This window comes from Diadema antillarum, unplaced genomic scaffold, assembly GCF_040938485.1.
Source record: "Diadema antillarum isolate AM-2024a unplaced genomic scaffold, OU_Dant_1.0 seq00001253_RagTag, whole genome shotgun sequence".
Taxonomy (NCBI): Eukaryota; Metazoa; Echinodermata; class Echinoidea; order Diadematoida; family Diadematidae; genus Diadema; species Diadema antillarum.
In genome coordinates this window covers 56,594-119,568 of record NW_027272039.1, presented here as the reverse complement: position 1 = coordinate 119,568, position 62,975 = coordinate 56,594, and the positions used below count along the sequence as shown (strand labels likewise).

At 39.3% G+C, this 62,975-nt stretch overlaps 2 protein-coding genes across 2 annotated transcripts; one reads left to right on the top strand and one right to left on the bottom strand.

The window, feature by feature from the left end:
• Positions 1-8,483: 8,483 nt before the first annotated feature.
• On the bottom strand, positions 8,484-31,814 carry LOC139745322 (ras-related protein Rab-5B-like). The gene is made up of 5 exons (XM_071655723.1): positions 31,529-31,814; positions 20,938-21,089; positions 18,708-18,830; positions 17,313-17,406; positions 8,484-10,221 (listed from the first exon to the last, which is right to left on the bottom strand). Exons 1-5 carry the CDS (start codon positions 31,686-31,688, stop codon positions 10,097-10,099), a joined length of 654 nt encoding a protein of 217 aa, XP_071511824.1. The 5' UTR covers positions 31,689-31,814; the 3' UTR covers positions 8,484-10,096.
• Positions 31,815-39,457: 7,643 nt separating this feature from the next.
• Positions 39,458-48,071, top strand: LOC139745321 (EF-hand domain-containing family member B-like). Its single transcript, XM_071655722.1, has 9 exons — positions 39,458-39,592; positions 40,804-40,863; positions 41,363-41,506; positions 42,559-42,739; positions 43,551-43,791; positions 44,459-44,765; positions 45,646-45,988; positions 46,547-46,728; positions 47,880-48,071. Exons 1-9 carry the CDS (start codon positions 39,458-39,460, stop codon positions 48,069-48,071), a joined length of 1,785 nt encoding a protein of 594 aa, XP_071511823.1.
• The last annotated feature ends 14,904 nt before the right edge of the window (positions 48,072-62,975 follow it).

The window sequence follows — 62,975 nt, the reverse complement described above, 5'->3', positions numbered from 1 at the left end:
GATATTCCCTTTGATTGCTGTTAGTACACCATTCTCTCTCTTCAGGTCTGTTGAGTGTAATGCACATGAGTGTAAAACTGGAAGTTTTCGTGGCATGAAATTTTCATGAATTGCCACAGGCATTCAATGCATAGTGTAGACAAATATTTTTGTACGTGCATTTTGAATTTGCGAATGCATTGCTCCTAGCGAAATTCACAAAAATTTTATGAACACAAAAATTCTCTGGTTTTACAGTACATTTCGACAAACCTGTAAAGTGGAATTTGAGAGCAACAATTATGCTTGTGGAATTACAAACAATTCAGCTCTTTTGCATCTAGTCCATTGATTATCCTGCTCAAAATACAATGCACCTCATCTTTGACAGGTGGAGCAGGGTCTACTGTGGAACCTCATTGTCAGGAGGTTGAATGTAGGCAGAAATGTGACTTACAAAAGAAATTTGGCAGGTTTTATCCCTTTTATATGTATATGCTATTGTTTTTATCCCTTATATAACAAGGTACTTAATATAGCAAGAATTTCAGTGGTTCGAAGCAACTTGTTACAAGGTCATCATCCCCCCCCCCCAAAAAAAAACAACAACATGCGACTGTGAAACAGTCTTGTATAACAAGTGCGCTAACAATGAAGTATTGCATTTAACAAGGTGAATTTGGCGATCTCCAATTTTCCATTACAGTATTATAGCTGGTCTAAATTTTGTTCTAACCGAACAAATAAACAATAAAAAACATAGAGCAGATAGTGTTGCGGCCTGAATTTTTACTTCGTTGTAACCAGAATTATCGTGTGTGTTATATCAGGAGTGCTCTGTATAACAGGAATTCTTCCATACGAGAACGTCACATGACCACTCAGTCATAGTTTAAATACCTATACAGGAGAACCTCGTTATAACGAGCTGCTTGGGGCCTCTGAAATTTCCTTGTTTTATATCAGGTATCTTGTTTCATACAAGGGGGAAAATCAAAGAATATAAAAAGAATGGGACCAACAAAATTACCTCATTATATCTGGTATTTCATTATATCCGATGTTGTTTATAACGATCTTCGACTGTATTACCTTGAACATTTTGTTTACAGTAGACAATGAGAAGCAGTGTAAATCTTCCTTCCTCGTCTTCTCTTTGCTCCAGTCTTCTTCCTCATGCTTCCGTGAAACCTTGGAGACCAAAACATGAGCTTCAGATATCGCTCTTTGGAACCTCTGAAGTGGCAATATTTGCCTAATAATTGGCTAATCAACTGCAAAGTGCCCAATATCACAATGTTGACTATATGACGGCATTTCCCTCATGGTCTAGATGTTATCATGTGTATTGGATAGGCAAACAATGGCCTGATTATGTAAAATGACTGACTTATGGGTGATAACGCAACTGCATTGGGGTTCAGGGTGCAGAGTGGTACGCTGTACCTGGAATATGCACTCGATGATGTTTCAGTGTATGATAATGATGCATGTACTTTTTTGGGGGGGGGGGGGTGGTGGGATCAGAATCTAAAAAAAGAAGAAGAAGAAAAAAGCATAGTTTAGTTGGCTGGACTAAAATACATCCGTGTTATGTATCAAAAGAAGTAGAAAAATTCCCCCGTACAAAATCAATGTGTCTCTCTATACAGTACATGTTTGCATTTCCTGAAAAAGAACCCCATGCAATTACATCCATATGAGCAGTGTAACAGAGCTTTGACCAGACATCTCTTCACTAGTGTCCACTGAACATTGGGGTATGAATTTGATTAGACATGCAAATACTTGTGCCTTTCTCAATATAGATCTGTGCCCACTTTGTGCCTTTCTCAATATAGATCTGTGCCCACTTTGTGCCTTTCTCAATATACATGTACATGTATGTCCACTGTGTGATTGGCTTTCAACTCTTTGTATCTTTTACTATGGACACATTCACAGAGTCTCTATTTTCTCTTGGGATACATCTCCAGACTTTAAAGGTGCATGGTCCCAGTGTTTTAGTCAAATGCGTACGCCGGCGCACGGCGCAAGTTTCCTATAGAGACCTACGCTATCGACTCCTCTTTAGCGCTTACGCTTTGGCCCACTTCCCCGCGTCCGAAGAAGTCCGATTCACTGTAGTCAGTGGTCCGATCACAGTTCGGCTCATGATTCGGCTGAGGGGGATGACAGCTTTAGCAAACTTCTTTTGTGATGTCATAATAACAAGCACATATGCACGCACCCTGGCATTACAACAGACTGTTACTTAGCAACACCTACGCGCTTTACTCTTGATGACAGCTCAACTTCGGTAATCTTCGTATCTATGCTAACGGTGATCAGCAGTATCATTAAGAGCACCCTCTACACTACCAGGACTATGCGCCTTTAAGAGGTTATCTGGACTGTCCACCCAAGTGCCACAGGCTGGCCTCCTCTCATAGTCTAGTTCTGACAATCCGTGCTTTTGAATATGTCCAATGTTTCATTTGTACAGATGTCCACAGCCAAACGAGTTTACAAGTACAGCACAGTGTATCCCACTTGATTGGACAATAAAGATGCATACTTCTGTTGCATTCTAGTGTCATGTCCTAATTTTTCCGGAGTGAAATGACATGTATGTCTGAAGGAAATACCTTGTACTGTAAACGTTGACACATTCACACGATTATTTTGTGTGTGTGTGTGTGTGTGTGTATGTGTGCTAAATGGCTCTAAAACATATTCAGAGGTTCTTGAACTTGTGGTATGCAATTGTCAACCCATTCAAAATGTGCAGAGAAAATTGTGAAGATATTTTCACAGGTCTTAGAATTTGCACAAGCCAAAAGTAGCGCGAAATCTGTGAAAATTTCTGTGTTAATAATATACAATGGAATGGAATGATTGAAATGTTGAATTGTAAACTCTTGCTCCTGTTTACTATCTTCACCCCCCCCCCCCCCCCCAGTTGAGTTCCTCTATTACAAAAGGGTTAATTTTACCCAAAGTGTAGATTTCACTCAGTGACTACAAAAGTTACCATTCTTTTTTTTTAAATGTATACATGGATGAGAATGGGTGAAGTGAAAAGTAATCTTTCAGCTCTAAATGACATTTCAAGTTGTGATAGTATTGGACCAATTTCTCATCATCAGAGTAGCATTCATGCAGGGGTCGCACTTAACTTTTTTTGTAACTAGCCAGGCGGACTACCTAGAATCAATTTTGACACTGAAGCAATATTTTGGCTAGCCAGACGGACTAGTTACTTCAGAATTTTATGATTTTTAGCTAGTCCGACATGATTTTGGGTGGCCAATGGCCAGCGGACCATCGCCAATTTCGAACCCTGTCATGTGTATTGTATGTAAACTTTACAGTGGACTCCTGTTACAATGAAGTCCTCAGGACCGATGGTTTTCTTTTGTTATATTGAAACTTTGTTATAACCGTACAAATAAACAATAAAAAACATAGAGCGGATACTGTTACGGTCTGAATTTTTACTTTGTTGTAACCGGAATTTCGTTATAACTTCGTTATGACAGGAGTGTACTGTATACGTAATTTCTTGCTTTCGATAACTAGAGCACAAACACATTGAAAGAGACGTTGACCCCCCAAAAAAAAATATATCCTTGCCTCTTATAGATTGACCTGTAGATATTTTGTGCAATAGTTGAGCATTCACCTTTCTCATCTCGTATCACGGATATTTGGGATTTCTAAGATACAGAGAAGAGGAAGGAAAACACAAATATGCAGTGGCGGATCCTTTATTTTTTGTTAAAACAAAAGAAATTGTAAAAAAAATGGGGGGGGGGGGTGGTTGCATGTGCGTGCCCCCCCCCCCCCCCCCCCCCGCCTCTACGGAAATCCTGGATCCGCCCCTGAATACGTATACATTGTGCATCTTTTCAGTGAGAGAGAAAATACTCTACGTAAGAGTATGTTAAGAATAAGCAGTACACTGCATCATTGGGGCTCAAACTGTGTTGGCATGTTTGTCTCTGCATGTATCTGTGCATTTCAAGTAATACTGAATCTGATGAAAAAACACCGTACAGTGTATTTAGCTGCAGTTTCATTTTTGCCAATGTTGCCAGTTGGCCAACAATTGCATCTTCCCACAGGAAGGCGAATGATCGTCTCCTACAATACAATGTCTGTTGTTGTTGTGTCCATGGTGGCAAATTGCCAACTTTGCTCCTCTTGCAAAAAGGTACAGTTGAACCTCTCGTATCCGGACAAGTCGGGACCGGGGCTCATCCGGATAAGGGATTTGGCCGGATACGGGAGACTCAATGCTTTATACATGTACATATACATACACATGTACTGATGTAGTACCACATGTAGTAATGTGTATACTGCAACCTTTTCATTGTTACATTTGGGGATGTTAAAATGTCTGAAGGTAAGCAATTTGGAAGGAAATTTGATGTAATATGTATGTCAATCATGTTGGAAGTAATATGTAATTCATGTGTGTTTGTGTAGGAGTTCTCAAGGAGTTGGGAATCCCCCTTTCCTCCCGTATGGTTTTATTTAAAAAAACAAAATCACGGCGAGATTGCGTCCGTATAATAGAGAGATCCGGATAAAGGGAGGCCGGATAATAGAGGCTCAACTGTACTGTAAAACACGATTACATCTTGTGGCATGAAAATTTCACGAATTGGAGGCGATGGCCTTTCTCGCAGCATGAAATTTACATGACTTGCTACTGGCATCCAGTGTATATTGTGTAGGCAGGAACTTACTAGTACTAGAGGTTCTTGGGCAAATCTACTGTAATACATGTACAGGTCGTAGTGCATGTACACAAGAAATGACAGAGAGACCCATGTTCCATAGCAAAATTGTTTTATTTATTTCGCACTGTGAACGGAGTACACATATGCCATTTTACATGGTAAATAGTATACACATTGACGTTTCATTCAATTTTCTCTAAATTACATCATTTTCTTCAACATTTTTTCCTTCTTTTTTTTTTGTTGGGATAGAACAAGCATGATCAATACATTACGACGAGAAAAGAAATAAAATACACCTTAAACTACATTGTAATGTTGGGACATACTGAAACCATTCCAATATGAGGACATACATTCAACATTCAATCCTGTTTGGCTACACTGCACTGCTGTAACAATAGTATCTTAAAGTTAGAGCTTGGTAGTGTCACGTATAAATATCAAAATATCCCTTGCCTTGAACACAAGCATTCAAACGTCTGAACGTCCAAAGAAAATAATACACAAACTAACTCCCCACCAAGTTCCACCTTAGCAAAGAAAATTCTCAAGCCATTCTACAAAAGACTGCTGCAAGTTTCATTCTGCATAGTTTCATGCAATCCAAATGACTTGCTTTTTAAAATTCTTTGCTACTTAAAAAATGCACGTTACTTTAAGATAAATGTGCATTTCCACCATGTATTGATCCCTTGGATTTCAGGTTAAGCAGCCAGAGGGCCAAATGTGAACATTATCATATTTTTCATACTCTACAAACACAAAGCAAAAGCAAAACTAACACTACTAACAATAATTTGAATAATAATAATAATAATAATAATTAAAAAATAAATAAAAAATAAATAATAATGATAATAATAAAAATAAAGAAAACAAAAGCAATGCTAATAATTATGACAGTGCCTAAAGGTTTGCAATTCCCTTCTTTCCTTGTCTTCTAAATGTAGTCAATCATGTTTATAAAGTGAGATGCATATCACTGAAGATGAATATTGAAGTCCCTTGATCTTAAACTACTGGCAATGTTGATAAGGATAAAAGATCATCAAAATCATGAACCTAGCATTTCCTAGCTGATAAGTCTAACAGCTCATCTTAAATAATATCCTTTTTTTTTTTTCACGAAGAACATTTACATGATCCCAAAGTTACGAGTATATATTAATATGCTTTACTTTGTTTTGCTGTGTTTCATACAGAACTCAAACAGCGCTCGCCCACTCGTATTTACATCAACCACTTACTACCTAGATCCTTATATTGTGGGTCGGTTCTGCCGTGCCATTACCACAAGTTCATATGCACATCTGTGAGATGGACTGATCTACATAATGTGTGAAATCTTGCCCCCATCGGACACTTCTAAGGGGTGCTGGAGTGCTCCTCTGTGTAACAGGCACGGAGTGACAACCTGCTTACTACATACCTGGCACCATGTACATGGGTAGGGCTACAGTGCTCTTTGGGTACCAACAGAATTGCACACCACATGGGGTCTGGAACGCAAGTCTAGCACGTCCTGTCCAACGATGCTGATTTAAAGTGCCACACCACACTCCAGAATGTCAGATGCATAAAACATGCGCTTGTTCTGGTAGCTATGTAATTATCAGCTGACAGCTCTCTAGTGTGTTTTTGATGTGAATAGAAACCATACAGCCCTCGACAGCAATTTGCTACGAAAAACGTGAAGCTAATCTCCCTTCCTGTGATCATTATCTAGCATGGAGGGGTGATACATGGTTAAAATGAAAACCGGTGAAAAACAAAATGAAAGCTAATTCCGTACAGAAATCTTTTCTGTGTTTTCCCACCCACACGGCAGGAAATGGTGACAAGAAATTTACAATATCCTCCATGCACTTAAAATATACTAGCATGCGACATAAACAAATCCTGCATACATGTGGGTATAAAATCTAGGAAACACCATTTTCTTGTCCTCAGTGCAAAAGAAAAGGAAAAGACAAAGATAAGCACATAAATATTTCGTATAGTCTATAAAGTTTACCAAGTGCAAACCAGTACTTAGCTAGTGCAGATGATTGGCATATTCAGCATGGTTTTTTTTTTCCATTAAATTTCCATTTTGAAAGCATAAGATGTCTTTTGCTAAGAATTATACGAGCGACAAAGCTATTCCCTCGAAAAGTTCATGAAACAAAATGCTAAAAAGGCAAAATATCACAGTGGTTTATCATCTCAAAGATTGTCAAAGGGGCACCCTTTAAGCACAACCTTTTCAACACTGAGCAATTCTCCCAATCGCATATAAATGTAAACATTTCGTCACTAGTGGTTGGATGCGTGAGCTGGTCATACGCTACGTGAAAATGAATGAGGTGATCTCAAGCACCCGAGTGCAACACACAGAGGTCAAGCAGGGTTAAATTTTCGGTGTTCTGTTGTGCACACCCAGTAATGCAGAGTTACTGTGCATCAGGCATGGGCAGGGCATAATTATGCTGTAACCGCATTTAATTTTTCCCTTTTTTTCATGACTAAAAAGATTGTCACTTCACAACAGAAATGCATTTTCAGAACTTATAATGTGACCTTTCTTTAACCAACATGTAACAACTGCCAAGAAAATCTACAAAACTGTGGTAGTTTTGAGATGGAAAAAGTGCTCCATGTTTGCGTGTATGACCAAATCGAGCTTGCGCTGTGCATCGGCAAAGCGTTGTCGCCACACTGTTAATAATGAAATTAAACGGCGCCGCCGCTGTTTGAGTTTTCATAGTTATATGCAATAGGGAGGATTCACATTGGCCACTGGAAACAAAATCAGATCTGATCACGTCCGTTTTCATCAGAAGTGATGGTATGTGCCATTGGTATTGGTTAAGTTTCATTGTTAATATAGATGCTGGCAGAAAGTACACACTCAATTCTCCAATGCACTGCAAGTGATTTTCCATACACTTCAAATTGCTGGGGGTTTAGAAAAATAGGAACATATTCAAATAAATGAAGATGGGTCAATCGCAGTGGCTGGCACAGTGCTGGTATAATGCCTTCTAGCAGAGTGCATCAAATTGGTCAATAAGAGAACGCATCTAGCCAGTTGGTCAACTGAATACATAAGAATATCATTGATCATTTGTCTACATAATCTGGCTAAGGTTTTTACAAATAACACCAAGTTTTTCTCTGAATTATACAACCACTGACCAAATCCCAGGCATATAATCTAAACTTTGAAAGCAGAAAACGAGAGATAAAGATACCCATCTCGTACAACCTGTTTGAATTAAATATGTCTCCTTATCATTAGCCTTGCGAACAAAATTAAAAGATGGACTTCAACAAAAATTGAAAAAAGGTTGTCAGCGTGATCTGTGATGTAGGTTCTCACCATTTCAGCTTCTGAGAGAGGAATCCATGGACTCTTGAGAAAGGCAACAAGAAAACAGAACATTGAACATGTGCCTCTTGTTGCCATTTACAGCAGAAAGTTCAATGATCAATTATGCATACCTATGGATGGTCTACTTTCCACCTTCATTAATCAGGGCTGCACACTTACTCATTTTTTTTTTTTTTTTTCTTTACTGGTCCGACCTGTCTGTTTCATCAGTAGGTACCAAGTTTTTCTATGTTTTACTGGTCCATTCCTGAAAAAGTTAATGGTCTGACAGTGATTTTTACTGGTCAGGGACCGTCGGACCAGTGCCAGTGTGCAGCACTGCATTAATCATCTTCTCGTACACATTTTCAGAACGCATCGAGTGTGCGTACACTATTAACAAAACATACACAAACAGAACGAACAAACAAACTCACACACACACACACACACACACACACACACACACACACTTACACATCCACAAGTTTGCTTGGTGTAGACCACAAAAATATTAGCATCTGGATTGTTTTGATCTGTCTTTATGAACAATGAATTACCAGTTTTAAAATTCACTCTTATGTCCAGCCATCCACAGACATACATACACACACACACACACACGCACGCACAGAGAAACGCCCACAGCGCAGAAAAAAAAAAGAGATAGAATAAAAGAAAGAAAGAAAAAAAGATGATGCCTCCACTTCCAGGTGTGCAAACTCTCCCTACAGACTGCACAGTTTGCTGCTAAGAGCAAACTACCAACTATAACTTAACTCTTAAAGACTTGAACATTTTGTCAGACATATCTACCAGCGAGACACGTTGGAACTTTGGGTTGAACTGGCTGAGATAAAACACACACAGACACGTCTGCATTTGCTCACTACAATGAAACCAGTTTTCTACGGCTACAATTCTGCCAGGCGTATACTGGAACTGCATCACGTTGCGATGGCATCGAAGGACGGCCGACGCCCGCCGTAGTAAATGATTTCTTAGAAAATATAGAGGCCATACACATACACATGTTAGTGAGACAAGGAGCTATAAAGGGCAACTTCTTTCCCACTGTAAAAATAACCAACCACAGGAGACTTTATGAGGGTAATAACTATACTGCAAGATTACTGGTATACTTTGAAAGAAATGGGAATAAAGAAATATTGGAACACATGATACAAATAATAAGCATATAATTCATATTTACAATAACATTCACTTTGTTTTTTGTACTTATTTATATTCAACAACCATTACATTTTTTTTTTAATATACATATTGTTGTTTATGAACATGTTAATTTCTTGCTGCACGGGAGGAATCCCTTGTTGTGGATGGATTTGCGTGGGATGGTGATCACATCATTACATTTATTCATACAAATTTAACCATGAATAATCTCTCCTATCCTTCCACAGACGGCTTTTCTTTGTGTCCCAACTATTGGGGGTGGAATATTTTCATCCCTTGCTTGGATTCCCACCCTGCAACACAAAACTTGGCAAATAACGGCTGATGAGTGTAATACAGTGTATCATAAGCCATTGGACCCCCCCCCCCCCCCAAGTCAGAGGTGAATAGTATTCTAGGGTAGAAGTCAACTGTACAAGGGTAGCTTGTGATTTCCTAGAATTCATGGTACTTGGGAACAGAGTGCTATTTTTTTCTTTCTCTACCAGGCCTGACAATTGTGACCCAATTCAAGATATGAAAACATATGCATGGGAGTGTCCAAGGATTTCTTTGTTGTTGTTTTTTCTTTCCCCACACCACACATCATGGAAAGGAAAGGAGAACCGTTGGTAATACTTGAATTCTTTTCGATATACAGACTTGTTTACTGAAAATCACAAAGGGGTATTCGAAACACACGTTGGCTGTTAAAAGGGATATCTGATTAGTTGCTAGAATGTTGACTGATCTGTCGCTGACTCGTCGGCCGCTGCTGGGCAAACCCACAATGAGTTTTGCCCTGTCTCACTGTCTCTCATAAGATACCGACAACCGTCCCTCCAGCGGCCCTTTGCTAGTTTTTGCAGCAGCCCCCTGACGACTGTTGGTTAGTTTGCGTTAGGTCCACGCCGCCCCTGGATCCGCCCCTCTGCGCGCTGCTGGCTCCGCCCACTTGGTCATTCTTTGGAAGTTTCTTGGCTGAAAGAAGCAAGTAAGACGAGGGAGATGAAACAAAATTTCAAATCTGAATGGATGGCGAGGTACTGTTTACTCATTTCACAGCAATGCAATCACTAGAATAAGCTTTTTGAATTAAAGTCTATTTAGCAAGAGTAAAGGACTGAAAAACAACTGTACAAATATAAAGAAAGATTGTCATTGAGCCATCTGCACAAACCGTTTGGATTGTACACCAATCCTAACTTGGTCAAACCATTATCAAGACGGTGTAGCTAAAGAGTCAGGACTGTATGAGAAGTGTCATACAAGCCCTATTTTCTTGAACTAAAATGTAAATTTTTTCATCATGACCTGTCTCAGGATATGTCAAACACACACTTCATCGCTGCAATATATGCAAGTTATGACCAAAGTCATATCCTCCACAAAAAACAACAAACAAACAAACAAACAAACATACAAACAAAAAACAAACACACAACCTTTCAATTGATATACACGGCTGTACCTGCAAACACAATGCAAATGAGTTCTCCACCAATAGTGCTGCATAAATGTAATTGAGTACCACTAAGACGTAGGGCAGTGCAAGCCCACACGCCAAATTGCCCATGGCAACTAAATCTCACTGTTGAGCAAATAATAAGGAGCACAGGCCTTCCTTCTTGAGGTACAATGTATGGGCACCATACCAAACTGTCCATGCACGAAAGTACAATTGAAGGAGACATTTTGTTGTTGTTGCTTTTTGTGCCCCAAGATAAATAACTGAGAGTAAAAGCATTTTATAATTTCATCTTTTGCCAAATTCCCCAAATCTCAACTGATCTGCCATTTTCACATTTACAGCTGTCAAAAAGTAACTCTTTCTGAGAATTTCTCAGTCAACTGACCCTTTGATACCTGCTTTTACAATCATACAGGTGTCTAGCAAGAATGTGTAGATATCTTTTTCTCACAAATACTTGCACAGAACACACTGAGAAGGTAGAGCTCTGTCTCAAGAGATTACAGACAGTCCCTAGATCAAAACCAGTGGTGCTCACAAGAGAAATCGGGGAGATACTTGGTGTACGTGTACTTCACTTGATTCACGATGAGCAAAGGTGATTCCCTAATCGCAGAGACTTTTACGACGTCTTGTCAGGACAAGAAATCGAGAGATAGATAAATTGGAATTTCCAGGGGGCCTCCTGAAAAAAGAATCTGGGAGACTTCACGACTGTGCTCGTACATATGTACGTGATGCTGTCTCTGATGAGACAGCACCATCAGTGGACAAATCACTTTGGGCCTCGGCAATTACGCTCGCTGTCATCGACTCTGTTGCTCATTAGAATGACTTAGCAAGTTGTATGTGGTTTCCGCTGAACAGACTATTTGTGTCTTTACTTGTTCAGTCCTGATGGTACGCAATCAACACGCTGCACGACCACACTCCTGTCACCATTAATACCTTCAAGTCGTTTTATCTGGTGAAGGTGTCTAGATCAGGGAAATCACCACCCAGACTTGTGTACACTTTCCCTCAATCATCATGCTACTTTTTTAAAAGACATTCTTACATACCATCTAACAAAGACTTTATAAAACAATATTGTATTATTAAGTATCATCAATGTGCAGTCAAATGTAACTTAAAGGTCCTGTTAACCTTTGAGAACAGTGATTTAATTTTTTTTTTCAAGATATGACATTTAATGCATGTGTACACATAGGTCTATTGTTCCACAAAACATCCTCTCGGAATATAAAATTTTTGCAATAAAGCCTAAGATATAAGGAGATACAATGTATCTGTATTTTTCTCAATAAACCGTAACTGTAGACGGTTTAGTCTGGAAATATTTAAAATATTTTTCCTTCGGTACATGTAGTCTGTTGCTAGTCTGTTTGATCACAGGGCTGATTGAACTATGATACTGGTGTGTACAAGATGTATGATACATACATTGTACATTTGTTTGGACAACAGTCAATGTTTATCAAAACATTTTTTTTAATTAATTTTTTTTTTCTAACAATTTCATTTGTCAAAAAAAAAAAAAAAAAATCTTGCTACTGTCATCTATATGGCATTAAAACTGACCTGATACAAATGATTTTCAATTGTTCTAAATTTCTTTAATAGAAAAATAGTATCTGCAGCCACTACACTACACACCCATATTTGTACACAGTACAATAGGAAAATAAATATGAATGTGCATAGTACACATACAGTACATGTAGCACTGCTTTATGACAGAATGATAAATACTGCACTTTTAAAACAAAGGGCCAATTATGCTTACATTCATTCTTCTTGAGCTCTTCAAACAGAGTTCGTTCTGAAAGAGCATGCAAGAATCTCTCCAATATAAAAAACTGTTTCATGGACAAAATCTTCAGCTACAGTTGTACACACTGAAAACTGCACACACAGCACACATAACTCGATGAATTTGGATGGCTGCACTACAAATGACATTCATCAAAACATGTTTTACACTGTGGCTAGATGTAGAAATGATGCATGTTCATTTATTGTGCTAGCCTTTCTACTTTTATAGCAAGTTATTCCAGATTACACCGAGCTGGATTTATACACACATGTGACACTAGAATACAGGTATACAATATGCACATGCCAATTTTCTATCAAACTGCCCAGGCACAAATTATTTGGTAGAGGCAAGTAGCAATGATTCCAGGATTTATCTCATCAGATTTGTCATAGCACATGGAAACAACAACTATTGTATTACTCTTGTGCAAAGTATTATGAGCCCTTTTGCCTCCTTGCCCACACCAACTACAACTTGTAATCATCAATCACATAAATTGAATGACCATTTGTTTGTTTTAAGTATGGAGTCTTTGCTCAAATGTATGTATCCTATGCAGGCAAATAAAGCAATGGCAATAAGTATCTTTTGTAATGCTCTGATACTATTACAAATGTATAGGTCATGACTGCCTTATCAGACTATAAAATGTATAAGTCATGTTTTCATTTAAGTGGGACATTTATTAATCCCTTCTCCCTCCCCCATCTCTTTTGGGTACTTACTATCTTTATGGGTGAGTATGCATAGAATGGAGTGGACGATTAGGGGCGAGTACATGTACAGTGTACAAGCACACATGCTGTACATGTAACGCATGAGTGAAACACTAGGGAGGCGATGCCTACCATGCTGTCTACACCATCAGTCACATTGATCAGTGGCCCTCGACACACTGCACTTGTTGTGGTTGAGAATATCGTCAATCAATCACTGCGCCAGCACTGGCACACGATTGAACACCATTTTATACATTGTAATAGGTAATGCCTGCCTATGAAATGTCAGCTGGGGGGAGGGGGGATGATTACCACACGCTTGCACTTGTACTATCAAGTGAGATTTGAACAGCTTCTCAGAAACACAATTTTTATGAACACTGTTACATCACTGTACATGAGTGTGACTTTCTTATTCCTAGGCCTGCCATTGTGTTACGAAAATGATAAGGCAAATATGTGCACCTTTACAATGTACATGTACATGGCAATTATTTTGGTATCAAACTTGCACAATGTGAGTCATCTTTATGGACAGAATGCATTTGACAGCAAACAGTAGCAACAATGGTATGCCAGGCTGGGTGATGCAGAGGAAAGTGGTTTTTCATAGTAAGCTAGATTGATGACACTACATCACTGAATGAGGCTATGGGCACAGGAACTGAAAACATTTGATCTTTGTAATTACAGTTGAACCTCTTGTATCCAGACAAGTCGGGACCGGGGCTCATCCGGATAAGGGATTTGGCCGGATACGGGAGACTCAATGCTTTATACATGTACATATAAATACACATGTTCTGATGTAGCCCATTGTAGTACCACATGTAGTAACGTGTATACTGCAACCTTTTCATTGTTACATTTGGGGATGTTTGGGGATGTTAAAATGTCTGAAGGTAAGCAATTTGGAAGGACATTTGATGTAATGTATGTTATTCATGTTGGAAGTAATGTGTGATTCATGTGTGTTTGTGTAGGAGCTCTCAAGGAGTTGGGAATCCCCCTTTCCTCCCGTAATTATTAAAAAAAAAATCACAGCGAGATTGCGTCCGTATAATAGAGAGATCCAGATAAAGGGAGGCCGGATAAGAGAGGTTCAACTGTATATAAATGTTCTCATGGAAAGTCCGAAACCTATTTCTGATAAAAGAACATCCCAATGACAGAAGCACACTGGATAGATGGTGGTTTGATGAATGGCTCCTATGAAGACACAGCTTCATGTTACAACATATACAGCGATACTGAGACAATCTTTAGCAGCAGGAGAATTGAAACATAGGCAAGTGGTATGTTTCAGTTCAAGCTCTGTTCTGGGCTTTGGTCCTTACTTTGTACAATCATTTCAAATCACAAGCTTCAATAGATGAACAGGCATCCCATATCATCATGGGATTAAGGTAGAGTGAAGTTAAAGTAAGTGAATAAATTATGTCTGAATGAGAAGGGAACATGTGGACAGGCAAACTCTGCTATTCCAGTCAACCTTGCTGAAATTAAATAACCTGGGTTGAGCAAAAAAAAAAAGAAGCTCAATGGCCTATCTTGCCCCAGGCAACCACAACTCAGTGTCAGGCAAGCAAATGTTCAGGGGCACTTGCCTGCTGAAATACTGACTTGTTGCTCACTTGTCTAAAGAGGCAAGTGGGAAACATTTTAGCAGAATTCATAAAAGCTGTTTATATCTAGTCCATGGATTATGCAAATTTTGTTTGCACAAATGTGCATGACTAAACGTGAAGCCAACAGACATCAAAAAAATTAATGTGCACTGATATGCCCATGTGAAAGGTACACCTACAAATGTGTACATTGTATGTTCATGCTTTGTTTTAATAGTCTATGGACTTAAAAAAAAAAAAAAAAAAAACTTGTTAATTCAGGCTATACTGTTCTCCCTTTTTTTTTTTTTGGGGGGGGGGGGGGTGATCACTCTACTGGGACTACCAAAAATATGACTTATTAAAGTGCAAAGTTTTACATCACTGTCAATAGCAGCTCATTTGCATTATGAGGTAACTAAATGACAGAGATATGTCCCCAAGGCCATTTTGTTTAAAAAGGCAATGATCTCCCATTTAGTGTGCGCAATTCATTCACACTGGTAGATTCATATTTGATTAGTGACTTTATGATTTCATGAGCAGCAAAGCCTGTAACAACTTTTGGCGATGACAAAGCTGTAGTTGACAACACTGGCTACAGTCATTCTCTTACTTTCCTTGCAGAGGTAAACATGGCAAAAGCAGCTCAAATAAAGACAACTTTGACGTTATGGATACAAGTAATGAAATGGGAGCTGTTCATGCATTACAAAACTTGTAATAAAACAGCGAACTTGAACAATGAATGAATAGAGGAATGATAAAACATATAAATTAATACACAAAACATTCATGCCTCGCGTATCCTTCTGGACAGAGGGATAAAATACTTTTAATTCTTTGTTTGCCATGGTACAAATTCTGGTGAGCTCCATTATTCTGAAACTGCAACACACAGGATGTATATTAAAGCACTTCTGGAAAACAATCTCTTTTTATACAAAGCCCTATGACTTTAAGCATTTACACCAGAAATGCAGCAGAGAAAATCGCAAGTTATGCTGTGATGTAAATTTTTATGGCAAAGCTAGAGCAATGAAGCTTTCAATGTACTGTGGCAAAGAGCAATCTATCAACTGGTTTGTCCAGGGTTATGTTTTGTAGAAAATATGTGAAATTGGCACAACATCAACAAGGTCGAGCATGTGACCATGGCAAACAAAGTGTTAAAGCCCATGACACTGTCATTCTGATATCAATGACATTAGGCGTTTTCACATCAGCCCGATAAAAATCCAAGCTCGAGATATTTTTCGCGATCGCAAATTAGCTCGCTATTTCATTTCCTATTCACATCAGCCCGAAGAGAATTAGCCCGAAATTTTTTCGAGCTAATTCGATAGCTGAGCATGCGCAAACAGTGTCGGGTATACAAGTAGAGCGCACGCTTTCAAAAAAACATGCTAGGCATGATGGGATGTTTTGCGCTAATTTCTTGAGGCGATTTCACATTATCAAATAGCGCGCTAGTTCGCAAATTATCCCGCTATTTTGTAAATTTCCCGAGTTGGACTCGAGAAATTTTCTCGATCAGAGCGATAGAATTAGCTCGCTAATTTGTATTCACATTATCAAATAGCACGCTATTTCGTGATCGGGTTAATTTCCCAAGTCAGAAAATAGCGCGCTATTTCGAAACATCAGGCTGATGTGAAAACGCCTACTGGACGTATGAAAGAATCAACAGTGTCTCACAATATTCAGAAATCTGAGAGAATGACAGACCTTTACACCAGACTCATCTTTACTAGCCCAGCAAGTTCATACAACTTGTCATCATAAAAATCTATTTATATATCACAAAGCTTTTACACCAAGCTCATCTTAGCCCAGCAAAGATATACAATGTGTGACTCACTTATTGTCAGAATAATTTCTTCTACATTTCTTTGAGAAGGCAGTGGTGGTATTGTTCAGGAACCAAGGTTTGATATCTTTTTTTTTTTGGCATTTATTCATTAAAATCACCAGAGAAACACAGTTAAAAAAAAATAATAATAATGAACTAAACATTTGTCAGTATCTTCATGGTATATGGAATGTGCTAGAGTCATCTGGAAACTCTCAGAACAGGATTACCATCTTGAGCATCTGTTAACATGTACTCACAACCCACTCAACTATTCAAGTCACTATTGCTCACCAGTGCATAGAATTAGGTTGCCAGGTACATGGAAAACACTGGAAAATACAAAAGTATAGGCTTTCTTTTAGTTATTAAAATATGGCTCTACATCAGATGCCCATGTATTTTTACTTTTTCTACTTTTATAATCCAAGGCTGCCTTGCAATCAGAAACTGCACTACCTCAATGAATCCCTATTGTTCTCACTTATTTTAATTCTTTGCTTATAAATGGAGTCATAACAAAAGATAAGAGAACAAATCCTCACAGGTGGTTGGGGAAGGAAAAGGGGGCAGGTTTTACACTCTCCTTCTGACTGTAGCTTACCTATTGCCAGGAATATGTCATTGACGTTCATGGCAGTCTTGGCCGATGTCTCCATAAACAATAAGCTGTTCTCCTCCGCATACGCCTGGGCCTCCTGCCGATTGGGCACAAACACATGCATAAATGAATACAAGTGAATGCCACAACACCGGCTCCCTGCGTAACCGGCACGCAAATGTACAGTGTACGTGTCATGTGTGGTTATGAGTATGGTAAATGTGGTGTTTCATGTGTTGTGTGTGCAGGGGCGTACAAGAGCAATGTGTCTTGGTGTGAGTGTGTGTGTGTGTGTGTGTGTGTGTGTATGTGTGTGTGTTTGTGTGTGAGCCTTAACAAGTGTAATATAACACATACAGTGTATGTGACAACTAAAATCCACACACACACACACACACACACACACACATACACCCCCCCACACACACACAAACACACTCTACCTGAAGGCACATAAAAATATGGGGGATGAGAAAATGGGAGGGGGAATCACCTATCATATTAAGGAATGAGAGGCAACTATCACTGATATGGTACCTTCAGACTGAAGTTGCCACAGAGCAAAACCATCAGCACCCACATATTTAGGATTTTCAGTATCATTCACTCAAACCAGCTCCACTTGACAAAATTAGACCTACACCTGTACACTTCATAGTATTAACAAAATAAGAGCTTTACTACCAGTAGATTTAAAAAAAAGAAAAATCCCATTCTCTTCTTTGTAAACTGAGTATGAACTATTGTCGTCTTCTTAATCTTGTATTTGAAAAGCACAAAAAAAGTAACTTCTGTAGTGTTTAGAATGACTAAGACAGAAAAAAAAAATCTAGTGTGTTCTCATTACGTACACACGTATGGTACATGTATGTCTATGGGCTATGAACTGTCTCACACCATGAACATATCCATGTACACTTGTGATGTTATAATGTTCGGTACCATGCCTTTACTGTGATGTTTGACTGGATGCATCAAAACTGTACTCACACCTTTTAGCAGCGTTAGAATTATGATTCATAAATGTAAATATCTAAAATATCTGGAAGTCCAATTAGAATCAAACCTAATTTGGAATATCACTACAATGTCTTACTTCATTCAGATGAAATTCAATATAAATTTAATAATTTTATACACAGGCCCTATACAACTACTTTGGACAAAAATTGCTGTTACACAACTTTTGAAGCAAACCTTAAACAGAATCCCACTATCTAAACAGAACATGTTGTTATCAATAGTGTCAAACCCATCCTCTATTGCTTTACATACTTCCAGTATTTTTTTTTTTTCATTTTTACTTATACCATCTGTCTTTATTCATACTCATATTTACATACATGCTGGAATCTAAGGACGTATAATGTAAGGTATGTTGAGTAAATTCCACTGTACCTCAAATTCCACCATCCTCTTGTTAGCAAGATCTGCCTTGTTTCCTGCCAGTGCGATGACAATGTTTGGACTAGCTTGCCTTTGTAGTTCTTTTACCCATGTCTTGGCTCTTCCGAATGTCTCCTGCAATAGAACAAAGTCTTGTTTAAGAGAAATATCAGCAATGCCACACGAGCCGTGTGCGCAAGCTTATCAAGTTGACACAATTATGTTTTGAAATTCAGTGGCAACACTCAAGTGCACAGTGCACATCCACATCTACACTAAATTATCAGTTGAACTTTGTAACCCCTTGCAAACATTTTCAAGCAATGTTGTGTCTTCGCAAAAAAAAACAGCTCATGTGATATACATTCTTTGTCCTACAATACGCATCTACACCTGACTTCAATGTTTGAAATACCAATCGGTCATCGGCAATTTGTGCCATGCCCCTCCCACTGGCCAGAATGCACCTTTCACAATCAAACAGTTCACAGCAACAATATATTTTTTTTTTTTTACTCACTGGTGCCCTTTTCAGTGGATTTGTGCCCCCTCAAAACAGTGGCCTTGACCAAAATTTCATGAAATTTGAGGCCTATGACTTACTTGTATAAAAGACAGGCATACATATTCTCTTTTCCCTTATATCCAACAGGCTCACAACACTATAAATACATGTGTATATTACCTCCATAGTGCAAGACACAATTCAATGTCATCCATAAATGAAGCAGACGGCTCACCTTTTTTGATGAGACAATACACAGGGAAATACAGGCTATTCAATAAAGCCCTGCTTATCCAGGTAAATTGTACAACTCTGTAGTCATTACGCTTGCTGTGTCAATATCCCCCCTTTTGGGCACCATTATTATTCAAATAACATTCCTAAACCATAAATAACCTATTGACAAATTATACCACATCAAAATGACTTTTGAATATCATTCCAACAATAAAGGGGGGGGGGTGCACATATTTTATATGCCATCACTTTAAGTAACAGAAAATTGCTGTACGTGATTCCGCAGTTGATGGTACATGATGTAATTGGACTAGACAGGAGCCCATACACTGCTCATAATCTCACCATACAACAATTGCCCTATGATCATTTATGTTATCCTTCTCATCACTTATTTTTATCACATCTACACATACATGACAAACAACATATGTAATAAACCACATTAAAACATCAAACAATATGAAGCAATTCAAACAATGTATTTTTTAAATGAATGACTGGCACAAATTCACACAGACTAGAAGGGGGCTCATTCATTCTACCTGGACAGCAATTATTTTCTCTCCATAATGATTTCCTACAGTGCAAAACATGCTTGCCTCCCAGACTTTTGGATCCCAGTATACAAAGTGCACCTGAAAGCTTCCTTTCAGCTGGTCCACACATGCACCAATCTCGCTGATCCCAGCGAGAGAAAAAGAAGAAGAAAAACCCACAATAAACAGCTGTCACATGACTGACTCCTTCCTTCCATGCCGTTTGTTTTCCCCCATACCCTCCAGCCAGGGGAGCTGAGTCATGTCCTGAAAATACATTTCGTCAGCGTCGCAAGAAGGGCATTCATTCGTGCATTCCTGCTGAGCTCTGATATGTTTGCTGGATGGCTGTATTGTCACCAACTTGACAATAATCTCATTGCTATTGCAGTTCTCGGCCAAAACAGGGACAATTACTTCGGAAAGCATCACTCTCTAGACCTACTTGCTTTTCAAGTAGATAAAGCATGAGCTGACAAAGGGGGTAATTCTAAACTTTACCTGTTTGTTAAACTTTACCTGTTTGTCAAACTTTTACCTGTCTTGATAAAAGTTGCTCTCAGTCTCATTCACAGTTTATGCAGTGGATATCATACATGAAATGTGATTATTACCATAATATGCTTCCAAACATGAAAACAGATTTCAATGCCTGAAAAGGTACATGAATATTCAAAGACTCCATTCTCTACTCATCTCTACTTCTCTCATTTTCCACCCGAAGATGTAACTTTAACCAAACCTTCCCAAACTTTTTTGCATTTTCATTTTAAACATTTAGATAGGATGTTCATGGGAGGATAGAGCATTAAAATGACAAAATATTACAGTTTGGAGAAATTGTAGTTTCTCTCTCCACCTGAAACTGCGATGTAAATGTATGTAAATATGAAATCTTATCAAAACAATAAAACTACATCTCGGCACAAAAATGAATGAATGGGATAATCTTTGAACTTACTTGATTCGTGATATCGTATACTACGATGGCTGCTTGAGCTCCGCGGTAGTACATTGGGGCTAAACTGTGGTAGCGCTCCTGCCCAGCGGTGTCCCAGATTTCAAACTTTACCGTTGTGTCATCTAGGCATACTGTCTGTGTCAGGAATGCAGCTGCGAGGATCAAATTGTGAAAACCAAATCTTGAGTCACAAAAATGATCAAATGAGAGAAAAACAAAACACAAACAAATCTTGCACGTATTGACTTTGACCAAGTAAAACCGATTTTTTGACTACATCGTACTTGAGCCACAAACATTTGTTTCCTTATGTGTAATTTGTATGTTTAGAGTGCATCTTTTTTATGCAATAGGTCTGTTGATAATGACTTGTCAAGCAGCTCATGCATTTCATTATGATGGTAAACTGTATGTTGTTGTTGTTTTTTTTCTCTCTCTCCTGTTTTTTTTTTTTTCAACAATGCACTGATGTTGCAGCTTACAATGTACCAACTTACTGCAACATGGAGCAACCGAGCCTGTGACCTTTATTGCACATCACTGGGTGCATTTATCAGATCACTTCTGGCGTAATAGAATTACGGTTAGAAACATGTTTCTGAAATGCCAGAAAAGGTGTGATCGCAAACATGTTCGAGCCAGAAACACGTTTCTGTGGAAATGATATATTTATGCAAAGTTGTTTCAAAATGCATTTGTAGCTCTGACATGACCATGCCAACCACTGCCAACTACACATTTCCGCTCCTTGGGTCAAACTGAACAATAGAGCAGCGCAGTGACAAGACCTCCAAATCAACTCACCATAGCAGTGATAAATGCAACAGCTCCAGAAACGTGATCTGGGAAACGCACAAAATATGTTTCACACATGATGGGAAAGACAATAAACACATCTCTTGTACGTGCGTGTACATGTATGTCTGGTCTGGCACATAAACATGCGTATCAAACAGGTTGCATAAAATACTTGCTACGAAATCAGTTGGCTATCACACACATTTGCCAGACAGTGTGAGCCCAGAGAACTCTTCTAAAGGGGGAACAATTCCTGAAATTGAATTCCTTTCAGTTCAAGGAACATCCTGCATTCAGTCAAACATTTTGTACATTACAATGTATGTATTGTGTATTGATAAGCATGCAGCATGCTCAACAACATTACGTGAATCCAATGATAACTCTCTCCCAAATGGGTAATATTACAAAGCTAGAAAAAAGTTTGTAATCATAAAGTTGCAGATGGGAATCTAAAGCAATGTATACAATGTACCAACAATGTTCATACAGACCATTCAGCACTTGTTCTGTCTCCACTTGTAACCCTACCATGTACATTCACTCATTTTCACACATGACCTCAAGCCACAAGCAGTAAATACTCTTACATGTATACAAACAGCATGGAATAAAGTTGTAACGACACAGAAGACAGCCTGCTCCAGCCAAATCCATCCGCACTCTGCACTGTGCTGTACCTGGCTGTGTAAAAGCACCTACATGTACATGTACTCGTATATCAATGTAGTGTACACCCTTGTTTTCCTTTTTCTTTTTCTTTCTTTTTTTTTTTTTTTTTTTGGGGGGGGGACCCACACCACATACAGTACATGTTGTACTGCTGATTATTAAACCAGTATGCATGAATTGCATTAAAGGACTGTAGTACATTATACAAATGATGCACAGGATAGAGTGCGTTAGTGGAGGCGTAGCGCACTCGATAATTGTGAAACATGCACGAGGCGAAGCCGAGTGCATGTTGCACTACATTGTAAATACCTGAGAGTGAGCTGCATCTCCACCAACGCCACGAAATAATCGTGTGCATCATTTGTTTTATAAAATGGGTCGAAAACTAACAGCATTTTTCACGTACCTTTGTGGGTCAATACCAGTCAGCTACATGTAGCACTAGCACTCGCTCGAGAGAGTCGAGTCAAGCACGTCGCACTCGGAAATCCCGCACATGTAAGTACTGTACGTATATAAGAGTACTGTACGTATAAGAGTACTGCATACGTACGCCACATAATATGTTATGCACACAAGAAAGGCCGGCCGGCAGCCCAAACTAGGAGTTGTTTACAGGATTGACAGCGCGTATACAGTGTACTAGTAGTAGCGCGCGACGCACTTGTAACAACTGATTGAGTGCGCACTGGTACTGCAGTGCAATGGTACTAAAGTAATCAAAGCCCACGTGACTCATTTCAGCGCTTCCTATTGGCTACGTTCTTGAATCCATTTTATAATCTGCATTAATGCACTGCATTCATACAATGTACATTTTTGCTTGTAGCAAGACAAAAATTTGAGATCTATTCTAATTAATCATTAATGATAAATGAAATCCCTGCCCCGTGGAAAGTGTTCTTTGTAGTACAGTATATTACACAGTACTAGACAAAAACAAAATCTCTGCGGCAATGTGGCATAAATTGCAATGTGTACTGTGTATTTGTAAATTACACTACAGTCATCTTAAATAATGGCAGCATACTAAACTGCATGTTGATGTACAACTTGCACATCATATCTTCAAGTCTCCCCCCTTTTAAAAATAGAATATTGCCTACCAAGTATGATGAAAGAGAACGTTTTACATGATACATGGGTCATCTGTTCTGTTATGTTTTTCTCCAGGAAAACATGTCACTCTGACTCACATCCAGTTAAAATATGATCCCCCCCCACCCCCCCCCCCCCCCCCTCCCCATTCACACAAAGCACACATGTAATGCTTTACAGAACAAGAAACATGTAAGAAACTACCCTGCAATACAACAGCATCCAAATGCAGAGGAGGAGGAGAAAGGGGGATGTGTTTTGATGCCGCGCTTCATCTCGGGTCTCCAGTGGCTCATGCATATTACCCACCGGCTGCACTCGCCACATTGCGACACAACCTAACAGGTAGTTGACTGTGTACAATGTATGTTTTCACTTGGATGCATCTGGTTTCCTTTCCATCATATTAAAAGGTCACCAGCAGAAAGGGTACAACAGCACATGAATAACTCTGCAGCAAACAGTGAGAGTCAATAGACTAGTCACATGGTGTCCAGTCAAGTGTGAATGTGTACACTGTAAAAGCCATTAAAAAAAAAAAAAAAAAAGAGGAGGGGGGGGGGGGGGGGGTTGGATGCCCTCATAATGAATACATTATGTATTACACAAACCTTAAATCTATGAATGCATTGCACACATACATTTTGTACATATCACCTGTAAAATACCGCCGGTAGTTTGTACAATGTAAATTAAAATTACTTTGAATTATGACTGACATGTATTCTACAACATGTGGATTACACAGGTTACAGAACATGTTCTTCAGCATCCCTTCAGATTACAGATTAGTAATTATTCACGTACATGTACAGTACAAGTGTACAATTACATACGTGTACATGTACAAGTAAATAAATGTAGTACATTTACACAATGACAGTCTACAGTGTACATGTACATTGTACATCTCAGATTATCTATAGCAATAATAATGTCACAATAGCGGAATGCATTAAATGCCAATTGCCTTGATTTTAATTCAAAATCCGAATTTTCGGGGGCCTCCCCCTTCGTCAGGGATGAAAGTGCTATTAATGAATTTACACAGTGATATTGCATCAGGGATGAAAGTGCTAATGAATTTTCACAGTGATATTAATATCACTGTGAAAATTCATTAGCACTTTCATCCCTGACGAAGGGGGAGGCCCTCGAAAATTCGGATTTTGAATTAAAATGAAGGCAATTGGCATTTAATGCATTCCTCTATTGTGACATTATTATATTGCTATTTCTAGTACTGCCAATATGCAGAGCAAATACAATGTTCAGATTATCTACAAACTGTACATGGTGTGCTTTTACAAAATAATACATGTACAATGTATACATGTGCACATGTAGACTTCTCATAAGGGTTTTTGTATCAATCTATATAACAGAAACAAACATCTATCTCCATGAGAACCATTTTCTATTGTAAATTGTGATCGCAAATCTAGACAATCAGTTGTACAATTGTAAAGTGTATTATCCATTTAAGAGAATAACATTGTTATCTTTCTCACAGTCATCATCACTATCTAGTGAATATTTCCTCTTTATGACAGCATCCTTCACATGAGGGGAAAAATCTGTACATCCATGTTGTAATTAACCTGTGGAGGACGAGTCCCGAGTATACTCGGGCAGGTGTCTATGGGAAATGCATGTTATACATACAAGTAGCATAATCAGCCCGTCCTCATTCTCAATCTTGTCAATAAGCGTGTAACAAAACAAAAAAATAATCTGAATAGTACAAAAACATAACAAAACTGAGAGTAATTGTACTTCAACAACTTTCAACTAGGATATTATGATTTCCTCTGAAAGCAATTGAATCACTTCTGAAGGCCCTATATTCTGCCATGAATACAACTACACATGTACAACAGATACATGTGTACATTACAACTGTAGTTACTCATTTAAATTTTGATTTAAAGGCCTATGGAACAGGAACAAGAACCAAATGGCAGTCTACCTTGTTCATGTGTCATAACATGCATAATGAATGCCAAATGACAACAATCACGGAGAAAATTTGTTTCATTTGAGAGAATACATTTACATGTAAGTGTAACTAACATTCTTTACAGTACATGTAACCAGATGTTGAACATACATTGTATGTACACTATGTACATAGATGTGCATGTGCAATGCTCAGTTTAAGAAAAGAAAAAAAAATGTGCAATGCTCAGTAAACTACTTGTACAGTGTATGGCAAAGCAATCGTGTTCAAGTCACTACAGTCAAACTTCGCACACAGCTGTAAGGCCAATTTTGAAGGGACTGAAGAAAACGCATCAACTTATAGCAAAGGTAACATTCAACATACTGTAGATCTGTATTCACGGAGGAAGACACACGTACACTGTACAAGTACTGTACAGTATGTGTAAGGCTATAGAATATAAATTAAAGCCAAAACATACTGGTACATGTACAAGTGTACATCTGCAAAAGTTGTCAAATTTCGCTCCCAAATGTGCACGCATGCATAAGAAATGTGTGGAATAACGCTGTAATACCAAGATATTCGATGGGTTAGGACGAAAATGCGAAATATTAACCAAAAAGGTTCACCGAAGTTGCAGTCTCAGAACTTACCCGATCGGGGTCAGGCTAAACTCAGACTCGGGGACAACTCGGCCTCGCTTTAACAGCGGGGCCGAGTTGTCCCTCTGGATTGTACAGTGTTGTACTATGGGAGCGGCCTGTATACGTAGCGCTTCGCGTTCTGGCTAGTCGCAGTTATAGTCCGAGTTGAAAGATGCTTAACTGAAAAGACAGGAAAGTGCGCACTAATCCTGTACAAAACAAATGGCTAGCGCGCGGTCCTCAAGCGTTGTGTATTACGCACATCACCACTACTCTACTATCTTTGGAGTTGATACAACGCGCGCATCAAGAACCTCTGGCGCGCATGCAAAATTACTGTGCGCCTTTCAAGCACCTATGTATAGAATGCAGTATGGCGGACATGAACTGCGTGTAAATTGCCTGAAATAGGGCCAAGTTTTCCCTGAGACCGAGTTAGTCTGGATCCTTCTGGAATAAAAGTCGGTATACCGACTCTTATTTTTGATCTTGAATTACTCCAAAACAACTTATCATCACGGCAAATCGCGTAAGCCAGGTAAGTTTCTTGGTAGACTCTTTCGATATATTGCAAGCAAATATGAAATGGTGTCAGACAGGTTCTCAAACCCTTACCAAAACTATGTTTTCACTTTAAGACTCTTTACTTTCATCAACTTTATAGCCGATGACTCAACATAATACATCGTCGTGTACAATCTGTACACTGTCAACTAATGCAGAGTTGATTGTATTTTAAAGTGCAAAGAAGGTAGTATAGTGTTCATGATGCTTACTTAACTGTAACTATTAGTCCAAGCATTTATTAGCAACATTTATCTGACATCTACAATGTACCATAGAACATTCATTAACAGTAATTAAACTGCTGTCATATTTACATCAGCTTTTCTTCGGAATCCACTACAAACAAATCCTCTACTTTTGGCGCAAAAAAAACACACCAAAAAACAAAACAAAAACAAAGAAGAAAAAAAACGATGAAGCTGTCCAAATCTAGAAACTTAGCTATTAATCCATGATTTAAATTTACATTGGAAAGTCAATTGACTACATGTTGTATTCAAAAGCAAGAGTGAAAAACTGTAGACCTACATATTGTACATTGCAAATATTTGGTACATTGTAGCATGTCAGCAAAATTGTGAAATCTCTGGATCACTTTTAAACCACCTTTGTCAATTCTGGCCTAATCTTCACTGTTGGATGGAGTTCCATGCACTATGCAGCACACATGACAATATTGATTTTTCTCAAGGACAGATGAGTCACTACTGATATGCACAATTTTTGTACACATGTCGACTAGACAAAGCACTACAAATTTGCATGTGAATCAAGTCCACCATGCACAGTCACCTGAGTGACACTGCAATTTGCATGTAGCATATATTCATAAACGTTACAAAGCTAGAGGCTATAAGATAGAAATACAGCTGTACTAAAGATACAGTAGTAAGGACTAGAAGAGACGTGAGGCTAGAAAATCTACATACACTCTTTGTGAAGTTTGCAGATATACAGACCAAGGTACATGTACAGCTGTATCTGTGTTCTTCCATCATAATACACCATGTACACAGGTGTACAAGTGTAAGAATAGTTATAATCAATCTATGACACAAGAATATGACAACAAATTTGTAAAAATTGCGGGCTGCAAGAATTTTTTTTTTTTCAGTGTTTATTGATGTCTTTTTTGTATTGCCTCTCATGCATGATTAAGTGCTAACTGTCTGACCAGTGACTTCTTCATTCCATAGCATACATGTAGATACAAATTTTGTATCTAAAACAAATCCATTCCTTAATCATGGTCATGGACTTCAGAAATTGAGAAGCAAAGTTCTGTCTTTGTAGCTGCTCCACACACTGGATGTTGGAAATTTCTGGCACATTTCTTTACTTTAAAATGCATACGAAATGGAAAATGGATGTAAATCACAAAAGGCGGCTATAAACTTTCATCCAACATGCACATTGTACTGGGGAGCTAGCGCTGTACATGTAGTACTCTCACTTGCACATCATGTGCACATTAAAAACACAAAACACACACACACACACACACACACACACACAAATAAACAAACAAATAATGAAACAACACATGAAAAACCATGTGAAATCTTCCTCACTCTCTCCCAAGAAAAGTGGAAATGCAGATAATGTAAGTTACCACTTTAATAGTGGTTAACCACATTCATTACAGTATTTGCACTATTGACTGCATTATGTCTGTATACGAAGTGCTAGATTTGAGGTTCAATCTCCTCGTTACAAGTGAAACTAATTCTAAACTACATGTAATTCTCACCCCCCCCCCTCCCACCCTCCTTTGTGCACATGCAACTGACTACATTGTACCTGTCAAGACTCTTTGCTTTGTAAGCACTCTCATGCTTTTAGTCTCAAAAACAAATTTTTCGTGAGAATAGCTTGGTTGATAATCATCTCCATTGAAATTTGGGCGATCATGAACATGACATTGTTGCAAAGAATACTGTGTATGCCATATTTAGCAAATTTTTATTTTGTGTGTGTTTGGATCATCCAACAACTCTGCGCTTGGTTAAATCTGCAATTGTTGGGTAAAGCAAAGGAAGGAGAAAGGTTGCAGTATTTGGCACCCCACTGTACCAACAACACCAACAACAAATCTGCTATTTTGTTTAATTATTCATTCAGGGAGGATACGTACAGATGTACATTGCATACTTGGCAAGGAACCCCCCCCCCCTCCCCCCCCAAAAAAAAAAAACAAACAAACAAACCCAAAACCCCCCAAAACCCAAACCCAACCCCCCCCCCCCCCAAAAAAAAAAAAAAAAAAAAAACCAAAAAAAAAACAACACCACAACAAAACAAAACATTTTCAACAAACCAACAATATACTTCCTTGAGGCTGGCTGACTATCCTGAATCTGGCTTCTCTGGACCAACACTGTTTATGCACTTGTCAATGTAATGACGCACCCCACTACCCCCGGACATGGGTGCGTCATGGTCATTTTTTGACTGACCACACAGGGTTTTTGACGGACACCACAGTCACTTTTTTGACGGACAAAACGCTGCAAATGACGAACACCACAGTCACTTTTTTGACGGACAACACGTTGAAAGTGACGCACACCTCGGTCACTTTTTTGACAGACATCCTCGGTACATTTGACGCACCTCGGTAAATACTGAAACGATTTTTGCATACGTTTTATTCACGCAATTTCATTTTCTTTTGGTTCGTAAACATAATTTGTAAAAGTTTCGGCAAGTTCCCCTTACCATGGCCCTGTAAGCACCGTATCGTCATTCACCGTACATCACGCTGCTGCTACGATATTCCGTACAGTAAGTAATATGTATTCTGTGCATGCAATCCATACATGACAATCACATGTGTGCAGATGCGCTGTGTGTGCGCGGCCATTGCTAGTGCGGTGGATGCATACTGCTGCAGCGCAGGTACACACCACGCCACGGCATTCCCGCGAGTAACTACATACAGCCTAGTGGCTGTACGTACGTAGAGATTCGCACAGCTAACAGCGTCGCGCGGGCGCGTCTGGTCGGGCTATCCCGCGAGCAGAAAATGGCATGCTGCAGGCAGTTTCTTCTGCTGCCGCTTCTTTTACTGTCAAGAATTCGCCTTTGTCACCACAGATTTCATGGGTTTGTTGGAGAGAAAATGTAAGGAGAAAGGGTGGCTTTTAAATTATGTGCTTGCCAGATTCTGGCAAGCATTTTTCCCTCTTATTCCAAAACACTTCCCGAATTTGATTTTCACTAAAAAATCGCCCGCGGCGCAGCGCTCACTGTAATTTCACTCGCGGTACGTGTATCCGGTACAGTTAACTAGTAGCGTGCAAAAATGCGTGCAGTTTTCCATAGCCAAGTGACGTACCAGGACGCACCCCTCGGTTTAAAATAATGCGTTTTATTTTCCATAGCCAAGTGACGTACCATGACACACCCCTCGGTCAAAAATTTGACCGACAATGATGGGATTTTGACGCACCCCTCGGTCAAAAATTTGACGGACAAAGCTGGTAAAATGACGAACACCTGGGTCACAAATTTGACGGACCAAACGAGGAAATGACGCACCCATGTCCGGGGGTAGTGGGGTGAGTCATTACATTGACAAGTGCATTACCTATTGATATGGTACTGCTGTTGTGTTGGGAACTTGGGACACATGTTACACTGCCCTATGGCTCTATTAAAAATCTACACATGACGAAAATCACTGTTCAGTAACAAACAATTAGTGGGGAATTCCCTGTGAAGTTAAAATACACAAGAAGGGAAATACATGTGTACAATGACACGAATGTTACAAAAGAGGATACGACAAGAAACACAATGCCTTCTTGTCTTTTTTCGGGGGGGGGGGGGCAATTTCAGATAACAGACCAAATACAAAGGCTCACAGCTACATGTAAAATGAAAAGGCCCCACAGTGTACTACACCATATGTATACATACAAATACACTCTGCGAAAGCAGTATCACATTCTCTAATCCACAGATGTAATACATAACATGTGTGCTCAAGTTTATACCAATTAGAGGTTCTGTAAAGCTTGCCTGAAACTGGCAATAAACTGCAGGAACCCATATGGTAGAAGTGTATGATGTTGATGTAGCTCTTTTTATTTTGATACAAAATGTTACGCGGGGTTACATGTAGCTCCCCCCTTTCTGCTGTAATCAATGCGCAGAACTTCAGTGGGTGACTGTTAATGGTAATTATTTTCTTGTCAGTCTGTGGCTTTTCACCTAGGCCTTGCATCCTTTGCTTTGTCTATGAACTCATACTCATGAAAATTATCTCTGAGGAGATTAAGGTCACATCACCTTGTCATTGACCTTCAAGTCCTACTGAATCAAACAACTTTGTGAACACAAATCCGTAAAATTTTTTGCAATTTGCCGTTCTTTTGGTAAACCAGACATGTGGACTTTAGATTGTCCCAACATGGGTTTTGAGTTGGGGGGGGGGGGGGATGTGGTGGGAGACAGGAAAAAAATGGTACTCCTGCATTGTTACACAAGTGCGAGTTCTTGATATCGAGTGCATTACACTACCCAACAGCTTGGTGATGGAAAAGTGAAAAACTAAACCTCCATGGAGAGGCCTTCTCAAAAGCAATAAAAATCATGCATACAGCATTAGAAATCTGTAGGGTAACCGACTCCTAGTCCTACTTTTGGGTGGTATCACTTGCACTTTCTGTAACTTTTATCCTGAGGTTTTGTCCGAAAGAACAATCAATTCAACCCATTTGATTGCTTGCCACTAAAAGCAGTGATCATTGCACATCTCATATGAAATGATGCCTCCGGCACCCTTCGGGCGGTGGCATAAAAACAGGTGGGTCACATAAAACACGACAGACAAGCCAATGAGTTGGACACAAATGATTACCTCCTATTGTGCTTTCTTGAAACTCGTGGAATTGGCCCTTCACAAATCGCAGGACTAAACTGGACTTGCCGACAGCAGACTCTCCGAGGAGAACGAGCTTGAACTGACATATCTTGCCCTGTGTGCCATTCGGCCTCTGTGCTCCTCCTCTATTCGCCATTGTTCAACATATATTGGGATGAGCAAAAAGTTCGACAATGCAGACTCCACCACAGATTACTGTTTGCGGGCAAAGTTCCAGTAAAGGTTCGCGGTGATGTCGACTTCCAGAATGAATAAATTGTCTCCTCACTTCAGTATGGCGGGCTGTATTCAGAGCAGGCTTGACTTGACCAACAGCAGCAGTCCTGGTAGAGAATGAAAAACACGAAATATCATGCTCAGTGTAGTAATGTGCAATTAGAACATGGACTGTACAACTGGGAGGTCCACAGTACCACAGCATCCTCATTAACCACACAAATGATCAAGCTCCAGTACAAGTGAATGGAACACTTCTGAAACATTTGGCAAAAAGGTAATTTGCATTTGTTCATGAACTTTTTTATCACCTCAAAAGGTATCAGTACTGTGTCCTAACATCTGGTCAAGGAGATTTAAAGTACACAATATTTACAAACTGTACTTCATCAGAGTCACATGTTAACAATGAGTCACAACGATCTACAATCTCATGTGTAAACATACCATAGACAGTATATAAAACACAAGTTAACAAGTTGAATAATGAGGAAAATCTATTCTTACTGAGGATGTGCACAGTATATTTCTCAGAAGTTTCAATGCCAAAATAGTCTATTTTACGTGCAGTGTACTTGCTTTGGTAGCACTTTGAATGGAGGGGGACGGGCAAGATAGTACTTCATATCTGTTAAGGTATGACAGATGAAAGGGTTTCCTAAATGCACACATACTAGTACTTGAACATTATTACATGTAACAATTGTACATTTGTAGCTCAGTCGGCAGAGTTCAACTATCTTTGAATGAAACTGAGTCGTCGCATTGCCAAGAGAAGCGAGCTTCCGATGTCAGGATGGCATGTAGAGCATAAAATATGCGCATGCACTGAACCAAACATCCCTCCATACTGTCAATTTTTTGGACAGCTATCAGTGGAAATTGTGTTCGGTTGGTAAATGGGACGGAGTGGCTAGATGTTGTATGTTTACAGTTGTAGGTCGAGCGCATCAGCTTATATGCAAATGGGGAAAGATACATCCTTGTAAACTACAACAATCACTACATATTACACTACACAAATTTCACATATCAGGGAAAATATTAACTTGTTTGACTTGTCCGCATAATTCACTGTGAAGATTGTATTTCATAAGAATTTCTCTCACACATGAATTCCGGAGAATGATGCACAATTTCAAGGTCGGCAACATCCTTTGATGTCGGAATACTGTCAGTGTACATGGTAACATATTTTAACACAGTAAGGCATAGATTCATCAAACTTATGCTTGGTGGAAAATGGCTTTTTACTTTTTTGTGTGGAAGTTAAAATATGTATGACCTTGTGTGGAGTTGGTCCTGTGTGTATGGGGGAGGTGTGGTGGGTATAGCGACTGTGATTTGTAACCGTAAACTCATATGTTGGTGTTTTTATTGAAAATTCTACTGTGATTTGTAACCATAAAGTCAAATGTTGATGACCAGTTTATTGTAAATTTTGTTTTCTATTCTATTTTTTTAAATGATCTTTGTATGTTCTGGTTTTTTTATACATCTGCCACCCTACAACTGTACAGTGTAGACTAGTTCGATTTAGAATTCTATGACTATGTGATTGTCTCATGTCATGACTGTGTCATGAAATTAGGCCTAGTTTCTACTCATCATATTTGAATAAGTGTTCTGCATTCTCTGCAAAATCAACAAACATAACATCTACATCCCGACCCAATCACAAACTGGAATACAGTGGACTCCCGTTAAATAAGTCCTTGGGACCGGCAATTTTCTTGTTATAAATTATATAAATATCAAACTTTCATTATAACTGTACAAATAAACAATTAAACTCAAAATAGAACATATTGTGGCCTAAATTTTTACTTGGTTGAACCCGTGTTTGTAATGACGGGAGTGCACTGTACATTAATAATGCACATGTTTATTCGAAAGTAAAGGCAGTGCATACATCTACACACGTCTTTTGCATCCAGCCACATGTGCTTGTAGCTATGGCCATTGTCGCTGGATATAGCCACACGTTTGCACTGTATATCCATACATACCACTGATCTCTATAGAGGTCAGTGGCTCACGAAAAAGCTGCATGCGCATTCTGGTGTGCCACATAGGGATCATCCGGTTGTACTAACATGCAATGTTCATGTGCATCACATATGTACCACCATCTCACAAAACTACAGCGATGAAACTAAACCTCATTTTACCTTCAAGTTAAGATTTAGACAACTTTATTTTCCTACAATGTTCTTTCTTTTTTTCCCACTCCATTCTTATCCTGTTTGTAAGTTGCAAATGATTGGTGGATTCCAATTGATTAGGAATCCACCTGATCAATCATAACGCTACAACATGGTCTTGATGTATCGGGACATCGGCTGTTTAATAATCGCAGCACAGTTGGCACTGGCCTACACATCAACACATATGTTGCAACTATCGAAGAGAACGCGTGTACTACTGTGTATACACTATGGTTCGCACTCTCGCTGTTCATAAGTGATGACGCCATGTCTTGTTTGGGGCACTGCATGCACCATGCTGTCCATTCCTACCATAGCAGACGACTGCAAGCTAGTATCGGTTGATGATTGGTTTGCTATTGCTTTTAACGATGAAAGGTTTTCCCTCATTGGTCAGCTTGCTCTACCACAATGCCTTTTGAAAGTGACATCATCGCTTTCTTCTATTCATAAGCTTTACATTGATACCAGGTACACCTCCGTGGCTTATTGGAAAACGACGTTAATTTTCTGTGTAATTCGCCCTTTATTATGGTATTTTCTGGCAATCTGTGCCAGGAATATGTCATCAAAGGAGCAGTTTTAGTCATACATGTAATTGTTTTTCATCCTCGTGGTATTCTTTAATGAATTCTTGAGCGATTTATCTGTGTTTTAATACTACTTTTAATGTATGCGAGTATGTGCAATGTATGTGCGAGGATGTTTGAAGTGCATAGATCAATGTTGAAAATGTTAAGATTTCCGTAGCAAGCAACCTACCCGATACTTCCGCAGTGCACTGCGAGGGTACATACTACTGTAAAAGTGGATATTTTCGTGTGACTTATTTTTCGGTTTGGCCAGGTAAGAAGAGTTTTGCCAGTTTTTAATTCTGCGGAATCAAGACATCAACTACTGGAACATACATGTATGGCACACAAAAATATTCACATGCTTCTATATTCGTGCTAGCATCCAGTTGCATGAAAATTGCAACACTGAAAACATGTCCACTTTTACAGTAATGGGGTTACGAGAGCAGGATAGTGTGCAGTGACTTCACGTGCTGTGCATGCTGGCGATGCACGAAACGAGACGAGCTAGACACAATGCTCACAGTACACATGGCCATGCAATGCAGCCGTGGCTCAGCCAATCAGCAAAGAGGTAAGACCTGGCAAGCGCATAGCAGAGCGGAGAGAGCCGAGAGAGAAGAGGCCAAAATAGTTTTAGCTCTCTCCTTGCTGCGATCGCACAGCCGATAATCGAGATATATAGATATTCTATACTGATGTGCAATTGGGCGTCGAGTGGTGGACCGGCAGGCATTTTCAGTGTGTTCTTGGCGACATGAATTATGCATGTTGGGGATCTGCGCTTGCGCTGTATTGACTGCGGTGCTGCTTACACTGTGTACATGGCATACGGCAGTCAAACCGGAAGGGTACTAGTACACTGTATGTGTATTCAGTATGTTATCAAGCTGCTGTGGCCCGCCGCTGACTACAGCGCCGTGGTGCGATTGGCTGGCTGGCTGGTGGCGTGGTTGGTGGCTGTCGATGGTTGAATCGATCGGAACACAACAGAGGCCAGCCTTTAGTCAGTATTGAAATGATCTTTTTTGAGAAAACTTGCAGTTGAAGCGGATAAAAGTTTGTGACATGACTTAAGAATAAAAAATAAAAAAGAGGAAAAACGATGAGAATGAAATGAATTTGAAATGATTTAAAAGAAATAAAAGTTGTGTACAAAAAAAAAAACCAAGTCATTTTTCATCGTACATTACACTGTATCACAAGTGGCTAGAGTAAATTATCCCGTTTGCGGCAGTTTAAGCATTGTTAAGGGTTTTTCCAACTTGTAAACAAATCAGGCAAATTATTTTCAACCATTTCATATATCATAGACAAGATTATTCATTAACGCAATTGTTTTCATAAAAGAAATTTACCATTGACAAACGCAGTTTTCATGATTTACCAGGGCAAAACCCGGCTCAATTTTCGACGATATGGGCGATATGCGACGTAGTAGTTCTGCTTGCGGCACGATGTACAATCCCTATGCAATACGCGCGTGCTCTGCCATCTTTAGCTGAACGCCTTCACATGTCTCATGAACATTGCATAAGCGCCAATTCCTGTTGCGAAAGCACGTGAAAATAGCGGGCGCACATGCATTGGCCGCAAACAAGATCGCAATTCTAGAGGTGTCGTGGATGTCTTTCTCGTGTTTTTCTGACTTTTTTCTATGGTAACCATTCACTTTCCGAACAAAAATGGCGGCCCACATCGGCTCGCGAAAGTTCTATTTTATGTGAGGATATGTTTTCAAAATCCATGAACATCGGGAAAACGACAAAAAATCAAGTTTCTTGGACCATTATTTCTTAATTGTTATGTGAGGTGAGAAAATGTCACTTTTATTACAGATCGTGCCCATTTTATCGGTTGGTTTTTGTTGATTGGTAGTGTGTTAGTATATGTGTAGTGTGCATGTAACAGTGCAATGCTGTGTTTAACGGTTTATTACCGAGTATGTTGTACCTGCCGCCAACGGCTGCACGGCCGCTTACTGCCGCAGTCACTCTATATCCAGCAATTCAGGCCATGGCTAAAAGTTACAACCACACTCGTGTGGCTGGATCGGATGATAGACACACGCATTCTGTTGTATACACCGCCTTTTTAAGGAAAATGATCATGAAGATTGTAGTTAACTGTGCTGATATAGAGTAAGAACCCCAATTTTCGGCCGGCCTCCAATATCCGGACACTTACCACTTATCACAAGGCAGCAAAGTCGACTGTCACAGCACAAGCATATCACATCGTTTCACACACTAGCACACTCGTTCACAACGCGAAAATGCCTGAGTCACCTACAAAAATCCATCTAAAATCCCAAATTTTGCCGTCAAAATCGCGGAATCGCCGCGACTTTTCCAAAGCGCGCGCAAATTAGGGCCCGTGTAAAGAATCGGGGTCGCCGAAAAAGCGCTAAAAATTGAAAAATTACGCCGTTCTGTTGCGAGATTTTTCGCTTATCGCAAGCTCAGAGTGTGATGGTTTCCTCAAAAACACAAAAGAAAAACAAAATCTCCGTACGTGCCGATGCAGTGAATAAATGTACAGGGGCTGAATGCAAGTGCAGAGTCCCCAAAATTCGGACACGAACGGGCGCCGCAACATCCCCAATGCAACCTTGGGTCAAGAAGGTATGGCGCGCGCGGATATTTCAGCGGCCTTGTATGCGCACTGACATTGCACGCGTGTCCGGATTTTGGAGACGCTGTCCGAATTTTGGGGAATTGACAAGGTGATAATATTTGGGGATTTTGTGAAATTTTATGATCGGTTTGAGAAAATCAATGTTAAGAAAAATTAGTTTGATATATGTAACAAACATTATTATAGATTTCATTTTGTGGAAAATTATTTGAGTTGAATAAATATTGCAAAAAAGCTTAGGTGTCCGAAAATTGGGGCTTTTACTCTAGGCTTTACGCTTTAAAGCCAAAAAATAACACAGCGAGCTGCCCATAATTCGACTACAACACCATCCAAAATTCAACCGCCTGCAGCATGCAGGCTCAATCTCAGTCTTCACCTTGGCCATGCTTGGCATGGCATGAGAGGTCGAACCTTGTCCTTGGTGCCCTTACCCGTAAACGATACTAACTGTTACTGTTTGTTAGTGTTATACTGATAGCCATATAAAGTTAGGACCTATAAAATTACTGGATAGAGGTTTCTACACTAAATTCTAAAATAATCTGTGCTGTGGCTGTGCTACATATCTGTACATGTGTAGATGCAGATGACATGATTGATAAATCTACCAGCTTCATCTAGAACTTTGTAGAAACCAACCAGCACTTGTTGTCAACATAGTCAAATGCCTAACCCTAAAATGTTTGGAACTAGGTTCAAGACTATCATTTCACAAGTCCAACAATGACAATGAATGTGCCGATTGTTTAGAGACAAAACCGCTGCCTTATTGAATTGGCAAAAATCGAGCTAACCCGTCTACCCTCAATGAAATCACTAAGCATTACTACAGTTTCAGTATCATATTTGGGAAATCATAACACTCATTTGGCCGTATGACATCTCATCGCACCACACCATGGCCATGGGTCCACAAGTGCCATTCCGCATTCGTTCCTACGCTGCGACAGGCACGGAATACTCGTCGTACATGACCTCAACCGGTACGAACATCAACATCGCACTGCTACGTACGCAAGTCAATGGGAATATGACTAGGTGAACGGAGACACCCCCTTCATTACAGGCCTACTTTTAACCAGCAGGTCCTCTTAAGTTTACTTCTTGAGGTTTTACGGAAAGTTTCATCATACATGCACACAGCTGACATACTCATATTCTTAATATCCTTACCAAACGGCATATATTGACTGAAATTGGTCGTCTACTTCAGCGAAAAATTGATAACAGGAAGATGCAAGCCCTTGTGCGCAATCGTGAAACCCCACCTGCATTACGTCATGAGATTTAACATCTCGTAAAATGCGAGAAATATCGGCAGAATCAAACGAGATAGGCAATGACCCCATAACTTAGCCTTTACACTATATTGCTTACAAGATATCAAGAAACAAATAATGCTGCATATATGCACCATATATATCTTAAATATAATATAATTTACTTCAATAATAGTATTTTATATGTATAAAAATTCTTTAATTAGGATAAAGACGGTTGAATACTTAAAAAAATATATATATTGATAAAGAGCCTTAGCAACATCACGCTCTGAGCTCCAAACAAGTTGCTCTGCAGCTAGCTACGTACGTACAGTACGTACCCACCGTAACTAGAATGTGTGAGCGAATCATGTCACCAGCCAGAGCTACAACACAGACATCAACACGATAACCCCACACGAGCTCGAGCGTGTGCATAGTTTGTACGCGATAGGAAAACTGTACGCGTGGATGGTACGAGAAGGGAGGCAACAAGTGTTTGGCCGTGGAAGCGTATCAAGTAGACGTGTGTCAAGAATTCTACATATGGATGTGTGCTGCAAATAAGTCCTGCAAAATTTGTAAAAAAAGCATACCTAACAAGACTATAGGTCTAGAATATATTTTGTAGTTTGAAACAGCAATTGTAGAGATCCTACCACTGTGTTTTGATTGAGATCAACCGGCCGGCCTGAGAATCGATCCCTGCATTGGAGAGTTCACGCGCCTGGATCTCTGGACGGACGGCTTGGTGCAACAGCCCTCACACTCGGCTCAGCTCCAATTTTGGCAGCACTGCTCTGTGAAGAGTAATTCAATCATAGATCCCGAAATCTATTTACGGTACATTTGTTTTGTTAGACCCTACTCAAGTAGGACTAGATTTTCAACCACGATACAGATCTCTACCTGCTTTACAGTTGTTAGAAGACTACTCTATTGCCTATTTCAATTCAGCCACTGATATCAACAGGGAAGTGTGATCCACAGTAACCACCCGGCATCATGGCTGCTGTTGCCTCAACAAGTGCATCAACTGGTGTGCAAGGGAGAACACCACCCAATTCAAATGGTAGTGAAATTCCCACCATTGCCAGCAACACAGGGAAGTTCATCGACAGAAATCGTGACATGACTGCGGTAAATACAAAAAAGTGCATTTTAGAGATGGTTTAAATTATAATTATTATAATTATCTTAAATTATAATATAACTAGATCTATTCCACGTTACAAGACTTGAGATGTGTAACAACAGTTTATTAGTTAGAATCTAATTATTATTTTGTATTTGTATAAATATGTAACAAGTCGTTAGACATATTGTAACATACCACAAATGTCATACTCATAAATGTCATGGTTGTCACGAGAAATGTCACAAGAAGAATTGTATTGTTTGTAGAACCTACACTACTAGGTAGAATTTCTAACACGTTATAGGTTCTAGAGTCGTAAACTTGTCCATTTGTACTCTAGCCGTTAGAATCCAGATCTGATGTTAGAACTCGTCAAAACTCTTGAAAGTAAAGAATCACAAGTCAAGTGACCACGCTGACACTGAGACTTTGACCCGAACAAAGTCAACCCCCACCCTCCCCCCAGAAAAAGAAAAAGAAAAAGGGAAAAAGAACTTAGCATGTCTAATTGTAACGTTAGACCTTAAGAAGGCATAAGGGTTGTACGTAGTCTATGTAGTGGATGTGTTTTGTTCATTGTCTCTTTTCTCTGTTTAATAATAAAAGAAATTGTTAGTGTTATTCTATTATAAGCTGCTCAAATGTAATAAAATGTGTGTTTTTGTGCTATTTTGCCTTTTTATCACTGTGCATCACTGCATGGTCTTAAACTTCCAGGCCAGGGGGGGGGGGGGGGGGGGGGGGTTACATGGGTGGGCCACTGTGGCCCGAGTCATTCATTGACCATGCCATGCCCATGCCATGGGGGATGTTATCTCCATTTTTCTTCCTTCCCTCCCTCTTTTTTTTTCTCATCTCAGCCCTTCCTTCTGCAATATATTGTTTTCATTTATTTGCAGAGATGATATTTAAAGTAGTATTCTGTATTTTTTTTTTTGACCTTGTTTTTAACAAGCTCTGTTTTTTAGGTCCCACACAACATTCTGTGTACCGGTATATACAGTAATACAAAACCTGCTTCTGTTTCGGTAATTGATAGTCATTGTAATTAATAATAGTATGCACCTGTTCTGTGGATGTGTGGGAAATAAAGTCAATTGCACTGAATTGAGTTTTTCAAGTGTTTTCTGCTTGAAGTAAGCGATAGCACAGAGACTAAGGTTTTTTTTTTCAACAATTTCACCTTCTGTAATCTGTTCTGTGCATTATACAGGCAGGGAAGCTCATCACTATGCCAGGAGAAACTGCGAGAGATTGCATGAATATAGAAAGGGTAAGTCACACTTTCTTGGATTGCCTCGTATTGAATACAGATATCATAGCCTAGTATGCAGTCTTTATGTAGAGTACCGTGCAATGGCTGACATAGTGAACCACTGAACCAACATGTTCACGGAGATCACTTTTGGCTTAAATAGGCAGCATCAGACTACAGTAAAGACTACTCAACTGTACCTTAGTTATGGGTAAACTCGGCATAGCGGGTAAACTCGGCTTCCAGTGCGCAGGTTACAACTATCTATAATGCGCGCGCTGAGGGCTGAGTTTACCCATAACTACGGTACATGTAAGAATTTGATATCGCTTGAGATATACTGGGATTTCTCATGTTTATAATAATGTGCTATCCATTGCATACACATCCTAATGATGAAATCAGTATTGAATTCTAAAGGTTGCATTTCATCTTTTTTTGTCTTCTTTATTCTTATGAATCTCAGTTTGAAGAAGTACACTGTATCAAATTCATGGCTTCTCTCATACTCCTTCAGGTTCAAACTCCTCCGATTGTCAAAAAGTTCCGTAATATGACACAACCCGAACCTCAGGTAAAGAGGGTGTTCTGGGGCAAAGCCGGTGATCCAGACACTGCTTCTACAATTTCCCATGGCGTGGAAACCAGTGGTTCACTGAAGGTAAGTTATTGGTGTGCAGCTCTGCAGTATTTGAAGTTGTGAAATACATTGCACAAATTTTTGTAAAGGTCTAGAAACTTTTCAGTTGATGGTAATCCAGTATCATGATTTACAAATACAATGCAGGATGATCAAATGTCATATACTCAGCATCCATTGTACTGCATTTTGCTCAGATTTAGAGTGAGAGTGTACATGTATACAGCTGTACATGTATGTGAACTTACAAATGTACCTGATAGTTAACAACCTTGCTTGAGCAATGTACATGTCAACAACTTCTACATCTGTGAGAGTAATTTCATTTCACATTTTTGGAAAAAAGAGGGGAGGGGTATGTATGTGGAATCATTGAAGAGAGCGTGTATTTATAATTCACTTTTACTTATTTAGAAGAAACAGTGTTCCAGAACCTCAGGACTGGTACCAGTTCAAAAATGCGGAGTGATATTTATCACGAATAGATCACTCACATTGCACCCATATTATGACCTTTATTGATTTTGTAGGGGAGAATAACTACTGTATATATCGAATGTTTTGCGAGGTTTTTATTTTCACGAATTTCGCGAGTCAGGTGCTATTCGCGAAATTAAATACATGCAAAAATATTGCCAAAATAGCAACTCTGATCCCGATGTGGATGTGACGTAGTACAGGACTCCACGGTTGCGAATTTAACCACTCGTGAAATCCACAGGAATTCCTGATTCACAAAAATTTAGACTGGCACAATATATGGTGTATACAGTAGTTTGCCAAATATATATTTATATAAGTTTTGTGTAATATCTGAAATGCTGACCATATTCAACGTGCATTCATTTAGATTTAAGGTTCCCCCTAAAAGATGGAAAATTAATGTAATGGTTTCATTTTGAGAAGATGAAGATTAAGACCATGTGAATACTACCAGAATGAACAAAGAAATGCCAAATTCTTTATTTCCAGTGATGGAAAGGCAGGGACATACCAATAAAAAAGAAAAGAAAGAAAATTATTGCGTATCTTTCAGCTGTAAAGTGTCTTGTATTCTTGTTTCATATGTGTAGGCTGGTGATGTTGTAAACCCACAACCGAAGACTCTCTTTGAGCAGCGCCTGGCGGAGAAGAAGGAATCACTCTACGCCAGCAAGCAGAAAGCTCCCCTCGGACAGTCCCATGACCAGAGCCCTGGACTGCCAGCAGACATTGACCCCTTAAAAACAGCATTTGGCACCAAAAATGTCTTTGGTGAGACAATTGTATATAAATTCAGAAAAAGTGCATGATCATTTTCCACCGTCTACCCTCTAGGGATGGCATTAGTGACTTCCACGGAGCAAAGGAAATTTTTAGATGTGGGCAGTAGAATGAGAAAATTACCAGAACTCAGGATTGAGACGTAGACTTTGATCTGCTCCAAAGTAGATTAAACAACCAGCCGTCAATTCACACAAATTGCAGAGCTCTCCAACAACATGTGCATTGCATTGGTGTCTTTGACAATACAATGCAGCTCTTTCCATTGTCCATACAATTGCCTCACTGATCATCAAGATTTCATTTAATACTAATCAAGTTTTGAGATTATTAGATTCTATAATGTGTACATTGTACCTCACAAGAAGTGCATTTCACAGGATACATCCTGTGCCAGATGATTTATGATTTAATATTTCTTTCACTACCGGTTGATTTTGTAAAATTAGATTTCAATACTAGTAGTATCCTTTTGGAGCAGAAAAGTTAGTGATTTTGCACCTTTGAAATAAGCAATTAATGCTTTTGTATTACAAGAGACAACATTTCTGCCAAAATTTTTGCTAAGTTTGTGAATAGCAATGGACTCACCAAATTCGCAATAAATAAACAACAGCAACAAATGACAAACAAAAACAAGAACCTCCCAAAGACAAACTCATGCAATAAACCATGTGTACAGTGTCTATTTTTAGTAAAAAACAAAATAAAACATTGTATATCACAACTTTGAAGAGAACTCACTCATAAGAGTAATCTCAACTAACAATGCCCTTGTGTTTCTTTCTTTGTGTGTGTGAAGATTGCACCGCAGGGGAATTAGTCAGTCCTGCCAAAACCTACCAACAGGTGTTTGCCGAGAGCGAGCAGGGCAGGGACCTCTACAAGTTCACGCACCATGACTTCGATGTGGGTGAATCTGTCGACCGCGACTACGACTGGTCTAGCTACCCGAAAGAGGGCTTCTTCGGAATCGCCACTCCCCACGACAACGATGGCAAGAACGTGGCAAAGACCCTGGAGTGGTTGCGCAATGATCAGCTGTGAGTACAGATCTTCAAGGACAATCAATGCATACAAAGTGTTATGTATGCATACTGTATGCTCCGAAAACATGAAGCATGATTCTGTTGGAAGTGTGTACTTTGTCGCCTCGAAGGCAAACAGCTATAACCTGTTTAGTGCTTCGTATGTCCAGCTTTTGAGTGTGACAGGATATTAATTTTCATTTTCTTGTAATCGCCCTTTCTGTGCCACAAGTTCACCCATATCGGTGTGTAGTTTTAGTGAATGCAGCAATACCAGTAGATCAGTGAAAGTTTGAGGAAAATTGGACAGTCTGTTCAAAAGTTATGAATTTTTTAAGTTTTAGTGCTGACAGTGCTGAATGAGAAGACTACAACAGTTTGTGATGTCATATGCATAGACTGATATAAAGACAAAAAAATAAACAGAACGGCAAGGAGAGATATGAACAAATATAATGAGTATTTCAAGCAATTGTACCATGTGTTTGGCATTCAGGACCAGTTTAAACAATAATAATTGCTGTGGCTGTGAACTATTTATAATTTGTTGTTGTTTTGTTTTGATAAAATTGTTCTGCATTGTCATGCCTGGAGTATAGTAGTCATCCACAAATTAAAACCTGCAGATGTATGCAGATTGGAATTAATTTTCATATAATTGGTAATACAATTTGCAAACCAGTGACAAAGGCACGAAGGTGGTGTCCAAGCGAGTGGATGACTTCCGGGAGCGCACCCAGCCCCAGCTGGGTCAGGTCCACGACCCCATCAAGGAGACCCTGACAGTACCCCCGGACCACTCCTATGGGATCCTTCTCAAGCCGGACGAGTACGGCGCTGGGGACTTGATCCACGGCCGCTACCCCGGCAGCTATCTGCGGGGGAAGGACAGGGAGAGGGGGCTGGTGGCTGCCATCCGCCAGCAGCTCAAGAAGGCCAACTACCACAACTTCAATAATCTTCAAGCGGCTTTCAACCACTACGACAAGGTAAAGCTACAAATTGTTTTAATCCCTTTTACTACATATATGATTTTCCATCAAATGTCAAATAAAGTGGAGTCAAAAGGTGCCTGAGCTTTCTTGATCTCAACAGAATCTTTGTCAGAGGCAAAATGACAGTCATAAAGGGTAAGCAAACACATTGATGGACTGCAGACATATAACGACATCTAACATACAATATTAATATAGCATCGAAAGAATATTCTGCTAGGATTGAAAGCTTGTAGGCCCCAGTCTACTAAATGCGCTTGCTACCATGGGATAAGCAGTTTGTAGCAGCTTTTTTCTACTAATATAGAATAACATAAACCAAATCAGCGCATGTTGATTTTGCATTTGTGACTTTGAACCCGTTTTTTCTTTATTTCTTTGGTTGGGTTTAGATGGAATTGCTAGGTATTGATGAATGTACTTATTAGATATGGTTGGACTTGAAAAAAAAAAGACCTGAGAGATTTATCTTTTACTGTTTCTGATCTAAATGAAATTTATTGTTGTAATGTTTAAAGAAATTCAGTTTTCATAATTGATCACAGCACGTGCATTGATGAGATCAAAGTAGTAGTCCAGTGAAGTGTCTCCTTGACAACTTCCTGATTACGTGAGTTCCATGACCGAGATCACCGAATCTCCTAACTGAATGAGATACAACAAAGTTATTGCTTGTAGTCACTGTGAGGCCAAACTATATCTGGGAATGGATGACCGGATTGAAATTAGATGTTTAACATTTACCTAAATATGAAAACCAGATTTCGGAGAATTAGCTGAACACTCTGAGCATTCTTGGTAAAATTGGAAGGTGTATATACAATTGTGTATTTTTTAAAACCAAATCTGTGACATTTGTTTGCAATCTCTGCAGAACGGTGACGGAAAGATCGACATCAACGAGCTGCGGCTGTGCTGCGAACAGTTCAGCCTCCCCGTGGAACCGGAGCTCCTGGCCCAGCTCATCCTCTACGTGGACGCAAACTCCGACGGCTACATCAACTACAGCGAGTTTGCCAACTTCCTGAACTGGAAGGACAAGATGGAGGAAGGTCAGAGGTTGACCAATCCACAGTCCACTGTGCCCAAGCAGGAGGAGGAGAAAGAGAAGGAGGGGACTCCGGAGCGGATCAAGAAGCAAATCGACGAGGCCATTGGCGGTCATCGCACATCAGCGCAAATGATTAATTCGGTGGTCGGCGGTGTGTCAACAAAAGGTAAGATTTGTTTTTTTTTCCTGGCATGGTGCCAAAGTTCTACAACGTAGGTTACGCAATTTGCAAAGGTCAAAAGTTGTAGGGATGTTAGGTATGCATCTGTTGACTCGTATTTGAGTAAATGTCCATGAATATAACAAATTAGGCCTATTAGATGCCTGTGAGTGTCCGTAAGATAGCGTACTTTCTCCTCATCACTGAAATATTTTGCAACATCAACTTCAACTTTGATTTAAATCAAGATCTATAATTCTAGCCCAGATGTTTGATTTAGTTACCTCAAGATCGTTATATTAAGACTTTCTCTATTCACAATGATATCAAGCTTGCGGTCAGACAATAAAATGGATTTTGCTATGTTCATGTGGGAAAGATCATTATGGGTTTTTTTTTTTTTAATTTGTATCTATTTTTTTTTTGGGGGGGGGGGGAGGAAGAGAGATGAGCAGGGGACTTAAGTGGGGAATTCATGACGATTAAACTAATCTTATTTTTATGAATGTGTAATGTGACCCTTTAAACCAATATGTTGTTCCTCCTGCATATCTGCAAATTCAGATTACAGAACATATGGTGTGCCAACGATACGCAGTGACATCGCGGCTCCCAGGGTGAAGCGCATCAGTGATTCAAAGAATTATGGCGACGAGTCGGATGCCTACGGCCTCATCAACCCGTCCATCTACAGCAATAGGGGCGTTTACGAGAAAGATTTCTTCCAGCCAAGGCATCCAGAGCAGGTAAATTTGTGACGATTAATGCAACTGTATAAAATTGTTATAATTTAGCACTAGAAAGTAAGTCAAAAGTTCCAAAGAGTGAGCGCCTGTGACTTTGCTGGGTGGTACAGTCATGAAGAGAAGGCACAAAATTACTTTGTTTAAATCCATATACTAGTGAGACGCTGCGTCTGTATTCAATCGCATGCTCAGCATGTGGGTTCACAGAACATAGTTTGTACAGAAGGTGACATACAGATTATCCAAGTATCTTACTGAGACTGTGACTGAAGAGTATGAATACAACTTTTGTAAGAGGCAGTGACCTGTTGAAATGGTAAGATAGAAGGAGCTCTAATTCTCTTCAATCTTGGACCCCGTTTACAGTGCGGGGCTGGGCCGAGCTGCGGCCGAGCCGCGGCCGAGCCCAGCCTCAATTGCGGGGCCGAGCCTCGCAATTTTGTCTGTTTATACTCTGCCTGGCTCGGCCGCGCTTTTGATTCAAACCTTTCAATATTTTGTCGTAGTGGCGCTCTGCTTGTAAACAAATGCAATTTGGCATTGTCTGGTTTTCAGACCCTTTGCTAACTGAATTCCGTGGCGACGAAGTCGCCGTTCGGGCAAAGGCCTTTGCCAAAGGAAAAATCCTTTGCAGGACAAAACCACCTTAAACTATACTAGTTTTCGACGTTGAGGGGGTTAATATCCTGAATAGCGAAATAGTACAGGCAGAGGGTTTGGAAGCCAGACTAAAATTGGCCGCGCATTTGGCCCAGTTTGCGTTTACACTGAGAAAAGGCCGGGCTTGGCCGCTGCTCGGCCGCGGCCAAGACCACCTCCAGAGCGTGGCCAAATGCGAGGCCAATTTTGGCCTCGCATTTGGCCTTTTGCATGTTTACACTGAAATGAAGGTGGGCTCGGCCGTGGCCTCGCCTCGCACTGTAAACGGGGTCTTGGAATGTGTCATTTTCCTTCGCAAAGTTTTATAGAAAATTCCATTGTGTCTTTGTTTATTCAAATGAATGAATTCTTCAAATTCATGAAATTCTTCCGTCGAGATGAATTTCATTCATCATTAATTATTTACGTCAATGTAGGGCAACTTGTCAATCAGTTATAATGAATTCTTGCATGGAGTTGTTTTTATTGCAATTATTCCATTGTGCTCACAGATCAAGGGCATCTTTTCAAACATCGGGGTTGAAATGGACCAGGACACCTTCCAGAAGCTGTGGTCTCTGGCGGCGTCACGGAGTGACCGCGGCCAGGTCAGTGTGGAGAGCTTCAGAAACGTGCTGGACGAGGTGCAAGCCATGCAGCTGGCAGACGAGGCCCAGGAGAAAGGCAGCCCCGAGCTTGTGTAGGCTGATGCTGAAGTTGTTTGGAACACCCCCCACTCGCCAGTCGAGTCTACCAAGTTAACAACATGCATCGTATGCAGCGCTTGTTTTGCTGGCTTAATTCTTGTTTATTCATGAGGACGAACCCTGAACTTTTGATGGATTCTCAAAGAAGAGAAATGGGCAAAGAGGACTCAGTTGCATGGAGTATTAAAAGTGTCTCAAGGCTATCCTGTCCTACAGAAGGTCATCTTTTCATCTATACTCCTTTGTAAAGCAACAAGTATCAAAACGTCATTGAAGATTTCAAAGAGGATGAAACTTACACTGTTGCTGCTCTCTGCCATAAAAAAAAACAACAAGAAAAATGAAAGACTGATGAATATGTGGCTATTATCTCTGGTTTCAGTGGTTACATGTTAGTTTGTGTCTCTCGACACTAGTGCCTTTCATTTGCTTGCATCATTGTCTTCGCAAACTCTGTCCAAACCACATTCTATGCAATTGAATTGAGCTGAATCCACCGTGCATGCAAATTTGATATATTGACACATAGTGCTTACTATCTGTCCTTCCACTGAGTTTGTAAATGTCTGATTGAAGCTTTTCTTGAAGATTGACAATGCACATCAATGCCTTGATCACTTGTTGCACAAGACGTGGCATTTCTTTCCAGCAATTTGTGTATTAATTCAAACAGATGATTGTATTATATTACCGCGAGATATGTTTCAAAGGGAATTACTAACATCTGCCTGTTTGTGTATTCATGCAGACTCTGCAGATCAGACAGAATACTTGGGGCAAATATATTTATGACCAGTTCCCACCGTGTGAACTATATTGACAATTCTGCATATTAATGCAAGTAATGTCTGTATGTCATACATTTCTTCCACTGCTGTTATTCCGGCCATCTGTGCAATGCACAAATGAACTCTATGCAAGCACATTCCAAGAACTTTTGTAATTCTTTTTATTTTCTGTGTTTGTGTTTGTTTGATAAATTGTTTTTGCATTTGATCAAGTGTGAAACATTCTAAACAGATATCGGGCAGAAATACTGAGGAAAAAGGAAATAAAACTACTTTCGTAAATACAAGTAACAAAAAGCTCACTGTAAACTCTGCATTTCCACAAGGTTTTTGAACACCTTTAAGTTCACGTGAAAACTTTTCACAAGGAAAAGGAAAGGTATGCTCATTTCTGCCACCGCATGATGATGTACCCGAGTTATCCATGGCGTCCATTTTTTTTCTCCTGGTCTTTGCATTCCACCGATTGCCATATGAGCGATAGTTTTGACTGGACTGGTGCATATCCATATCTTTTTGAGCTTTTTTTTTTTTTTTTTTTTTTTATGAACGAATGAACTTGGTGAAATTTGTTGCTGCAAAATATGCAGCGGTGACCGTGCACAATTACAGTGCACTCTTGCTATAACGAACACAGTTATAACGAAATTCCGGTTACACTGAAGTAAAAATTAGGGCCGCAACATTATCCACTCTACGTATTTTGATTGTTTATTTGTTCGGTTATAACAATATTTTGATATAACGAAAGAAAACTGCCGGTCCCGAGGCGAGGACTTCAATATAACGGGAGTCCACTCGATGTATGCACAAATCATAGAACTCTGTCATCCTTGCTTGTCTGAAGAACTGAAAGCTGCCATACTAAACACTTGTTCATATCTGGTGAGAGTCAGGAATATTTGCATTTCATGCTTACCTCCAGATATCTTTATGTTCTCTTGCAGGACTTTAAAGCACCCACATGTTGTTTGGTATTCAGTCAAGTATGCATTTTTCCACACGATTTACTTATTCTAACATATTCTACTCTTTGCCAAAAAGAATGAATACTTGCACAACACAACATGTCTTGTGTATCTTTTTATTATTTTTTAACAGTTATTTGATATCTAAAGCTTCTTCCAACTTCTCATACTATGCCAATAATCTACACGCCATGTTCTTCAGCGGGGTTTCTATTTTTATACCTAGGCATTACGTTTTCGGGTCGTCCGTCCGTCCGTCCGTCCGTCCGTCCGTACGTCCGTCCCGTTTTGTTTTTGTCGATATCTCAAGAACCATGTGGTGGTTTTACATCAAACTTGGTATGAGGGTATACCCTGGGGGGATAATACTTTGTGTGGATTTTAGGGTCACAGGGTCAAAGGTCAAAGGTCACAGGTTATTTTGTGAAAAAAAAAGATTGAAATTTCATGTTTTTCTCCATATCTCGCAAATGGTTCAAGGTATCTTCATGGAACTTAGTATATATGCTTGTACCGATGAGCAGTGATTATCTAGGGAAGTTGGGGGTCATGGTTCAAAGGTCAGGGGGTCAAAGGTCAAGGTCAACTCCTCAAAATATCACTACTTTACTCCTCAAAATATCACTACTTTACTCCTCAAAATATCACTACTTTCCTTAAAATGCAATGCCTGAAGGTTTTTTTTTTTTTTTTTTTTTTTTTTACTTGATGTATGCATGTATTACCCAATATATATTCTGTGGGAAGTTTCTTGCCAAAAGGTCAAAAGGTCAAAGGTCAAGTGAAAGTGCTAAATTGCACTTTTTCCTCCATATCTCGAAAGTAACTCAAGGTATCATCATGAAACTTACATATTTATGCATGTTCTACCTAACAGTGATTCTCTTTGGAACTGTGAGGTCAAAGGTCAAAGGCCAGGTTTAGATAATGCTATTTTACCATTTGATACTGAAATGATACTTTTTCTCAATACCTTGAAAATTACTCAATGCATAAGCTTATAAAAGGGCCAAAAGTCAAGTAAAAATCATCAGTTCCCCAAATACCTGCACTCTGACATTTTAATCATTCATCAAATTGAACCTAGTTCTAGGAAAGTGAACATTCAGCACATATGTGGCAAACCGGTCATTTTAATATTTTGCCAATTGTGTGAATCTGTCATCACACATTGTCAAGACATTGTACTATAGACCTATTAGGAGAACCATGCATTATGGCGGAGGCATACCAGTCGCCGTAGCGATATTTCTAGTTTATACAATTACTTGATATCTTGCTTCTTCCAACTTCTCATACTATGCCAATAATATCTACACACAATGTTCTTCAGCAGGGCTGAACTATTAATAGTCATCAGAAAGCCACCAAGAACAACATGCAACTGCCCGACACTTGTGCAAATGAAGACGAGTTTAGTGAAGGATGACGTGAAATTTACTGTCCTTAATTTGCTGCCTTACAAAAGATTGTTATGGCGTCACAATCCGTCCATGTATTCATATTTGATGTATTAATTGTCTGTGATGAAATTTTGAATTTGTGATGATCTCTTCAAATACAGCCCTAGACTGAAGGGGCGATCCACCCTTCAATAGAGAATTGAATTTATCATGTACTGCTCATCAGGCTATAGACGTATTATGCCAGTGTATTTTACTGTATTTTACTGATTTCTCTTTGGTAGAGAGGATAAACTGATAAAGATTGTATTTACTTTTTTTAAAAATACATATGTATAAAAACTATGCTGTATTGCTAAGAGATACTTCAGAAGATATACACATCGAATTCCATGTGAAGTGCACATCAGCTCCTCTTACTAAAGTGGTATTTAAAGTAAATACATTATATGCATTTCTCTCTGTGCCTTTTTTTGCTATAACTTTGTTTTCCATCAAGCACCCACTATGTACAATAATTTCTTGGACTGGGAGATAAATTAGATTTTTTTTTTCTTCTGTTTTTGTGGGCAGATGAATATTTAATATGTATATTTCTTAATATTTGATGTAAATATAATGTATAGTACAGAATTATCTCCTCTTACCTTGTAATGTTGTAACCTTGTATGTTGAAATTATATGCCACTTTGGAAATTCATTGGAATGTGTGTCTCGTGTCATTGTACAGCAAGAATGCGCTGCATGAGGATATCGTGGTTGTATGCAAACTCCTGCAATCCTCACAAAAACGTTCTTTACCTTTCTTTCCCTCGCCTCCTTTCTGCTATCCTCCTCCTCTTCCTTCTTTCGTACAAATTACTGACTTGATATGGTATGGATTATTGCGATGTAAGTTGTTAGCATGACAAGTTGAATTGAATGGGACAGAGTGAACCACGCAACATCCTGGAACGTACCTGTGGCGGTATTAAATTACAGTGAACATGTTTATAACAAGCCCACAGTAATTTGCTTTCGCTGGTTGGGCATTCCACGTGCGTGTACATATAATATTATATGGGCCAACAAAGCTGAAGGTGTGTGTTGCTTGAAGGTTTGCATGGTGAAGTAACTGATGGAGAGAGGTTTGCGGTGACACCATGTGTATGTAGTCCTTAACCGGATCATTGCTTGGCAGAAGAAGAGCCTGGAAAGAGGAGAATTGAAGATGGAAGTGACGTGTGGGGGTTGTAAGGAGGGCAAAAAGTGAAGAGTGGAGGACAGCAATGGGCTGGAAGTTGAAGTTGCACTCGTGGAGACGGTAGAGAAGGGAAGAGAGAGAGTGGTAAGGAAGAGTAGAGTGAGAATTAAGTAAGATGTTTGGACATCGTTAGGAGGAGAAAGATGAAATAGAAGGGAAGAGGAAGAGGGAGGAGTTGAAGGTAGGAAAATCATGGAGATAGGAGAGAGAAGTGAAGATTCATGAAACCAAAGAGAAGAACGAAGTGAAGAAAGAGAAGGCTCATGTTGAAATATATATGTATGGTGCATGTAAAGGCCACTGCACCCTATACGACTTTCGGTCACACGACCGACAGACACGGATCCGAAATAATTCACAATAGCCTCAGAGTAAACACGCTTGTATACTTCAGATCCAGAGTCTGTCGGTTTCGCGACCTAACGTCGTAAAGTGTGCGGCGGCCTTAATGTGAGCTGTGTTTCACTTGAAGGAACAGTTACAGAGCATCTGAATAGTGGATAAAAGTATTTCATCAGTTCTGAAACAGAGGGGCTATGAAGCTGTTCAATATGAACTCTCAGTTCTTGTGCTGAAAAAATTCTGATAAGTAGCACATCAGAACTGATCATAACCAGTGTTGTCAACATTCACACATCAAAATCAGACGAGATTCCAAATCAGCAGTCTGGGATATACCTGTGTGTTACATGCATCTTAATTGGAAAAAATTGAAAATCGGGGAGACTCTCGTATTCTCTTATCCAGACATGAACAGATATTGAAGATTTTCAGAATCACAGAAGCAGCTCTTTTCATGAAGGAACTTGTCGGAGTCCGACATCAATTTAATCCCCCAGCCAATCAGATAAAGAATTTCTCACTTGTCGGATATATTGACTTGTCAGATATTTTATCTTCCTTCATGAAATGGCTCCCTTGTGGCTCTAGCCATCACAAAATAACTGTCTGTCAGTAAGGAGTCGAATACATCTTTGCAAGTTTTTGTTTTGTGTCAGAATGACATTTAATGTTGTGAACAAAATGGCACAGGGACACATACACAAACAAACAAAGGGATATGCTTTTTGGTTTTAAGAGGACAAAATACAGGAAAAATGACATAAAAAGTAGCTTTGCTACGAAGACACAAATTTATAAAAAAAAACTGTCTACCTAACCACAAATGTTGTACAAGGTCAGTTTTGGGAACTTACATATCTAGTTTTAAAAATACTGATAGTTTATAATTTAATTTGTTTTTAAATAATTTTAAAATCACAGTAAGTGATTTGAAGAGCAAAAGAGCAACTCACACTCAATGAACTCACTCACAGTTGGACCTCAGTGCTCCCATGTACAAAATTCTTCCTACAGTACCTACCTACCCTTGTGTAAATGAATAGCACAAGTATTTTTAACGCATTTAATGCTAAACGTATCTACCCCTCATAACAAAACATATCTGTTTATAGCACATAAAATGTAATTCTTTGATCGTTAGTACCTATTTGTTGGATGAAATGTGAAGTAACAACAGTGTTTACAATGATTTCTTCTCAGCAAGATATCATGACAGTCAATCTCTGGTGGTTTGTTTCAGGTATAAGAAATGGGGCACACTCTTGGGCTACAAACAAGCCAAACACACTGTAAAAGTCCCGTCCCTTCAGCTATGAATTCACAAGGTGCAAATGGTAGCAGAGTGAAGACATGTATGGATAATGGCTGGAAAATACTTAATCCCATCTATTTCTCCAGGCATGAAATATCAAATGATTATTCTGAAGTTCGTACAGGGATTGGGGGTGGGGACATCCCCACAAAGCTCACATGAATAAATTATCACAGGTTAACTGTACCAACAGCTGGATACAGTTGATTGATAGTAACCATCAATGGCATTCACTAAATATAATGTATCATTGGTGCAGAACTACATGAAGTAAACTTTCAATGTGCTGGAATTCATTGACTCAACCACAGTTGATGCAAACATTTATAAAAACAGTATGTATTTCTTCTTTTTTTCTCACAGAGCCTAAAAATGCCAACCTTGAGGATTACATATGAGATGTGCCAATTATGACGATAAATGGTTGTTGAAAGTCAAATTGAAAAGAACATACAGAATTATGCGGTTCATAGCCAGGAGAAAACAGACAATTACCTACTGTAAAAGTAGAAATTTTCGCGGTGTTGAAATTTTCGCGCATTTCGCGCAACCAGAAACTAGCGCGAAAATAAAAGCACATGAATATTTTTGCCTGCCATATATTCCAGTAGTTGAGGTCTTAATTCCGCGGAATTAAAAAGATGCGAAACTCTTCTTACCCCGCTGAGCGCGAAAAATTTGTCGTGCGAAAATATCCACTTTTACAGTAATCATGTAATGGATATTGATAATATCTTACGGTTTCAGTATTCCTGTGCTGTTAATCTTACAGGGTTTATTGACATGAGACACCTTGTTCAGATAACCATCTGAGGACAAAAGTCAGTGGCATGGAGCAGCATATGATGATGATCTGATCAACATCTTTAACAAGGGATAAACCTCTTTGTCTACATTACTGGAAGAATTCAATGCAGGCAATATCATCACAACTGCAAACGGAAAGGACTATTCACGCAAACCTTATGAAAGGCAATTGTTTTGTTTGCAAAATGCGTGCCTCACAAATATCTGTTACACAACACACAGAACAGGATTACACAGAATGCGCAAGTTGAGTAACGGCACAATTTTCTCCCCCTGTGTTTCGCACAGAACAGTACAGGACCAAGAGTATAGTATGCTTGGGAAATTTCGTGCCAAGAACGGATGAAACGTCAGCCTATGATGAAGATTGTATCCCTAATTTGACAAAGCGAAAAGAGGGCGTACCGGTACCCATGGGCTAACCCGTTGAGGATGGGCTGATTTTGCTACAACGTGCACGGGACTAGTCTTCAAGGGGTTGATATGAATGAGAATGGGAGCACGCATATTGATGCCATCAGAAGACCTGGTGGGAAGAAAATTTCTCTTGGTCCCTGTTGCCATGGATACAGCAATAAGCAGCATAATATGTTCATGGTTGACACTAGTAATAATGGTGATGATGATGATTACTATGCTCTCAGTGATGATGACAAAACAATAATAACAAGGATGATAACAATAATAATAATGGCAATACTGTTAATACACAAAATAGCAATCATAACAATGATGGCAATACTAAGTTTAGATTTTTGACACAAATATGATGACTGCTGATTACATTACTATCAAGCCATCATTTTTCTAATATACTGCAATTAATCATTTAGAAAAGGTTCATTGAGAAACGATCTGTGTGTGACAGGGAACATTTGGCAATTCATAGTTATAGAAAAGTAACAGAATACTATGAGACTCATAATACTGTCAGCAGGAAAAAAAAATAATAATTGGGAAATTAATAACCTGCAGAACTCTGATCGATGACATAGCCTGAATGTAGACTAGCAAGTCACATAAGGGAAACAGTAGGCCTGTACATGTACACATGGCAAAAGTGAAAACGCTGTCCCTACATAGATGCCCACAACAAAGCATCTAGCTAAAGACCATTCTTGTTCCACAAAAAAACTTTACATAATTGCTAAAATAAGACATCAATCACTTCCATGTGAGCAACTACCACCCAGCAGTGCATATTGCAGTTGTTACCATGGTAACGATTATTACTGTTAATTTGTAGTTTATGCACATTTCTGAAAATGAAACCCATCTCAGGCAGTGGCTACAAAGAGGCTGGCAGCCAAGACTAATTTGCAGTTTATGCAGACTGATGGAAGGGTATTAACAAATCTTGATTACTGAAAAAAAAAACCCACAACAAAACCAGTAACAAGGACGCCACATTCCAATTTCATTGATGTCATACACTCTCTATTGAAAAAAAAAAGTTGATTGTCAGCATATAACTTTCCTGTCAGCCCCATCCAACCCACCCACCCTTCCCCCCAAATACACAAACACACACTCTTGTAAGAAGCTTCAACCAGGGATAGGCCTACATTATAGCTTGCTCAAGGTAACTGTGCATTATATATCATTCAGACTTCCTAAGCTTTCTGACTGAAAAAAGAAGAAGGATGATTTGGCTCAAAAGTAAGAAAGAGAGAGCAGTTCCCACCGGAGTGTGTAGTAAAATCATCAAGAAAAATAGGAAATTCCTACTGACACAAGAGCTGGCAAGGGTCAAAATTCAGATTCCCTCCTCAGAAATTTAGAATAGGTGGGAGGTCCGCATGACTTGTTTCTGAAAAATATATTTTTCTTTATTTTGGTAAATTGACCATTAAAGTGAATTGGAAAACCAGCGAATTCATACTCAAATTATGTTTCATGTAGAGCAGGGGTGCATACTCAATAATCAAAGATGTACCAAACAAAAAATCTGAGTTTCCCCATTTGCCTAGTGTGAAGTAGGCCTACTATTCACGCACATATACAGGCACTGTTGTGCAGCATGGGAAGGTGTAGTACAGGTGTATATACCTCTATTAAAGGTAGGACCCACTCCTAGGGTGCTTTCTCATTAACTACTCTGTTTTGACTACCCTCGTGTAAAATGTATCCCAGGTTGCCCAGTGTGAAACTAACCAATGTCCCCAATTGAAGCCATTTACAAGAACACACACAGACACAGACACACACTATAACACATTGAAAGGGAAGAAAATTAGTAGCACAAGTAAAAAATGTCAAAAAACACAAACCACAATTTGTTTTTGCATTTGGTGAGTGAAATAAGCATTTGATATATGTGTAATGAATAGGCCTTAGGATTTTAACTTTTGCTAGAAACAATACCAAAAGACCAAGCATCTTCAATAGCTATTTCTTTATATCTAGTTTCATGCACAAAAAAAAAAAAAAACACATTAATTGTAGATTTTTGCTACACTACTAAAATTTGGCTATTTACAAACACCATAGAATACTCACCAAGTAGTCTTATCTTTTGAAGAATTTCAGACCTACTGGTTTGCTTTCTGGTCTATTTTTTTTTTTTGGTATACTTATTACAGCTACAAAGATGGAAACACACTCTGAAGCTTTCAAGGTAGCAGTCCTCCTTTGCAAATTTTCACTAAGTGATTAAAAAAGTTGCGAAGCTTATAAAGATCAAACAGACAAGTTGGATTTAAGTCTAAGACAATGTGAGATCCAAGGCTAGCATGCGAGATCGACTGGTCAAATCAAACTCTGTCATCTCGAAGACCCAGTTAGCATGGGGGGTACCATGGTGTCGGAAGGCTGACCCAGCTCGGATATTTTCAAGAGTCCCCCGCTGTAACAAAGTGTGTACAACTTTATCACTGATCTTTATAACACACACAGCCGAAGAATCTTGACTGAGGTCGACTGGTGCCGGTAAGCGTAAGCTTCAATGCACATATTCGCCGACCGGTGCTATTTGTGGTTTTGGAATGTACCCCGGTGGGCAGTGAATGAATTGAACAACCCATGAATCTTCATGTTACTGGGTCTTTTGAGCGCAAGCGGAAGATACTCTCCCCATGCTCGGAAAATGAAAGGATGATGACTGGATCACAACTGCCTGTAACGAGCAACTCACTGCCCAATTCTTAACGCAATATTTACGAGCAGGATGGACAAGAAATACTTTCGACACAAATTTACAATCTCTGGATGAAACTGTGTCGGTAGCTGAGAGAGGGCTGGCAAAGGAGCACCACTACCTGTAAATCTCCAGTTGTGGTCGCTCTCAGCTTTGAGACACTACATCTACAGATAGAGTCAAAAACACTGCCACTATAACGAGAGACAGAGAGCACACTTTTGATTTTGCGACAGAATTCGTGTGATACCGGCAGAATTATGAATACACCATCTCCGGTACACAAACTTAGCACTTTAGTGTATGCTACGACATGCATTGAAAATATATAGTAAACTATGTCATGTTGCTTGGAATATCAAGCAGACCACCACTGACATACTGTCTTCGAACAAGTTCACACAACATCATATCATTCGAGTCCAGCTAAATTGTGAAACGTTGGGGAACCTTGCCAGTATCCCAAATGGATTTTGTGGAAGAGATTTGTTTCTTTTCTTTAATAGGGCATTAGAGTCCTACCAACGAAGAAAAATTATTCCACACGAACATTTCTCATGCAGATATCTCTCTCTCAAGAATTTCAGATGTCACAGTCAAGAGTACACACATACAAAATTACTCCTACACTACAAATTAGTCCAGTTATACTGGGGCAACAACATCTAGAGAATATATAATATCGCACAAACTTCACAAGCAAAAAGTGTAAAAAGATGGCTAGCCACGCACTTTAGACCCTTTTGGGGGTGTGTTAAGGTTCACATTGAATTCTACTCTGACAAACAAGCTGAATATCTACAGCAAAGTCTCCTTAACATGCAAGCTCCTTTGGATAAACAGACAAAATGTAATTTGTAAAGCTTTTGTTAAATGCATAAATACTCATAGTTTTTAAATGAAGATTTCAATTGCAATACTATTGATATTTAACCCAAACCAAGGTGTTAATAGCTTCTTCTTTTTTTAGCACATTTTCTTTGCTTTTTCATTACTTTTCATTTTTACATTTCATTCCTTTTGTTAAAGCAACACCTTCATTTGGGTTCATGCAAATTTTGTTCATATTTTCCATTCATGAATAGCTGAACATGTCAGATTCAAAAAACAGAAAATACAGCATATATGGCGAATGTATACATTTCTTCAAAGGATATACCATAATAGCTTTATCATGCATAACTTGAGTGATATGACACACACATACTACAATGTACAGTACATTAGGTAATGTATTTGTATTGGTGACTACACAACGACATTCCGTTACCAGCTGTCTGGGGCTCTTCGGTTTTCAAACCAGCCACCAGATGCAATTTCTCAACATATACAGTAACTATGGATGACAATGCGGAACGATTATTTTCATGATTTCTACTTTCATAGCACCTCCGAGAAAACAAGTGAGAGAAAAAAAAAAACCACAAAAATAATGAAAACTACCCCCATCCCCTACCCATAGAGGCATAAAAATCATGATACGAAATATTAATATTGGCATCCCACCGCAAAGGTCAGGCATGTTTCATGTCTGGTGCTGAACAGATACCACTTAGCCTTTCCAACGCCATTTTTCTCTGCTCTCGTTCAACATTAACAGCACAGCCATACTAGAGGCTTATTTGCTGGTTGTTAGCACCGATGCCACTTACAGAGTCTTTACATTTTTGTTGAGTGTATGCACCTCTTTTGAGAAAAGAAGCAGCATTTGATGTTGATCATGTGTCTCAGTGAAGCTACCGTGCCAAGCGGTGCACTGCAATTAGTTTGATATGATTTCTGAAGTCCATCTGATGAAAAAGGCGAACATACAACCATTCTTAATATAACTGACAAGTAAATGGCATTTACGAGGACATAGATTGATTGTTCCACTTTTCAGCTGCATTGCTTACTCACTAACTAATCTTGTATTTTTCTTCCTTGTTCATCATTTTTTTTTTTTTTTTTTTGGGGGGGGGGGGGAGGGGGCAACTGTGATGCATTCAGTACTACATATACTGGATTGATTAACTAAAATGAAAAAAAAAAATGCCTGTTGTTGACCTGAAAGCAGCTGCAAAGGGAAGCCCCCTGAAAGAGACATAAAAACTGAATTGTTACATGGCAACCATGGTCTTGAAAAGGTGGCACAAAGCTTATCAGAATAATCATCATTATAATGACAATCGAGACGATAAATATCACATTTACAAGGGGTAGCCTCTTGCAGTGTTGGCACTATTCTACCAGTGGACTCCTCCAGCATCATTTATTACCCCTCTGAAGGGTGCCATTCTTACTTGTAACTGACAGGGGCACAGCAGATAAACATGCAGTCCATAGATGCACGCGCCTGGTGGGGCTTGAACCCCGGGCTCTCCTGTTGACGGTCCCAGAACCTTGGGTCGTTGAACCACAGCACTCTCAAGTGAGTGAGGAACGATTTGCTGAATGAGATGCAAAGGAATATATTAATAGAGAGGAGACGGTAGTGCCCTGAGAGCTGTGTGTGCTCCAAGCAAGCCTGGTTTGCTCCTTTCCAATGTGACTGGACACTGCTCCAGTGCCGCAAAGCTTTGTAATGCTGCATGGTCAGTGGCAGCTGAAGTTAGTGGAGAGCGCAGTTAAATACCTAGCTCTTTGCCAATAATACCACATGCAGGCATCCTTTCTAATTCCTCACGCACTGTGACAAGCACGGAGATATCACTAAGCGGTTGTGATGTGTACTGCTCTGCCACTGGTACACTCTCTTGACCTTTATAGTACAGGGAAACCTAATTATAGAGAGCTACTTGGGACCCCTGAAATTTAACGGCTAGAGTAATTTTCTATGTTTGCGACAGGGTGCCTATTTGCATCAGGGTCAGTTTCATTCATCAATGAAACAGCAAAAGAGCATCGAGTGTGCTTGTCATACTAAAAAACAAAAGCGGGAGTTACTCACAAATATTACAGGAATTGAGAGTACTCTCTCACCAGATTGAGTACGGTAGTTCCATCAACAAATGAAACTGTCCCCGTACATATAATATGGATAATTACTCTATATTAGGTATCTCGTTTTATCAGGGATAAAAAAGGAAGAATATAAACAGAATGGAACCTGCAAAATCACTTCATTATATCAGGTATCTCATTATCAGGACATTCAACAGTACATCTGATCAGCATGGGGAGCATTTCATTTGTTTCTGTCACAGGTTTGGCACAACACGTATGCAAAAAAAAAAAAAAAAAAAAAAAAAAAAAATGGTCATTGCATATACACTATAGAGACTACTTTGCTGCAGAACAAAGAAATAGCAGGCCAAAATAGTGCATCATCTACAACACCCAAAAAGTCTCACATGCCGGTTACGAGACTAGCACCATTACGGTTCCTTACAAATTCATTACAGAAGTGTACTGTCATTCATTTTGAGTTGTTAATATTTCTGGCACACACAAGTCAATGGCTTCAGATGAAACATTCTTCAAGCCACAGGCATTTTTTTTTCTTCTACTGTTTGTTTGTAAGATATCGTCGGGTGCCCGTGCATTGGCCGCTAACGCAATACAAATTGTATTGCGTTAGCGGCCAATGCACGGGCACCCGACGATATTCACTTCATGACGCATTTTCTACGAAGTGCCTCGCAAACGAGCTCATGCACGCTAAGATAACAAGGATTGTCTACTGCAACAGCACTTAAATAGACTACTTTACTAGAAGCCCGTAAGTATGGATGGCACATAACTGATATTGGATGACGAGTATCATAATCTAAAACTGGCACACTATCTGGAAACGACGCCATTTATCAAGGCTGTTGGCATTTGGATGTGGTGAGATGCAGCAAACCGTACTCGTGGAATCTAGAAGTCACTCCGGCTGGCAATTAACTTTAGAGGGCCAATCGGAGACTCCCACAGCACACGCCTCACGGCAGTGTTGATGATTGCCGATCACTTAGCAGTCTGAAATCATCACTGAGTTGAAAGAACCACCTGGCACGTGACCTTTTTTGTGTAATTTGACGTACACATTCCACTCGTGTTTTCTGCAACTTAGCAGCAGTCAGGCGAAGTGGAGGCCGATGACCCAAATCAGACTTGTAAATTGAATTTAAAAAGTAGATGACATGATCTGGTCTGATATTGCAGCATTAAGTTGCAACAAACGTTGGTACTTTTGTTAATTCCATTTTTTTTTTTCTAAGGGAGAGAAAAAGCTGCTTGGAGGAGCTCAGGATTGGAGAAACCACGGAAGAGTTGAAAGTGAAGTGTACAATTAATATTCATTCAAAGTCATCCAAGCTAAGCTTGTTGACTTCTAATTTTTTGGATAAACAAAATAGCTAGACATGCACTGTTTTGTTTGAAGGCCCCAGCATTATGCATCTTCACATTTTCTTGTTTATATGTACACATGCAATAACATACTACTCACAGCTCAAGGCAAACTACTGCTGAATTGATTTTTTACTCAATCCATGTGTACATCATTGTGAAAAGTCTCCACCTGATCATGCAACAGGTTTACTTTCGCCAACACTTCTCAGAATGTATACATACTTTGTTCTAATCATTTGTGTATGCATACTTCCAATCTGATATCTAATCACAACACTTGCTGTAATGCTTGTAACCACACATGAAAATTGCATTAAAAATCTTTATACTGAGCCCTTATGATACTGATCATGCAACAAGAATAAATCTTTTAAAAAAAAGAAAAAAAATCAGAATATCTTACTGAATACACATAATGATATTAGATATCTTTAAAAAAAAAAGAACTATGTGGTGGGCACAAGTGCATTTCATGCTATACAATGCTTACTTTTATCTTATTTATTTCAAGATTGCATAATTTTATATCTGGATACCAACCGAGTATCTTAATTCTGATATTCAAATGTCAAAATATGCCCAAAT

Excerpts from the sequence above, each read along its gene's own strand:
- LOC139745322 (XM_071655723.1), bottom strand. The coding sequence starts at position 31,688 with ATGGCGAATAGAGGAGGAGCACAGAGGCCGAATGGCACACAGGGCAAG. Across the intron at positions 18,831-20,937 it reads TATACGATATCACGAATCAA|GAGACATTCGGAAGAGCCAA; the intron begins GTAAGTTCAAAG and ends GTTCTATTGCAG. Across the intron at positions 10,222-17,312 it reads TGACATATTCCTGGCAATAG|CCAAGAAACTTCCAAAGAAT; the intron begins GTAAGCTACAGT and ends TGCTTCTTTCAG.
- LOC139745321 (XM_071655722.1), top strand. The coding sequence starts at position 39,458 with ATGGCTGCTGTTGCCTCAACAAGTGCATCAACTGGTGTGCAAGGGAGA. Across the intron at positions 40,864-41,362 it reads ATTGCATGAATATAGAAAGG|GTTCAAACTCCTCCGATTGT; the intron begins GTAAGTCACACT and ends ATACTCCTTCAG. Across the intron at positions 44,766-45,645 it reads CTTTCAACCACTACGACAAG|AACGGTGACGGAAAGATCGA; the intron begins GTAAAGCTACAA and ends CAATCTCTGCAG.